This window comes from Amblyomma americanum, chromosome 1, assembly GCF_052857255.1.
Source record: "Amblyomma americanum isolate KBUSLIRL-KWMA chromosome 1, ASM5285725v1, whole genome shotgun sequence".
Taxonomy (NCBI): Eukaryota; Metazoa; Arthropoda; class Arachnida; order Ixodida; family Ixodidae; genus Amblyomma; species Amblyomma americanum.
In genome coordinates this window covers 215,286,132-215,358,012 of record NC_135497.1, presented here as the reverse complement: position 1 = coordinate 215,358,012, position 71,881 = coordinate 215,286,132, and the positions used below count along the sequence as shown (strand labels likewise).

Sequence of the window (71,881 nt, the reverse complement as noted above, 5' to 3'; positions counted from 1 at the left end):
ACAAGTGGATTGCCGTCGCCACCGATTATGCCACGCGGTACGTGATCACTCGCGCCATTCCAACCAGCTGCGCCACTGACGTCGCTGACTTCCTTCTGCAAGACGTCATATTACACCATGGCGCTCAACGTCAACTCCTTACCGACCGTGGCCGCTGCTTCCTTTCCCGAGTTGTTGACGAAATCCTTCGTTCGTGCTCCGTTCGTCACAAGTTCACCACTGCTTATCATCCTCAGACGAACGGCCTTACGGAGCGTCTCAACCGCACGCTGACAGACATGCTCGCCATGTACGTATCCGACGACCACCGGGACTGGGACATAAGCTTGCCTTTTGTCACCTTCGCCTACAACTCTTCGCGCCATGATACCGCTGGTTACTCGCCCTTCTATCTTCTCTTTGGACGAGACCCCTTACTGCCCTTCGACACTCTGCTGCCCACAGCTGGCCCTGTCACTACATATGCGCGTGACGCTATCGCCCGAGCAGACGCCGCCCGCCAGGTTGCTCGACACAAGCTCTCCGCCTCCCAAGAGGCTCAAAAACACCGCTACGATGGCCTGCACCGTGATGTGCGATACCCTGCCGGATCTCTCGTCTTGCTGTGGCTCCCATCCCGTCGTGTGGGGTTATGTGAAAAACTTCTGCCGCGCTACACAGGTCCTTATCGTGTATTACGGGCAGTGACCGACGTAACGTATGAAATCACGCCGCTGCACCCAAAGTCGACGTCCGCTCCACTGAAGTTCGAAGTCGTTCATGTAGCTCGCCTCAAGCCCTATCACCCACCATCGACATCGCACGCCTAACACGCACCGGGACGTTGCCTTCAGCCGAGGGGGATAGTGTTACAAGTGGACGAATCACGAACGAAGAAGTGGCGGTGCGCTGAACGACGACGACGTTGAATTCTGGTAGCTGGGCGCTCGGTTCTGAGCTGAGTGCTGGCCATCTCAGAGCAGCCGCCAATATAGTCTTACCGCCGTAACATCCCCGTAACAATATCTTCTCTGCTGATACGGCGTCATGAGTACTGTGACAACCCGACATACTGCGTGGATCCACACGAGACGGATAGACAAAGAGACACCGCTACGCTCAGTTGAAACAAAGCAAATATATTCAAGAATTACACGTTAACAAAAACATGATACAGAGGCTGGGGTTCCCAAGCTTACATGCCACTGCGTCGGCGTCGAAGTCAGAAGGAACAGAGGGTCTGCCGAGTAGATCTTGTTCGTTCGCTGAGGCTTCTCTTCTGCCCGAAGGCTTGTTCGCTTCCGACCGGAGGACCGACTCTCAGAGATGTCCTCTCGGGCCTTGCTCGTCACAAACTCCTTGCCTTTGCCTCGTTTTTCTTCCCGTCAATTCGGGCGATCCCATTTTCCATGAAGCGGTGTTTCCTTCGCCCTCCTCTTAGTGCCGGCGACTGCGGCATTCCCGGTTACCCCAACCCCCCTCCCTCCGCGTTTCTTCCGAGAACACGCAGTATGCAGTCAGTGACTGTGTCAGTCACACAGTTGAAGCACATGAGTGTTCCCATTAAGGGAAGATGTCCCGGGAGAGAGCGGCCTTCCTAGAACGTGCGCTGCAGTCCCGCAGTTCAAGGGCGTCCGGGGTACCACAAACTGAGGAAGATGTCGGCGAAGATAGTGGCCTTCCGAAAACGTGCAACGCACTGTTACAATACATTTCAGAAGGAACAGCACACTAGGTGTTATGTGTTATGGAACGGGCCAGTGCGACGAATAGGAATAAATTAGAAGAAATGAGCTCATGAAATCTGGACGGCAGACAAGTGTCTTACACGGATTTCTAGTCCCCTATATTACAAATGCAGATGAAACATACACAAGATATTATGAGAGTGCATTAGAGTTCCTTCTCTGGCATCGCGCATCTTGCCTGAGTAAACAGCGATGGCATAACATGTTTTATTCTAATCAGATTTTTTGACTAACTCCAGGATCGAAATAAGCGTTTTAAATATTAGGAATAACAATCAGATTTTCCGAAATCTTTCGAGAGCGCTTCCGTTTAATCTCAATTTATAATCAGTGCACGCCACAAGGGTCGCAGCTTAAAGCGCTTGTGTGAAGTCCTAGATTTGTTCCAGTTGTCGCAAGAAAAAAACAGACTCGCAGTTTTGCAGTATAGCCCCATCGCGAGCTGCATGCGTGCGTCTGTATCTCAGCATTGAGGGCGGAAGTTTACTCATTGGGAAACAAGATGAATTCGTGTCGATGGTGGCTGCTCATTAACCCGCGATGGTCGCTTAATAAGTTCAGTTATTTCTTCAAGTGCAACCATAAATCTGTTAGCGACGCCTTACAACGCAAGTGCCAGTCCTCAAACAGCTGAGCCACGAAAGGCGCTTTATGTTGTGTTTACATAGGGTTTAACATCCCAAAGCGGCTCAGGCTTGTCAGGGAAGCAAAGGCGTCTTATGGAAAGCGCTTTCCAGAAGTGCCGCTCTTATGGAAGACGTCTCTGTCGAAGAAGTTTTAAAGCGAAAGCTTTACTAAGACATGTTCGACGAGTTTTGCCGACCGCGCACATTTGACCTTCAGCGACCTTCAGCCCGTGGCGTGTGAAGCTGCGCCGAAGCCGATGAAGAGAAGGAGCTTCGAAAGCACGAAGAAAGGCGCAAACTGGCCCCTTGGAAAAGTGGACACCTCAGTCGCGCTTTAAGCTACGTGTCGGTAGTGTCAGATGTGCGCTGCATGCGTTGGCGTTGACAACGTTGTGGCAGAACCGCGACACCGAAGCTATAGGTCGTCGGCGTTCATTGTGTTCATTGACGTTTGCGTTGACAACGCTCCAGACGCCGATGATTTTGGAAAAAGTAATAACTGACTCCCTGGGTCAGTGAACGCCTTAATCGCGCTTTGAGGTACGCGGCCATGGTGAGAGAGAGATAAAGATGTGAGCTGCATTAATTAGCGCTGACAACGTTGTGGCAGACACGCGGCACTGAAGCAAATAGACAGCATCATTCACTGGGCCACCAACCTCTCGCGATCAAAAACTAATTTAACTGCCAGGGTGGTCGGGTGAACGCGCTTCCTATCCAGTGTGCGGAACGCACGCAACGTTACAGACGCCAAGCCGCGTCCAGTTGCCCGATACACCACAACTTTCGCTCTCCATACCAGGTTCAGCAGTAGTAAATTCGCACCTAACTTTTATTGTTTTTTTTGTGCACCCAAGGCGTATCAATAGAGATATAATGCGGCACTGTGGGATTTGCACAACAGCAATTAGGCTGCATATATCATATGTGGAACGATGTAAAGACGGCGATGAAATGAAACATTTTACTATTATTGCCTTCCATAAACTCTTGACTGCGGTGCGGGTTCGAATAGAGCATGTCAACACTTTACACACAAATGGAAATTTACGAGCTCAGTGAATTGATAACGTAGTTATTTTTCAAGAGCTGGACGGCCGCGCAAATTAAGGCGGTGTTTATGGAGCGTGTGACAATATCTAAAGGCGATGTATTTTTGGAAGAACGAATTATTAAACGTGGAGGAACATTCGCTTAAAAACAAGCATGATCAGGATGTTCGGTTTACGTCGCCACTGAGACAATTGCTGAGCAAACTGATGACATTATTTTGCAAGACTGCCAAAAAAAAGCAAGACTGCCGATACTGCAGGCATTTGAAGGGCGAAAGAATAAAGAATCCAGCGTTAAGGAAACCAAATAAAGATGAGAGGGGCCGCGATTGTTGACTGAAATCTTTAGTAGAGCTTAATCCCAACCCACAGGATTCTCTCGGACCCTTCGAACAAGTTGCTCGAACCTGTGTTCGCATTGAAGAGCCTCCACCTGATTGATTTCTAATGCCCGTACTATTCTATAGAGAGAAATATAATGCTGTTAATTGGTTACTGCCATTATTTATTTTGGCAATCACGTGGTACCACAAACACAGATTTGATGGCATTAGCTGTACTGCCATTCGTAACATACTGAGTTACCCTCATCTCATTAGGCCTCCCACACAGCCCCAGTCGCTTTAGGACATAAAACACCTTAAAGAAAAGCATTTGTACGGGAAACTCGTATCCTCGCCCTTATTCTTCCCGCAGAAATCCATGCAACTTTGTTAGAAACAACCCCCCACCAAGCAAAAATTTTTTTATTCGCCACTTTCACTCAGATGAGGCATCTCTATACATGTGTTTGAGAATGATGACATTAATACCGGCGTTTCTGACTTACCCTCTCTGCTTGCATGTTCGCACACGAGATTAAGATCAAAATTCGACTTATCAGCGGAGAAGAGAGGCATTTTCCGCATACAACATTTAGACAACAACATTTAGACAATTTTAGCGAGATTTTATGCTTATAAGCGCTGTTTATAACCAGCTAAAATTTAGATTAGCTTAGAGGTATTATCTTCCTCGTGACGCACGTATAATGACATTAAATCTGAGCGTGTAGCACCAGGCCCCTAAATAATGTTATCAACAAACTTAGGGCATTACACATTAACTGTCAGTTCTTGTGCGCGTGTCGCACGGGTACAAGACGAAGCCGCAGTGAAGGCAGCGGAGTCATCTTAACAGGAAGCGATCCAGCGGGGTGGCACACTGCCCTGAGGGGTTTTGCCCATGGTTTTCGTTTCCATGCTACCGGCGTCACGGCAGTTAGCAAAGACGCGGACACACTCACCGGCAGGGCGATGCGGCAAGACCCGTCCGCACTGCGCACCAGCGACTCGGCGGCGCCGACCGCGTGCTCCCAGAAAGCCCGCCCGAAGCGGTGATGTCCGCTGCGCTTGCTGGTGCACATGTAGTCGTGGATGTCTTTAGAGGGGCTCATGACGTCGTCGCCGAGAAGCTGCGCCTCGCAGCCGGCGCTGGAGCACCGGGCCGTAAACGCTTCTTTGCTCGCACTCCGTCTGCACCAGAGGACAAGGCACGGGTTTCGAAGGGAATGGCACCGAGGACAGAGATGCGGTGCTGTGTGGGCCTACTTCCGTTCTGACCGCGCGCATGGATGAAATGTTTACCGCCGCAAGGGAGGGCCTTCCCGACCACTGCACACTCCTCGTTATACGTTTGCACGTGAGTGATAGCTATGGCTGTGTAGTTCATGAGATACTAGATTGTGTGGTCGGAGCAAAGACGAGTTACACAACCTCACTGAACAGCACAGAGATGATAACAGCACGCTGCAGCTCTTTAGACGCGCAGTATCAATGTGAATATCCTGAACGTGCCGAAATGTTTGCGACTACAAACATTCCTATTTGCAAACCTTTGCAAAAAGGAGTGGATTGCACACTTCCTGTCATTTAGGATGGAAAACTGAAAAACTTTAGTCCAAGAAACATTTCACAAAGAAAAATGGGTAAGGCTATCTGTTATCGAGAAATGGTGGCTAATATAATGCATGATATTACGGCACCGAAGTAATAGCGGAATTCAAAAGAGGCGACCGGTCTGACTAGTAGAGATTCCCACTTTTTTTCAGAGCTGGAGGTGCAAAGGCGCCAAACTGTAGGTCAGAAGAAAGAACAGTTCAACAAACTTGTTTTAAAGGCCTAGTTCCCCACGTTCTATTGGCAACTGCCAACCACTGTGCAAAAGCTTCGTGGTTGGGCAAAACAGCTACTTCCCCTAATGTGCGCCTGTCTGCAGTTGACACTAGTGACTTCTTGCGCACAAACGGAAACAAGCAGAAGTTGAAAAAATACATAAACACTCTCTGCCCCACAATAGGTCATGAAAAATGAAACACACCCATGCTGAATAGGAATAACACAGCTGTCTTCCCTCAGTCAGAATTAGGAGCAGTGGCAGCATGCCCTTAACGCGCTGTGCATGCAATTTACTCCCGACAGAAATGTTTGCCCATTGACATGCAAATAACCTTGCGGCAAATAGCTTGCTTGCGCGCTTGTACTAAGCTCGGCGACTTCCCAGTGACAGAGAACACGGTACATTAGCGTTCGGCACAGGCGATAAATTCGAGAAAGAGGTTATTGCGTTAATAAGGAAAGCCAATATGACGGCAAGGGTCAAAGTGGCGACCGCTTCCTTCGCCACCACATCGCCACCGCAGCCCCGTGACTAGCGTTGGCTGAGAATGAAGAGTGCACGAAGATTTCGATTGGCCTCAAGTATTGTACCACAAAGTTCCAGCGGTAAAACGTCGCAAATTTGGAGCCTGCTTTTCACAGTCGCTAACTGCTCCTAGATTGCTGTCCTCGTGCGGCACGCAGTGTGCTTGCACGGCTCAAGAAGGCCCTTTTACCTGAGGCACCGGAAGACTGCCGTGCAGAAGAGGGTGACAACGGCGCCGGCGGCCGTCACGAAGAGGTTGCTGTGCTCCCTGCGGTATCGCTGAGGTTCAGCCTTTTTCCTGACGTCGGAAGCCTCCATTAGAAGAATTTCATCGGACGCCCGCCTTCACCCAGAACGTGGCGCCACGTCTTCGTCTTCGTCTGCTGCCAGCGGCTGCAGCACGCGTGCCTTGTCGCCCTATAGCTGCGCTCGGAAGGATCACCCTATGCACGGAGAAATTCAGGATAAAAGACATTTCAAGCAAACGTGCTGCTAATAAATAAGATTGCAAGTGGCAAGACAGTTTTAAAATTCGGAAGAGACAGACAACACTTAAAGGGACAAAACACTGAACTTTATCCACCAAGTTTTTTTCGTCGCAACCGCAAGCGTGCTCGATTCGGCAACAGTTTTCTTAGAAACACTGTAGACGATTTTTACCGATAATTTTTTGATCACCCGCCGCGGTGGCTGAGTGGTTCTGGCGCTCGGCTTCCAGCCCGAAAGACGCGGGTTCTATCCCGGCCGCGGCGGGCGAATTTCGATGGAGGCGAAATTCTAAAGGCCCGTGTACTTTGTGATGTCAGTGCACGTTAAAGAACCCCAGGTGGTCGAAATTTCCGGGGCCCTTCACTATGGCGCCTCTCATATCCTGAGTTTCTTTGGGACGTTAAACCCCTATAAACCAAACCAAACGAAAATTTTTCGATCAATGCGTGCGGCCATTTTGCGTAGCTCTGTTCTGGAGAACCTGATCACGAAAGCGACGGCGATTGCACGTTGTCTGTAGTGATATTGTTGTTGTTGTTGTTTCCACAAATACGATGTACCACAGAATAATAGAAATCTCACCCCATAGACACTTTTATGTCATTTTCAATGGCGAATTAAAATTACCTAGAAAGAGGATTTAAAACTGCAGTTTGGCATTGAAATTCGCATAAAATAGGCTGAAGTGCCATCTTGCGCTGAAAGCCTGCTATTGTTCACGTGCCTTGCCGCGTTATGCCATCTCACTAAAATATCACTGATTTGTTTCAAATGTACAGAATTTTTCTTTCGGGAATGTTGATGTTCAATATAAATTTATGCCCTCCCCTGTGGGCCTTTCTAGAGTCACTAAATAAAAAATTTATTAAGTTTTATTTACTGACTCTAGGCCTTTCGATGCAAAGCAACGCACTCTTCGCATCGCCGACAATGTTCGTTTTTTGAACTAGATGGCGCCACTGTGTTTTAGATTTCTTGGGTGAAGCGGGAACCATGGTTCTTTAAGACTTTCCTTGACGGGGTGAACAGTCTGGAATAAAAAAAGATTAGCAGAAGCTATCTTGCCTTTTGGTGAAAACAATGCAAATTGACCATTGTGCATTTACTTTGCCGACATCCATGTATGTTTTGAAAAGTTGTCTTGCAATGAAAAATGGAGAAGAAGGCGAAAAAATAAGTATTGCCGTCGCCACCCAAGCGATGGTGCGTGCATCTCTCCTGTTGAATGCTGAAGCCCAAGACCCATGGTCTGCTGCGTCCTTACTTCTAGATCCTTAAACTCTTTTGGAGACTTTACGGTCCTAAAAAAACAGCACATATTAGTTATTGCCTTAGTGTGTGAATTTGAACATTTGCACACACTGTTTGATCGTATGCGAGGTAATGGGTGCAATAAAAGCGCTGCGCCTTACCTTTATTTTTTATTTTTTTCCATATAAATGCACTAGTCGAATAATCGTCGTTAGCAAGGAGAATGAACTTATGAAAAAAAGAAAGATAACCTTGGCAATAATTTTCAAATTAAGGCACAAAAATGCGATCAGCGTATCGCTGCACTTGTAAAGGACTGAAGCTTAGACGCGGCCGCCCGCTCGAATGCCTAGCCTTTTAATGTCACTTCCTTCTCCTCTTCTCCCCGCTCCTCCGATCTGTACTTCATCTTTCTTGTCCCGGCATCACATTCGGCCACGACTAAGGACGTTCGGAGAAGTGGAATTCTTCTGCCCTGTGCCTGGCGTCGCCGTCGCAGCCCCGTCCAGCTTTTTGTCCCGGCTGTTCTCCTGCCGAGTCACGATGATGTTGGAGCCGAATATCTCAGCCTTGCAGCGGATCCGGTCTTGGCACGCGGCGTGTTGCTCTTTCGGCGAGGACTCCTTGGGTGCTGACACGACTGGCTTGTTCCAGTCTCCAGCTGCACCGCGTGCGTCTTGCTTGCTGCCTTGATTGAAGACCTTCAGCACCGTCCAGCTGTAGACTCGTGGACTGTTCCTGAGAGGCGGTGCTCTCGTGAACGTGTTGTTGCTGCTACTGTTGTAGACAGAGTTGCAGCCGGAGCGTTCCGCCGAGGACGTGCTAAAAGTCATGTTATTCATGCGCTGCGGCTTCCTGGGCTTGGCTCCCAGCACGTCAGACTCTGGCACGCTGGCGTCCAGGGACCGGCGAATAGTCATGCCTCCAGAAGTCTTGGACGTGGCTTGGTTAGTCGACGTTGTGGCCGTCTGGTGCTCCACCCTCTTCGGCAGACAGGGCGACGCGCCACTTTCGTCGGCCCTGAAGGCAGCCCTGAGAGGGAACGGGAGCGGTGCGACAGCGGGCGACAGCCCTGCTTCCGAAGGCCGCGGCTCGAGGTGGACCCTGGACGTGCGTCGTCGTACGCGGTGACGGAGACTTCGCTGTCGCGCCGGGATCGCTCGAAGGCGTCGCCAGAAACGATGGCAAATGCCCACTGCCCGCTGCTGATGTTGGCCAAGGTCCAATGTGGTCGATGCCTATGGTGTCGAATACAGTCTTAGAGAAAGGGATGAACGTGAGGAACCCAGGTTGGCATCCTGGAAGACGCTTGTACTGCTGGCACACTTCGCAGCTGGCAACGTGCGCGCGGACACTGTTGCCAATCTTGGGCCACCAGAAGGGTTCCTGTGCCTTTCACAACGTGGCTCACTGGCCAATGTGCCCTCCTGTGGGACAGTCGTGAATGGCGTGGAGCACCTGTCCGCGGAGAGCAGCAGGAAGTACGAGGAAATGTTGTTCTTCCTTGCGGTTTTTGAGCCAGTGTCGGCGGTACAACGTAGCATCCCGCAGGACAAACTTGGAGTTGCTCCCGGTGTCCCCAATGGGAGCCATGATAGCCCGCAAATCTCCGTCCTCGTTTTCGGCCTTTTTTATATCCTGCTGACTAAATAAGAGCCAACCTTCGCTGGACCGAGTTCGAGAGCAGCCATCCCCACTGGATTGTCGCGACAAGGCATCTTTAGGATGCTCATCCACGGGTGGGCTAAGGGGGGTTCGGCACGAGCGGAGCTGCACTTCACTGTTTTTGATGGAAAGAGCCAGATCCCCGGACATGAGATAGTCAGTACCCAAGACGAGGTCAGCAAGCAAGTCCGTAAACACCGGAACGCCCACCAAGAACTTGCTGCCAGCCTCAGTGCGGGTGCAGAGATCGACTGCACAAACGGGAACGGCGCTTCCCCCCAAGCCCTGCAGTGGAGACGAGGTCCATTGACTAAGAGGGATCGGTGCATGCCGTTGGAGTAAGGCCGCTCTCTGGGCGCCGGTGTACACCAGTGCGGTCAACTTCCCGATGCTGTCGACATGCACCGGCAGGAAAGGAAGGGGATGGTTGTGGAAATGCTTGAGCAGTAGGGCAGCATGAGGACAATCCTTGTACATGTTGCCATGTCATCCGCACTGAAAACAACCGTGGCGCTGCTGTGGTGCTGTGGAAGATGTCCCGGCAGCAGCAAGGATCGCGCGACAACTGGCGGTGTCATGCAAGGCAGCCGCCTGGTGAACAAAGACGGAGAAGCTGTCAGTGTCCAGTGTGGACATAATCGATCCATGGGTGGTATCGTGAAGCCCGTCGACGACGTACTGCTTATCAGCGGACGTGGGCCGCTCGATATTGCAGGCCTGAAGAAGACGGAACTTGTCGTAAATGTACAGGGCGTCGTCTTCACCGGGAACTTGGCGCCGAGATTTCATCGTTGTGAATTTGACGTCGTGCGCACTGGCCAGGGGTGAAAAGACGGCAATAAGGGCGGCGGTGCAGTCCGGCAAAGTGGTGTAGCGGCGGCCTTCTTACAGGTGCCAGGCGCGGGCGGCACCACAGAGATGGTCTTCCGCGACGGCGAGCGTGGTGGCGGAAGACCAGACAGACCACCGGGCAGCAACGTTGACAACTTGGATCCACGCCGCTGCCTTCGGGGCAGACGAAAGCGGCGCGTCGCCCTGTCTGCTGAAGAGGGCGGAGCTCAGGTGGCGGCATCGTGGACTACCCAAGCCACGTCCAAGACTTCTGGACGTATGCCTATTCGCCGGTAACCGGATACCAGCGTGCCAGAGTCTGACGTCCTGGGAGCCAAGCCCAAGAAGCCGCAGCGCATGAATAACATGACTTTCAACACGTCCTCGGCGGAACGCTCCGGCGGCAACTCTGTCTGCAATAGCAGCAGCAACAACACGTTCACGAGAGCACCACCCCTCAGGAACAGTCCACGGGTATACAGCTGGACGGTGCTGAAGGTCTTCAATCTAGGCGGCAAGCAAGACGCACGTGGTTCAGCTGGAGACGGGAACAAGCCAGTCCTGTCAGCACCCAAGGAGTCCCCGCTGAAAGAGCATCGCGCCGCGTGTGAAGACCGGGTCCGCTGCAAGGCTGAGATATTCGGCTCCAACATCATCGTGACTCGACAGGAGAACAACCCAGACAAAAAGCTGTACGGGGCTGCGACGGCGACGCCAGGCACAGGGCAGAAGAATTCATTTTCTCCGAAGGATCACAGTCGTAGCCGAGTGTGATGCCGGGACAACAGAGATGAAGTAAAGATCGGAGGAGCGGGGAGAAGAGGAGAAGGAAGTGACATTAAAAGGCTACTCATATGAGCGGACGGCCGCGTCTCAGCTTCAGTCTTTTACACACTGTATAAATATGTCGTCATTTGTACCTTTCTATAACTTTATCGCTATCTCGCTTCGCTTACACTCCTGTTTCGTATCTTCGGATTTCCGGAGTTTCGCTGGGCTAAAAGTAAGACTGACTGCAAGAGCTATATATTTCGAAATAAATCTGAATCTGCTATTATAATGCTCCATTAGAAAACAAATACGAGCCGACTACCAGAGTGTGGCGTGGTAGCAGCAAAAGAATTCCTGAATAGTCGGGAATGCATGGCGGTGTTTGCATTCCGCTTATGCTTCTTTTTTTTTTCTCGAAGGCATGACGTAAATAACTGAGAAGTTGATGATGATGACTTTTTATCTTCAAGGGCATCTGAGGCAAAATGCGCCATGGCACAAGGTCTTTTCATGTACTCATGGTGGGGTCAAATACTCATTTCCCTAGCAATTTAACTTAAAGAAGCGGAGCAACAGATACAGGGAAAGCTTGTACCCAATGTATCACCGGTGGCTACCCGGGGCATTGGAGATCGATCCCCGCACATTCAGCATGCGAGGCGGATGCTCAGACCACTAGGCGACCGCTGGGGTTCGTTGAGAAGTTCAAACGTTCTCTCCCGAGCGAAACCTTACCCGAACCTGGTGCGCGGTGAAATTTTTTTTCCTTTGAGCGGTGTTCCAAGCCAGTTCAGTTAAAAGTCTAGAAGTAAGACGGAACATACATCATCCATCGTCTGGATTAAACGCCATCTGGTTAGGTGGCTTTAGGTAACCGCATCAAGATTTTTTTTTTCTCCCACATCCTCCTCCCGTAAAAGTTTCTCCGGAGTTGTATACAAGCGAAGTATTCAGAAATTTTTTTTTCCCGCTACAACACCGGTTTGAAACTGCTGGCTTCAAGGAGCTTCCGCCACCTTTCCAATGATTTTCCTGTGTGCATGTAATTCCGTTACTGCTCTATGCTCTTCCTTCTTTTATCCTTACTCATTAACATGAAGCTGTAATTTGCTTAACTTCTCGCAAAATGTCCTGTTTTATTCTTCGTGCGCGACACACAACCTTGCTGCAATACTGTAAAACTACGCGTGTAATGCCATTTCGGTCAATAGTGAAGAGTGCCATGAGAAGGAAGGAAGGAAGGAAACTGAAACATAGCCGGTGCCTCCTTGTAGCGCCACCGAAGCGTGATTGAAGAGAGCTGTCTTTGGCTCAGCAGCATTTGAAACTGCCAGCGCAAGATCGTTGACGAGGACTATTTGCACAGGGGCGGTCACAGCACGCGCATGTCTTCGTCATAATGTCATTTTCTCGGCCCGCTACGAAGCTTTCCGTTCCTCTTTCTTTATCTTAGCAAGGAAAACTTTTTAGACGTGCTATAGTCTAACGCTGAAACGGGCAGGCTATGTGGAACAGACATCTGAATAAATGCATTCGCCAGCGAGTCGCCCTATGTGGCCTTGCTCCGCAGAGAAACTACCCATCATTCTGTCACTACCCATCAATCTGTCACTTTAAATGGACGAATAGACAACGAAAGGAAAAAATAAAGAATCGATAACAGGTTGCGCTGATGACCATCACGCAATTCGAAAGGCCTTTCAGATCAATGTCGTGAAACCTCGCTTCTAAAGCTACCCCCCCCCCCCCCCTCCCCCAGATACTCCGGAGAAGCAACTTCAGGATTGGAAGGAGAAAACATATGACAGGCAAAGTTTGGCTTCTACGTCAGCTTGCTGAGCTACCTCTTGTTGAAATTTAACGCTCTAGTTGGTTTAGCATAGCTGGTAACTTAAATTCTATATCTGGTTCTGCTTTCCTTTTAACGCGGTCGCGTTAATGGCCCCGTGTTGCAGAAAAGCCGGTGTCGTCGTCGTCGCTGGCCGTTTGCGAAAAATCCCACTTGAAGCAAAGAATTTATAAAATTGAGCTGAAAAGAAAATTTCGTTTCGGTTTTTGTTTTAGGGGGGTTTAAAGTCCCAATGCGACTCAGGCTATGAGAGACGCCGTAGTGGAGGGCTCCGGAAATTTCGACCACCTGGGGTTCTTTAACGTGCACTGACATCGCACAATACACGGGCCTCTAGCATTTCGCCTCCATCGAAGTACGACCGCCGCGGCCGAGATTGAACCCGCGTCTTTCGGGTCAGCAGCCGAGCTCCATAACCACTGAGTCATCGCTGCAGCGAAGAGAAAGTCGAGTGAACTGTGGTTTGAATGGGAATCTAACTTTCGGGTTGCGAGACGGGCGCGCTACAGATAGGCGACGAAGGCTCTTTTTTTTCCTTTATTGCTTGTTTTAGCCTTTTAGCTTTCCTTAACCAGGACCAACCTCGGGAGCCCGTCAGGGCTGCTGACGATACTTTGAAAAATATCTTCGGTAGCGCTATCCCATACGTTCAAAAATTGTATATCCGATACCCATACAAGATATATTGAACAAAATTGATTTGCGATACAGATACTCGATGCTGTATCGTCGATATTTCGATGCACCACTGAAATCGCCGCTATTAATAAAGCTGGCTTTATGACTTGCAAGATTTAGGAATTTTTCTGTGGCTTCTAGAATTTTTTGTGTATTTGATAGAGCGCGCAGTATTCGAAAGGGTGTAAACGAATCCGGCCGCACGAATTTCACCAATTTTTCTGAAATCTCTACTGTAAGCACAGCTGGATTCGCTAAACCTTTAGCATTTGAATGAAGACATGTGGTCGTTGAAATGATAACTTCCGGAAGCAGCCCTGCAAAATCCTTTCTTAAGCTAATGTTCTTCATGCGAACCTGTCTCTCAACACTTGACTGCAAATGAATAAACTTCAAACTCTTTTTGATGTTCTTCATTAGTTACTGCAAAATTTACCGGTTGTCTCTGCCTTTGTCCTATGTCAAAAAGTTCCCGCTCCATACGCTTCGAAAAGCCGAACAGGCAATTAGTTTCCCAGCGATATCTTTAACAGACGTTCGAAGTTGAAATTTTTTCGTTAAAGGCTAGAAGAAAAATAACAAAGAATAAAAAGGCTAAAATTTTTTAAGACAAAATATGCCTTGCTAATCTCTGTTGTTAATACGTTTTCTTAACTTAAGGTGGTAAATAACAGGATTTCCTCAAAGCCTCGCGATGTGGCCTCGCTTCAAGCAAAGCATTTGAAAAAAAGTCTCTGTATACTGGAGCACACGGTCTAGTTGCCATGTTATCTTTTATGAAGGTCCCTTTTAACGTAACAGCGTTAAGGATCCCGTTCAGCGGTGAAATCGCCATAGTTGGCGTTGGCTTCTTGAGAAAATCAATGTTGTTCGAGAGGGTCCTGACGTCACAACCACATGATCTCGTGCGGTGATTTAAAACGCCCACAAGAATCATACAGTAGAACAATGATGAATTCATTACAGAATTTCTCATCCGTCTGCAGGGTCGTCACGTTATTCTACCACCGTTAGTTGTGCCTCTGAGGAAAGAAAAGCAGTAGACCGATTTCACAAAGCCTACTGCGCTTGTGCGTGTTTACCAGAAGCAGCCAAGCGCCATCTTGGTTGTAGTCCTTTGCGGAATCGTCTGCAGACAGTCAACTTTATTTGGCGCCTTGACTGGCATTAGACCCATTCGCAGCACCGTTATGCGGTGTTATTTATTGTGTTCCGCTAAAGGAAACAGAGGCGCCACTGTATAGTTTCGAGAGGTGCAGTGCTAATCGATGCATGTGATGCACTGAAAGGGTGTACAGTTGCTGTTTGAAGTGGTGAGAGCGCTGCGGCGACACCTGCCCTTGTCACTCACATTTTTGTGTTAATATGTTGCAGGTGACGATGAAAACACTTGCAGAGATATTTGTAGTCTTTAGTTTATCGTCATGCTGGTTTCCTAAAAATGACCATGCGTTTTTATTTCTTTTTTTTCATTGATAAACACATAACTAAATCCATGAAGTGCTTGGGGGCTTACCAGGAAGAAAGGTGAGCAGTGCGATCCAGCCCTTTTGCTTGACCGAACTGTGAGAGATGCGTGTGATCAGTGTACAAATAGAACAGGGTGAGCAAATCTGGGAGGATTTCATTGCGCCACGATAGGGTATAATTGTTTTTATACTTGTGGCCAGTAAGTTATTTTTGCAACGGATTTCTTTTTGCGTGCGTCTCACTCTCGCTATTTTCTCAGTATGTGTCTGAGCATGGTGATGGGCAAACAGATGGCCGTCTTTTTTTTTTTTAGTGCTGGAAATGCTTGGTAAGGTGGGGGTGATGCTCCGGCATAAATAGCATGTCACTGAAACGGAACATAACATATCGTAAAAGACCGGCGAACAGGTTAAAGCAACATGAGGGGGAACACAGGAGCTCTTGGCCGTTGCAGTTCGCGAAGCGCTGCCGCCGATAGGCGGCGAGAATGGACGGCACCAGGCGAATGCAAGGGAAGAGCAGTCCGCCGTGCTTACTGGGCATGCGCCTTAAACGCCGATTCTCGCCGCCTCTCTGCCACGGGGGTCCGCGAAGTGCGTCGGCCACACGCTCCCTCGTTCCCTCTCATATTGCTTCTGCCTGCACAACAAAGTATCAGAAATTGTTGCGCATTTCCAGGGTTTTATAGCCACGATTTCTCATTCCATGAAGCTTGAAAAAATTTATCGCTGCTATGGAAGCTTGAGGTATGAGAATGTGAATATACGCGCACCAAACTCACGCGCATTGCGAACTCCTGGATATTAAATTAAAGCTCCGCGCAGTTCTTCACCCGTAAGCTTGCATTGGGCTGAAATGGCTGTAAAGACAGCTTGACAAAACAGCACAAAGGTGAATCCGACCGCCTCCTTGTTGTCAGGTTAAGTATATCCTTCAAAGATGAACAGCGCGTAAAAGGCTTTTAGAGCTTCAGATCTTAAAATTCGCCATTTCGAAATGTGCACTTGTTAACAGGGACAAGAGAGCTAAATGTGCTGAACACGACTGCTTCAGCTGCCTGTCAGCTTCCATCAGAAGCTACCAGCAACTGCGCTGTATTTTGAGAAAGTTTAATTAATGTCGAGAATACGAAAATTCCACGGCCCTCTGCTTCGCACAGCTGGCGGAGCACATGACACCCCTAATGGGAACCCATTTGTCCCACAAATCCAGTATTGATGCTGATAAACATAGTGTTGCGGCGCAAACCCGACTACTTTTCGCGTGTCCGCCACGCACCGCGCCGACGAGGACGCCGGCCGTAGAACCACAAATCCCATAGTGCATCGCGGCGGCGGTGGCGTACCGCAACTGCTGGTGAAATCGGCTCTGGTACTCGAACCGCTGCCCCTCAAGTCGTGAGCTGCACGCGCTACACAACGACGTCTGAACTTATTTCTCTTTATTGCCTTCAAAGGCGTCGGAATGCGAAGAAATACAGGTCGGATGGGTACTTACGAAACTGGAGCACTCTAACCTTGCAGTGAACATTCCAGCCTTTTCGGCTTGCTAGATTTCGTAACAGCAGAACAATTTCATCATCGCACATTATTAATTTTGAACGTCAGTTCGATGCGGTTAAAGAAAAGCCTTCGGAGAAATAAAAAAAGGAAAAATTATAGAAAATCAATAAAAAATAACGGTGTCCGCATCAATGCGTTGATGTGAAGAGAGTAGCCAAGGCTGCTGCAGGCTCTTACCCTTAAGGCGGAGCTTAATTCTCCCCTGAATTATCAACGGAGAAGAGAAGCATAGTCACATCTTCTCGAAGATCCTGGATGTATAGGTGAGAAAGTTAAGTTTCACTAGCGCATCTTGAGGACTGCGGTTTTTTGTAGCGTTGCTCATGCAAACGAAAAAATGCGTCAGCTTATGCATTTGGCGCTGCCGGCGCCGATGACCTCACTGACCTTCGTGTGGAAGTGTGTGTAGCCTTTACTGCGCTTATAAACCAAAGACCAAATGTTCTGCAAGCTTCCGAGAATGAAATTGAATGTCACCTTAATTTGAAATAGCCGTGAAGGAGTGTTGTTTGTACCCCAAGGGTGAGCCTGTCTCCGTGCCCCTTCCCCCCCTCAGTGCGCAGAAGCGCAACAAATATTTCGTTTTTCGGCAGGCATAGAACATAAGAAGAAAGGCGACTGACCGGCCAACGGCATTGGCATCATCCCTTCCTAATTTCTTTTTTTTCTTTTTCAGCGCGCTACATGCTGAGCGAGCGCCGCCTCGCAGCAGCAGCCTCAATCCTGAGACACACTACTTTTTTTTTTGAGTATCGCATATCATTAAAATACACGATACGTTAATAACCGATGCCGATACCCCGATACTCTCATTTTTGGAAAGCCCTGCCTAGTAGCGATACACAAAATGCATCGAAAGATAGCACCGAAGACAAATGCAACTTCGATATTACCCATAACTGGCTCCAGATATCGCCAGCCGCCGCAAACGTAGCTTGAAAATTATCTCGTCTCCAGCGGCCAAGCATCGCGGGGCTGGCGTCATTTCAAGCCACGCTGTCGAGCATTCGTGATAAGAATGTTGGCAGCCGTAGATGACATCAAGAGATGGGTAGTGTTTGGCGGGAAATTTTGATTTTGTAGTAACCGGTATAGCATAACGTTTTCTTTACATATACTGTTGCCTAGTCTCGTGATTTGTTGGGGGTTGTTCAGGACAGTTAGGCCTAGACCTAACCCTGGCAAAGAACATACAAAACCGAACATGCGCTAACACAGGACACACGCTAGGCAGTGACCATTACATTATATCTACCACCTTTGAGACAGCAAAGCATAAATCAGTCTTCAACAAAGTAAAAATTACGGACTGGGACAAGTTCAGGGTAATAAGAGAACAAAGACAAAAAAATGAAAGCACAGACCCAGTACTTGAACATGCTATAGCAGTACTTGAACTGCTATAGAAAGGCCTTAACTTTTGTCCGCTAGATCATTTATGAGTGGCTCGCTTGTGCCTGCGCCTCTGTGCATTGTAAACACTGATGCCCTGCAACAGTAACGTTAGGGTTAGAGTTTCAGACCACGCTCACAAATGGCTCATGTAAGAGATGTACACTTTAGAAACACGTCGCTGCGAGAGGTGATTAGGACCCACTTGCGTGCCCTTAGTAAAACTTCCGTACTTCTGCGCTTCAGGGAAACACACGATATATTCTTTATACTTTTACATGGAAACAATGCAGTCCTTAGAGCCACACAATATCACGCTAATTAAACACACGAACATAGTTAAAGATTGAAGAAACAACGAAATAAAGTATCAGAAGTTCATGCGAGAAACCAGGCAACATTCTTCTGGTGACAAAAATAACCGTCTGGCCAGCTAGACTGCGAAATTCCGTTGAGAAAAAAGGACACATCCCCGCCGAGGGTGTCAGTTCACTCACAGATCGCAGCCACCAGCAAATTTTGCTCCCCGGGAATAGCGCGACACGCTAGGAACGCCACCATGGGGTGTACCCTTCTACAATGAAAGGCCGGAGAAAATTGGGCGAGTAGCGAAACAGAACGTCGCAGAAGTGAGAAGCCATCTACGTCCCGCGAGTACGAGTCTTGGTGCGCTTCTAGTGCCTCGTCGGAGCTGCTGTGGGTTTGGCTAGTGGCATCACTGTTGGTCATTGACGACATCAGCATGATAGAGCACCAGAAGACCCAGCTCGAGCAGCGCTCTTGTGGTCCCACGTCACCCAAGGGACCTCTGAGCGGCTCAGTCTCGAATTTTTTTCTAAAAGCCACGTCTTGGCAAGGCTTGTACAGAAGAGTAGCCTGCGGAAACAAAAGTAAAATAGAAATGTTAGCACTCAGGTGGCGGTAGTTTGCATATGATTAAACTTTATTCCGTAGCAAGCTAGGTATCTTACGCCTTGTTTTCCGAGTGTTACATCGTGAATAAATTTGATTTGATGATACTGATAGCCACAATAGAATTCCCACTCTAACTACATGTAAATTTCAACTGTATTTCTGTTAACCCTAACAAATACCTCACTTACACACTTAAACTTAAGTGATTTGCAGATATGGGTTCATTTTCTCAGTACGCGAGTGCGAGACGTTCGATTTTCACGGTTTGTTACCGACATGAAAAGAGCACATGGTTAAAATGTGAGATCCTGTTTTCAGCACTATGTTACTTGGACAACAACCTATGAGCCTTTGAAAAATAGCGATTTTCGGTTTCGCAGTCTGCAGATTGCTGCATATAACATTAGAATCTTCACTTGAGATGGAGATCATAACGTGGGTCTTCATACGAAATTTCTTGAAAAACGCACGTTCTCAGATGCCTACCGAAAAACATATGGCCAAGTCTTATACGGCGAGTCATGAATAAATAGCCAAACTATTCATCCGCCACTTTGCCAGATATAGAAGGCTGAAGCGGCCACTTTTTTCGTTGTGTGTGCACGTTTGATATCTCGAACCGCGTGTCGGATCCCGCACTTCTGAAATGTTTCACGCAAACACGCGTTAAACACTACCTTTTCATTTTGGAATAAGCCCGTGAGGGCAAATACTTGCAATTAAAAATATTTTCTATAATATACAGTTGTTCAGCCGACAATCAGAATTTAGCGGAAACGTTGGCTGGAACTGTCAGAAGTACGCTCAAGTTTCTGCCAACGAGTTCCTCTTTTCCACACACATGCGCGCACGCACACATATGAACACGCGGACGCACGCGCGCACGCGTATGCGCGCACAAAAGAGGAAAAGGAATGCACCCTGTACAGAGTGGCGATACGCTCTGGTTGCTGCACGCAAGTCATTTCGTAATTTCGCGGAAGCGATTAAAATCAGTTGCTGGGCGAGTTGGTACTTAATGCTAACATTCACCGCGCAAGACGAACACGGACACGAGGGGAGACACCACAAAGCGCCGACTTCAACAACAACAACAACAACAACAACAACTTTGTTGAAGTCGGCGCTTTGTGGTGTCTCCCCTCGTGTCCGTGTTCGTCTTGCGCTGTGAATGTTAGCGCGGAACCGATATTTTATTGTAGCAATGCAGGCTGCATGAAAGAACATAATGAGGTCAAATTCACCAGTTCGCAACGCCAAATAATTTGGTGTCGTTGACGCATTTCAGCCAGCAGCTTTAAGCCTTCTCAAAACACTAGGTATTCGATTACAGAACATGCACAATTTTTACCTTGACCCCTGAAAAAATAGCCCCCGCCATGACATTGACGTTCGGTTCCTGATAACGAATAGGCGGTTTCGATCAAGGCTGGGAGGGCGCATTTTGATGGAGACGAAACCCAGAAACACCCAGGTATTGGGTTTTCTGTGCACGTTAAAGAACCCTCGATTTCCGAAATTAATCCGTAACACTCCTCGGCGTGTGCCTCATAGTCCACAGGTGTCCTAGCTTTAGTACGTAAAAACCTCTGTGCACGTTAAAGAACCCTCGATTTCCGAAATTAATCCGTAACACTCCTCTGCGTGTGCCTCTTAGTCCACAGGTATCCTAGCTTTAGTACGTAAGAACCGATGAAAAAACAAACAAGACACTGAGACGCCATCTCCTCCTGCCAGAAATAGTTCACTAAGTTATATTTTTGCTTCGGACCCACAGAGAAGAGTCGAAGCGATTCATGCATTTTTCTACGCAGGGAAACATCGACGGGGGACCAAGCGGCAGTTACTGACCCCGACCCCCACACCACTTCCGTTTTAAGGCTATAGCCTATAATGGCTCATACTCGCGGGGACCGTCCGTTCGTTCAATCGCCACCTAGGTCACGTGACCTAGAGTGGTGACCATCCATCCGTTACATTCCGATTTGCAAACATTTGCAAAAAGGAGTGGACTGCACACTGCTTTCCATTTTGGCCGGAAAACTGAAAAGAACCCTTTAGTCCAAGAAAATCTCACAACGAAAAATGGCTAAGGCTATCTGTTATCGAGAAATGGTGGCTCATATAATGCATGATATTACGGCACCGAAGTAATAGCGGAATTAAAAAGAGGCGACCGGTCTAATTAGTAGAGATTCCCACTTTTTTCAGAGCTGAAGGTGCAAAGGCGCCAAACCGTAGGTCAGAAGAAAGAACAGTTCAACAAACTTGTTTTAAAGCCCTAGTTCTCCACGTTCTATTGGAAAGTGCCAACCGCTGTGCAAAAGCTTTGTGGTTGGGCTAAACATCTACTTCCCCTAATGTGCGCCTGTCCGCAGTTGACAGTAGTGACTTCTTGCGCACAAAAGGAAACAAGCAGAAGTTGAAAAAAATACATACACACTCTCTGCCCCACAATATGTTGTGACAAATGCAACGCGCCCATGCTGAATACGAATAATACAGCTGTCTTCCCTCAGTCAGAATTAGGAGCAGTGGCACCATGCCCTTAACGCGCTGTGCATGCAATTTACTCCCGACTGCAATTTTTGCCCATTGACATGCGATAACCTTCCGGCAAATAGCTTGCTTGCGCGCTGTACTAAGCTCGGCGACTTCCCAGTGACAAAGAACACGGTACCTTAGCGTTCGCCACAGGCGATAAATTCGAGAAAGAGGTTGCGTTAATAAGGAAAGCCATTATGACGGCAAGGGTCAAAGTGGCGACCGCTTCCTTCGCCACCACATCGCCACCGAAGCCCCGTGACTAGCGTTCGCTGGGAATGAAGAGTGCACGAAGATTTCGATTGGCCTCAAGTATTGTACCAATAAGTTCCAGCGGTAAAACGTCGCGAATTTGGAGCCTGCTTTTCACAGTCGTTATCTGTTCCGAGCTTTCTGTCCTCGCGCGGCACGCAGCGTGCATGCACGGCTCAAGCAGCCCTTTTACCTGAGGCACCGGAAGACTGCCGTGCAGAAGAGGGTGACAACGGCGCCGGCGGCCGTCACGAAGAGGTTGCTGTGCTCCCTGCGGTATCGCTGAGGTTGAGCCTTTTTCCTGACGTCGGAAGCCTCCATTAGAAGAATTTTATCGGACGCCCGCCTTCACCCAGAACGTGGCGCCACGTCTTCGTCTTCGTCTGCTGCCAGCGGCTGCAGCACGCGTGCCTTGTCGCCCTATAGCTGCGCTCGGAAGGATCACCCTATGCACGGAGAAATTCAGGATAAAAGACATTTCAAGCAAACGTGGTGCTAATAAATAAGATTGCAAGTGGCAAGACACAGTTTTAAAATTCGGAAGAGACAGACAAAACTTAAAGGGACAAAACACTGAACTTTATCCACCAAGTTTTTTTCGTCGCAACCGCAAGCGTGCTCGATTCGGCAACAGTTTTCTTAGAAACACTGTAGACGATTTTTACCGATAATTTTTCGATCACCCGCCGCGGTGGCTGAGTGGTTCTGGTGCTCGGCTTCCGGCCCGAAAGACGCGGGTTCGATCCCGGCCGCCGCGGGCGAATTTCGAAGGCCCGTGTACTTTGTGATGTCAGTGCACGTTAAAGAACACCAGGTGGTCGAAATTTCCGGGGCACTTCACTATGGCGTCTCTCATATCCTGAGTTTCGTTGGGACGTTAAACCCCTATAAACCAAACCAAACGAAAATTTTTCGATCAATGCGTGCGGCCATTTTTCGTAGCTCTGTTCTGGAGAACCTGATCAGCGAAAGCGACGGCGATTGCACGTTCTATGTAGTGATATTGTGGTTGTTGTTGTTTCCACAAATACGATGTACCACAGTATAATAGAAATCTCACCCCATAGACACTTTTAATTCATTTTCAATGGCGAACTAAAATTACCTATAGAACGAGAATTTAAAACTGCCATCTCACTAAAATATCACTGATTTGTTTTAAATGTACAGAATTTTTCTTTCGGGAATCTTCATGTTTAATTCAAATTTATGCCCTCTCCTGTGGGCCTTTTTAGAGTCACTGAATAAAAATTTTATTAAGTTTTATTTGCTGACTCTAGGTCTTTCGATGCAAAGCAACGCAGTCTTTGCATCGCCGACAATGTCCTTTTTTGCACTAGATGGCGCCACTGTGTTTTAGGTTTCTTGGGTGAAGCGAGAACCATGGTTCATTAAGACTTTCCTTGACGGGGTGAACAGTCTGGACTAAAAAAAGTTTTGCAGGAGCTGCCTTGTCTTTCGGTGAAAACAAAGCAAATTGACCATTGTGCATTTACTTTGCCGATATTCATGTATGTTTTGAAAAGTTGTCTTGCAATGAAAAATGGAGAAGAGGGCGAAAAAATAAGTATTGCCGTCGCCACCCATGCGATGGTGCGTGCATCTCTCCTGTTGAATGCTGAAGCCCAAGACCCATGGTCTGCTGCGTCCTTACTTCTAGATCCTTAAACCCTTTTGGAGACGTTACGGTCCTAAAAAAACTGCACATATTATTTACTGCCTCATTGTGTGAATTTGAACATTTGCACACATTGTTTGATCGTATGCGAGGTAATGGGTGCAATAAAAGCGCTGCGCGCTCCCTTTTTTATTTTTTTTCATATAAATGCACTAGTCGAATCATCGTCGTTAGCAAGGAGAATGAAGTTATGAAAACAAGAAACATAACCTTGACAATAATTTTCAAATTAAGGGACAAAAATGCGATAAGCGTATCGCTGCACTTGTAAAGGACTGAAACTTAGACGCGGCCGCACGCTCGAATGCTAACCTTCTTCTTCTTCTTCTTCTTCTCCTCAAGTAATATGGCACATACCCACGTGGGGGGGATTGGCCAAGGTATAGGGTAGAATGCCAATGAAGCATTTGCGCGGGGAAGGAAACGTCAGAAGACTGAATCAAGATAAAAAAAATTGGGACAAATAAAATGAATTCAAGAGGTATGAGTCATCCGGAATAGAATCAATCTAGCCTTTTTTGGACATGCGAAAGAATTTTGTGTATAGCTAACAAGATAATCGATTAGTTGCACTTATGTAATCGTGAAGGTAGCCGCATACACTGCTTAACGGGAATCCCTTGGCACTCGCACCGAACGATAGAAGAACTGTAAGAGACAGAGGCAGTCCTAGTCTCGAAAGAGGAACCTCCAGATATTGCTTTCTCTGAACCGCGAACCTTTTAATGTCACTTCCTTCTCCTCTTCTCCCCGCTTTTCCGATCTGTACTTCATCTTTGTTCTCCCGGCATCACATTCGGCCACGACTAAGGACGTTCGGAGAAGTGGAATTCTTCTGCCCTGTGCCTGGCGTCGCCGTCGCAGCCCCGTCCAGCTTTTTGTCCCGGCTGTTCTCCTGCCGAGTCACGATGATGTTGGAGCCGACAATCTCAGCCTTGCAGTGGATCCGGTCTTTGAACGCGGCATGTTGCTCTTTCGGCGGGGACTCCTTGGGTGCTGACAGGACTGGCTTGTTCCCGTCTCCAGCTGCACCGCGTGCGTCTTGCTTGCTGCCTAGATTGAAGACCTTCAGCACCGTCCAGCTGTAGACTCGTGGACTGTTCCTGAGGGGCGGTGCTCTCGTGAACGTGTTGTTATTGCTACTGTTGTAGACAGAGTTGCAGCCGGAGCGTTCCGCCGAGGACGTGCTGAAAGTCATGTTATTCATGCGCTGCGGCTTCCTGGGCTTGGCTCCCAGCACGTCAGACTCTGGCACGCTGGCGTCCAGGGACCGGCGACTAGTCATGCCTCCAGAAGTCTTGGACGTGGCTTGGTTAGTCGACGTTGTGGCCGTCTGGTGCTCCGCCCTCTTCGGCAGACAGGGCGACGCGCCACTTTCGTCGGCCCCGAAGGCAGCCCTCAGAGGGAACGGGAGCGGTGCGACAGCGGGCGACAGCCCTGCTTCTGAAGGCCGCGGCTCGAGGTGGACCCTGGACGTGCATCATCGTACGCGGTGAAGGAGACTTCGCTGTCGCGCCGGGATCGCTCGAAGGCGTGGCCAGAAATGATGGCAAATGCCCACTGCCCGCTGCTGATGTTGGCCAAGGTCCAAGTGGTCGATCCCTATGGTGTCGAATACAGTCTTAGAAAAAGGGATGAACGTGAGGAACCCAGGTTGGCATCCTGGAAGACGCTTGTACTGCTGGCACACTTCGCAGCTGGCAACGTGCGCGCGGACGTTGTTGCCAATCTTGGGCCACCAGAAGGGTTCCTGTGCCTTTCACAACGTGGCTCACTGGCCAATGTGCCCCCCTGTGGGACAGTCGTGAATGGCGTGGAGCACCTGTCCGCGGAGAGCAGCAGGAAGTACGAGGAAATGTAGTTCTTCCTCGCGGTTTTTGAGCCAGTGTCGGCGGTACAACGTAGCGTCCCGCAGGACAAACTTAGAGTTGCGCCCGGTGTCCCCAATGGGAGCCATGATAGCCGCCAAATATCCGTCCTCGTTTTGGGCCTTTTTTATATCCTGCTGACTAAATAAGAGCCAACCTTCGCTGGACCGAGTTCGAGAGCAGCCGTCACCACTGGGTTGTCAACACAAGGCATCTTTAGGATGCTCATCCACGGGAGGGCTAAGGGCGGTACGGCACGAGCGGAGCTGCACTTCGCTGTTTTGGATGGAAAGAGCCAGATCCCCGGACATGATAGTCAGCACCCATGAGGAGGTCAGCATGCAAGTCCGCAAACACCGGAACGCCCACCAGGACCTTGCTACCAGCCTCAGTGCGGGTGCAGAGATCGACTGCACCAACGGGAACGGCGCTTCCCCCCAAGCCCTGCAGTGGAGACGAGGTCCATTGACTTAGAGGGATCGGTGCATGCCGTTGGAGCAAGGCCGTTCGCTGGTCGCCGGTGTACAGCAGTGCGGTCCACTTCCCGATGCCGTCGGCATGCACCGGCAGGAAAGGAAGGGGATGGTTGTGGAAATGCATGCGCGGTAGGGCAGCATGAGGACAATCCTTGTACATGTTGCCATGTCGTCCGCACTGAAAACAACCGCGGCGCTGCTGTGGTGCTGGGGAAGATGTCCCGGCGGCACCAAGGATCGCGCGACAACTGGCGGTGTCATGCAAGGCAGCCGCCTGGTGAACAAAGATGGAGAAGCTTTCTGTGTTCAGTGTGGACACGATTTGTGGGTGACATCGTGAAGCCCGTCGACGACGTACTGCTTATCCGCGGACGTGGGCCGCTCGATATTGCAGGCCTGTAGAAGACGGAACTTGTAAATGTACAGGGCGTCGTCTTCACCGGGAACTTGGCGCCGAGATTTCATTGTTGTGAATATGACGTCGTGCGCACTCGCCAGGGGTGGAAAGACGGCAATAAGGGCGGCGGGGCAGGCCGGCCAAGTGGTGTAGCGGCGGCCTTCTTACAGGTACTAGGCGCGGGCGGCACCGCAGAAATGGTCTTCCGCGACGGCGAGCATGGTGGCGGAAGACCAGACAGACCACCGGGCAGCAACGTCGACAACTTGGATCCACGCCGCTGCCTTCGGGGCCGACGAAAGTGGCGCGTCGCCCTGTCTGCCGAAGAGGGCGGAGCACCAGATGGCGGCATCTTCGACTAACCAAGCCACGTCCAAGACTTCTGGAGGCATGACTATTCGCCGGTCCCTGGACGCCAGCTTGCCACAGTCTGACGTGCTGGGAGCCAAGCCCAAGAAGCCGCAGCGCATGAATAACATGACTTTCAACCCGTCCTCGGCGGAACGCTCCAGCGGCAACTCTGTCTACAACAGCAGCAGCAACAACACGCTCACGAGAGCACCGCCCCTCAGGAACAGTCCACTAGTCTACAGCTGGACGGTGCTGAAGGTCTTCAATCTAGGCGGCAAGCAGGATGCACGCGGTGCAGCTGTACATGGGAACAAGCAAGTCCTGTCAGCACCGAAGGAGTCCCCGCCGAAAGAGCAACGCGCCGCGTTCAAAGACCGGATCTCCTACAAGGCTGAGATTGTCGGCTCCAAAATCATCGTGACTCGACAGGAGAATAGCCCGGACAAAAAGCTGTACGCGGCTGCGACGGCGACGCCAGGCACAGGGCAGAAGAATTCATTTTCTCCGAAGGATCGCAGTCGTGGCCGAGTGTGATGCCGGGACAACAAAGATGAAGTAAAGATCGTAGGAGCGGGGAGAAGGGAAGGAAGTGACATTAAAAGGCTACGCATTTGATCGGACGGCTGCGTCTCAGCTTCAGTCTTTTACACACTGTATAAATATGTCGTCATTTGTACCTTTCTGTAACTTTATCGCTATCTCGCTTCGCTTGCACTCCTGTTTCGTATCTCCGGTTTTCTGTAGAAGCGGTGGGCTAAAAGTGAAACGGACGGCAAATGCTATATATTTCGCAATAAATCTGGATGCGCTATTATAATGTTCCTTTAGAAAACAAATACTTGCCGGCTACCAGTGTGTGGCGTGGTCGCAGCAAGAAAATTCCTGAATAGTCGGGAATGCATGGCGGTGTTTGCATTCCGCTTATGCTTGTTTTTTTTTCTCGACGGGATGACGTAAATAACTGAGAAGTTGATAATGACTTTTTTTATTCTCAAGGGCATCTGAGGCAAAAAGCGCTATGGTACAAGGTATTTTCGTCTGCTCGTGGCGGGGGCAAAGACCCATTTCCCAAGCAATTTATCGTAAAGAAGCCGAGCAACGGATATAGGGAAAGCTTGTACCCATTGTATCACCGGTGGGTAAGCGGCGGCACTGGGGATCGAACCCCGCACCTCCAGCATGCGAGGTGGATGCTCAGGCCACTAGGCCACCGCTGGGGTTCGTTGAGAAGTTTAGATGGTCTCTGCCCAGCAAAACCTTACCCGAAACGGGTGCGCGGCGAAATTTTTTCCTTTGAGTGGCGTTCCAAGCCAGTTCAGTGAAAAGCCTGGAAGTAAGATTGGACATACATCCTCGATCTTCTGGATTAAACACCATCTGGTTAGGTGGTTTTAGGCAACCACAGCAGGAATTTTTTTCTCCCACATCCCCATCCCGTAAAAGTTTCTCCGTGGTTGTATACAAGTGAAGTGTTCAGAAAATGTTTTTTTTTTTCGCTATAACACCGGGTTGAAACTGTTGGCTGCATGGAGCTTCCACCACCTTTCCAATGATTTTCCTGTGTGCATGTCTTTCCCTTACTGCTGCATGCTCTTCCTTCTTTTATCCTTACTCATTAACATGAAGCTGTAATTTGCTTAACTTCTCGCAAAATGTCCTGTTTTATTCTTCGTGTGCGACACGCTGGCTTGGCGCACAACTGTAAAACTACTCGTGTAATGTCCTTTCGCTCAATAGTGAAGAGTGCCATCAGAAGGAAGGAAGGGAACTGAAGCATAGCCGGTGCCTCCTTGCAGCACCACCGAACCGTGATTGAAGAAAGCCGTCTTTGGCTCAGCAGCATTTGAAACTGCCAGGGCAAGATCGTTGACGAGGACTATTTGCACAGCGGCTGTCACAGCACGCGCATGTCTTCGTCATAATGTCATTTTCTCAGCCCGCTACGAAGCTTTCCGTTCCTCTTTCTTTATCTTAGCAAGGAAAACTTTTTAGAAGTGCTATAGTCTAACGCTGAAACGGGCAGGCTAAGTGGAACAGAAATCTGAATAAATGCATTCGCCAGCGAGTCGCCTTATGTGGCCTTGCTGCGCACAGAAACTACCCATCAATCTGTCACTTTAAATGGGCGAATAGACAACGAAAGGAAAAAAAATAAGGAAACAATGGCAGGTTGCGCTGATGACCATCACGCAATTCGAAAGACCTTTCAGTTTATGGGATGGCAGATCAATGTACTGAAACCTCGCTTCTATAGCTAACCCCCCCCCCCGCGCCTCCCCCCCCCCCCCACACACACACACCGGAAGCTCCGAAGAAGCAACTTCCGGACTGGAAGGACAAAATATATGTGAGCTTGAATTCGCTAGGCGATTGCTATAACTGCGGGAATTGTGAACCCCCCGCCTACCCCCCCCCCCCCCCCAAACTCGGTGTATAAAGACAATTCGTTCCTTCGTGGGTGTTTCTGCAGCCTGCATCTTACCTTGCCTGGAATATCATGAGCGGCAAGCATAGAAAACGTGGGGCTGTAAAAATCCTTGAAAAGAAAGCAGCAGTAGAACTTCGATCAAAGAGAAAAGCTGGCAAAGTTTGGCTTCTGCGTCAGCTTGCTGAACTGCATCTGGTTGGAAATTAACGCTCTAGTTGGTTTTGCATAACTGGTAACTTAAATTCTAAATCTGGTTCTGCTTTCCTTTTAACGCCATCGCGTTAATGGCCCCGTGTCGCAGAAAAGCCGGTGTCGTCGTTGTCGTTGGCCGTTGGCGAAAAATCCCAGTGGAAGCAAAGAATTTATAAAATTCAGCTGAAAAGAAAATTTGGTTTCGGTTTTGGTTCTAGGGGGGTTTAACGTCCCAATGCGACTCAGGCTAGGAGAGACGCTGTAGTGGAGAGCTCCGGAAATTTCGCCCACCCAGGGTTCTTTAACGTGCACTGACATCGCACAATACACAGGCCTCTAGCATTTCGCCTCCATCGTAGTTCGACCGCCGCGGCCGAGATAGAACCCGCGTCTTTCGGGTCAGCAGCCGAGCTCTATAAGTACTGAGCCACCACTGCGGCGAAGTGAAAGTCGGGTGAACTGTGGTTTGAAAGGCAATCTAACTTTCAGGTTGCGAGACGGGCGCGCTACACACAGGCGACGAAGGTTCTTTTCTTTTCCTTTATTGCTTGTTTTTAGACTTTTAGCCTTCCTTAACGAGGACCAACCTCGGGAGCCCGTCAGGGCTGCTGACGATACTTTGAAAAACATCTTCGGTAGCGCTATCCCATACGTTCAAAAATTGTATTTCCGATACCCATACAAGATAAACCGAACAAAATTGATTTGCAGTACAGATACTCGATGCTGTATCGTCGATATTTCGATGCAGCACTGAAATCGCCGTTATTAATAAAGCTGGCATTATGACTTGCAAGATTTAAGAAGTTTTCTGTGGCTTCTACAGTTCTTAGTGTATTTGATAAGCGCGCCGTATTTGAAAGGGTGTAAACGAATCCATCCGCACGAATTTCACCAATTTTTCTGAAACCTCTACTGTCAGCGCAGCTGGATTCGCTAAACCTTTAGCATTTGAATGAAGACATGTGGTCGTTGAAATGATAACTTCCGGAAGCAGCGCTGCAAAATCTTTTCTTAAGCTAATGTTCTTCATGCGAACGTGTCTCTGACCACTTGACTGCATATGAATAAACTTGAAACTCTTTTTGATGTTCTTTGTTAGTTGCTTCAAAATTTACCGGTTGTCTCTGCTTTTGTTTTATGTTAAAATGTGCCCGCAGAGGTTTGAACTTTAATATTCTTCGTTATAGTCTAGAAGGAAAATAACAAAGAATAGAAAGGCTAATTTTTTTAGGCAAAGCATGCCTTCGTAATCGCCGTTGTTAACACGTTTTTATTTTTTAACTTAAGATGGTAAGCAACAAGATTTCCTTGAACCATCGGTTTGAAAAAGCCTCGCGATGTGGCCGCGCTTCAAGCGAAGCATTTGAAAAAAGTCCCTGCATTCCGCGGAGCACACGGGCTAGTTTCCGTGTTATCCTTTATGATGGTTGGTTTTAACGTAACAGCGTTAAGGATCCCGTTCAGCGGTGAAACCGCCATAGTTGGCATTGGCTTCTTGAGAAAATCGGGGTTGGTCGAAGTGGTCCTGACGTGACAACCACGTGGGGTGATTTAAAACCGCAGCCGTGGCCTAGTGGGTTGGGCGCCCGTCTCGGCTGCGGAAGGTGGTCGGTTCAAAACCCACCGCTGAACACCCACCGGTATAAATGGGTACAAGCGTCCCCGGGCCTGGCGCTCGGCTTTCATTAATGGTGTTCGCTTGTGAGAAGCTCCGTAAACCCCGCTGCGCCCCTCGCGGGCGAACGAAGCCCCAGTGTAGGAAGAGCTCAATGCCTGCTAATGGTAGTGTCACGGCCAACGTGGCTTGAACCTTCATCACCTGCAGCAGCAGTCATAAATTTTTGTTAATATGTTGCAGGTGACGATGAAAACACTTGCAGAATTGTTTGTAGTTTTTAGTTCTTCGTCATGCTACTTTCCTAAAAACGACCATGCGTCTAAATCCATGAAGTGCTTGGTGGCTTACCAGCAAGAAAGCTGAGCAGTGCGATCCAGCCCTTTTGCTTGACCGAACTGTGACAAATGCGTGTGATAAGTGTAAAAATAGAACATGGTGAGCAAATCTGGGAGGATTAACAGTGCGCCACGATAGGGTATAATTGTTTTTTATAATTGTGGCCAATAAGTTATTTTCTGAACGAATTTTTGCAACGGATTTATTTTTGCGTGCGTCTCACTCTCGCTAATTTCTCAGTATGTGTCTGAGCATGGTGATGGGCAAACAGATGGCCGTCTTTTTTTTTTTTTGAGTGCTGGAAATGCTTGGTAAGGTGGGGGTGATGCTCCGGCATAAATAGCATGTCACTGAAACGGCACATAACATATCGTAAAAGACCGACGAACAGGTGAAAGCAATATGAGAGGGAACACGGGAGCTCTTGGCCGTTGCAGTTCGCGAAGCGCTGCCGCCGACAGGCGGCGAGAACGTGCGGCACCAGGCGCATGCAAGGGAAGAGCAGTCGGTTCTCGCCGCCTCTCTGCCACGGCGGTCCGCGAAGTGTGTCGGCCACGCGCTCCCTCGTTCCCTCTCATATTGCTTCTACCTGCACAAGAAAGTATCAGAAATTGTTGCGCATTTTCAGGGTTTTATAGCCAGGCTTTCTCATTCCTTGAAGCTTGCAGAGATTTATCGCTGCTATGGCAGCTTGAGGTATGAGGATGTGAATATACGCGCACCAAACTCATGCGCATTACGAACTCCTGGATACCAGATTAAAGCTTCGCGCAGTTCTTGACCCGTAACATTGCATCGGGCTGAAATGGCTGTAAAGAAGGCTTGACAAAACAGCACGAATGTGAATCCGACTGCCTCCTTGTTCACAGGTTAAGTATATCCCTCAAAGATTAACAGCGCGTAAAAGGCTTTTAGAGCTTCAGATCTTAAAATTCGTCATTTCCAAATGTACACTGATTAACAGGGACAAGACAGCTGAATGTCCTGAACACGACGGCTTCAGCTGCCTATATGCTTCCATCAGAAGCTACCGGCAAGTGCGCTGCATTTTGAGAAAGTTTAATTACTGTCGAGAATACGAACATTCCAGGGCCCTCTGCTTCGCACAGCTGTCGAAGCACATGACCCCCCTAATGTGAACCCATTTGTCCCACAAATCCAGTAGTGATGCAGATAAACATCGTGTTGCGGCGCAAACCCGACTGCTTTTCGCGTGTACGCCACGCACCGCGCCGACGAGGCCGCCAGCCGTGAAACCACAACTCCCATAGTGCATCGCGGCGGCGGTGGCGTAACGCAACTGCTGGTGAAATCGGCTCTGGTACTCGAACCGCTGCCCCTCGAGTCGTGAGCTGCACGCGCTATACAACGACGACTGAAGTTCTTTTTCTTTATTGCCTTCAAAGGCGTCGGAATGCGAAGCCATACAGGTCAGATGGGTACTTACGAAACTGGAGCTCTCTAAGCTTGCAGTGAACATTCCAGCCTTTTCGGCTTGCTAGATTTCGTAACAGCAGAACATTTTCATCATCGCACATTATTAGTTTTGAACGTCAGTTTGATGTGGTTAAAAAAAGCCTTCGAAGAAATAAAAATGAAAAAACAATAAGCAAATAATCAATAAAAAATAACAGTGTCCGCACCAATGAGTTGATATGAAGAAAGGATCCCAGGCTGCTTCAGGCTCTTGCCCTTAAGGCGGAGCTTAATTTTCTCCTGAATTATCAACGGAGAAGAGAAGCATAGTCACATCTTCTCGAAGATCCTTGATGTATAGGTAAGAAAGTTAAGTTTCACTAGCGAATCTTGAGGACTGCGGTTTTTTGTTGCGTTGCTCATGCAAACGAAAGAAATGCGTCAGCTTATGCATTTGGCGCTGCCGGCGCTGATGACCTCATTGACCTTCGTGTGGAAGTGTGTGTAGCTTTCACTGTGCTTACAAACCAAAGAACAAAAGTTCTGCAAGCTTCCGAGAATGAAATTGAATGTCTGATGACAATCACCTCAATTTGAAATAGCCGTGAAGGAGTGTTGTTTGTACCTCAAGGGTGAGCCTGTCTCCGTGCCCCTTCCCCTACTGAGTGCGCAGAAGCGCAACAAATATTTCGTCTTTCGGCAGGCATCGAACATAAGAAGAAAGGCGACTGACCGGCCAACGGCATTGGCATCATCTCTTCCTAATTTCTTTTTTTTCTTTTTCAGCGCGCTACATGCTGAGCGAGCGCCGCCTCGCAGCAGCAGCCTCAATCCTGAGACACACTACTTTTTTTTTTGAGTATCGCATATCATTAAAATACACGACACATTATTAACCGGTGCCGATACCCCGATACTCTCATTTTTGGAAAGCCCTGCCTAGTAGCGATACACAAAATGCATCGAAAGATAGCATCGAAGACAAATGCAACTTCGATATTACCCATAATTGGCTCCAGATATCGTCAGCCGCCGCAAACGTAGCTAGAAAATTATCTCGGCTCCAGCGGCCAATCATCGCGGGGCTGGCGTCATTTCAAGACACGCTGTCGAGCATTCGTGATAAGAATGTTGGCAGTCGTAGATGACATCAAGAGATGGGTAGTGTTTGGCGGGAAATTTTATTTTGTAGTAACCGGTACAGCATAACGTTTTCTTGTGTTGTCAGAACTGCTATAGAAAAGCCTTAATTTTTGTCCGCTAGTTCATTTATGAGTGGCTCGCTTGTGCCTGCGCCTCTGTGCTTTGTAAACACTGATGCCCTGCAATAGTAACGATAGGGTTAGAGTTTCAGGACACGCTCACAAATGGCTCATGTAAGAAATGTACACTTTAGAAACACGTCGCTGCGAGAGGTGATTAGGACTCACTTGCGTGCCCTTAGTAAAACTTCTGTACTTCTGCGCTTCAAGGAAACACACGATATATCCTTTATACTTTTACAGGGAACAATGCAGTTCTTAGAGCCACGCAATATCACGCTAATTAAACACACGAACATAATTAAAGATTGAAGAAACAACGAAATAAAGTGTAAGAAGTTCATGCAAGACACCAGGGAACATTCTCCTGGTGACAAAAATAACCGTCTGGCCAGCTAGACTGCGAAATTCCGTTGAGAAAAAAGGACACATCCCCGCCGAGGGTGTCAGTTCACTCACAGACTGCAGCCACCAGCAAATTTTGCTCCCCGGGAATAGCGCGACACGCTAGGAACGCCACCATGGGGTGTCCCCTTCTACAATGAAAGGCTGGAGAAAATTGGGCGAGTAGCAAAACAGAACGTCGCAGAAGTGAGAAGCCATCTACGTCCCGCGAGTACGAGTCTTGGTGCGCTTCTAGTGCCTCGTCGAAGCTGCTGTGGTCTTGGCTGGTGGCATCACTGTTGGTCATTGACGGCATCAGCATGATAGAGCACCAGAAGACCCAGCTCGAGCAGCGCTCTTGTGGTCCCACGTCACCCAAGGGACCTCTGAGCGGCTCAGTCTCGACTTTTTTTCTGAAAGCGACGTCTTGGCAAGGCTTGTACAGAAGAGCAGCCTGCGGAAACAAAAGTAAAATAGAAATGTTAGCACTCAGGTGGCGGTTGTTTGCATATGATTAAACTTTATTTCGTTGCAAGCTAGGTATCTTACGCCTTGTTTTCCGAGTGTTACATCGTGAATAAATTTGATTTGATGATACTGATAGCCACAATAAAATTCCCACTCTAGCTACATGTAAATTTGCACTGTATTTCTGTTAACCCTCACAAATACCTCACTTACGCAGTTACACTTGAAAAATTTGCAGATATGGGATCATTTTCTCAGTACGCGAGTGCGAGACGTTCGATTTTCACGGTTTGTTACCGACATGAAAAGTGCACATGGTTAAAAAGTGAGATCCTGTTTTCACCACTATGTTACTTGGACAACAACCTATGAGCCTTTGAAAAATAGCGATTTTCGGTTTCGCAGTCTGCAGATTGCTACATGTAACATTAGAATCTTAACTTGAGATGGAGATCATAACGTAGGTCTTTATACGAAAATTCCCACTATAAAAACATGCACTCAGATGCCCAACCCGGTAAAAGAGACTTAGGCTGAATTGTTTCACACGCCGCATGGTTCTGCATCGATAAGACATGAGACAACGGTGGTGCTGTTATACTACGCAAGCCAAGTCTTATACTTCGAGCAGTGAATAAATAGCCAAACTAATCATCCGCCACCTTGCCAGATATAGAAGGCTGAGGCGGCCACATTTTTCGTTGTATGCGCACGTTTCATATATCGAACCGCGTGTTGGATCCCGCATTTCTGCAATGTTTCACGGAAACACGCGTGAAACACTACCTTTTTCATGTTCGGAATAAGCACGTGAGGGCAAATTCTTGCAATTAAAAATATTTTTGTTTATAATATGCCGTTGTTCAGTCGACCATCAGAATTTGGCTGAAACGTTGGCTGGAACTGTTAGAAGTACGCTCAAGTTTCTGCCAACGAGTTCCTCTTTTCCACGCACATGCGCGCACGCACACACATGAACACGGGGACGCACGCACGCGCATGCGCGCAAAACAAAAGGAAAAGCATTGCACCTTGTACAAAGTGGCGATACGCTCTGGTTGCTGCACGCAAGTCATTTCGTAATTTCGGGGAAAAGACATTTTATTGTCGCAATGCAGGCTGCATGAAAGAACATAATGAGGTCATATTCACCAGTTCCCAACGCCAAATAATTTGCTGTCGTTGACGCATATCAGCTAGCAGTTTTAAGCCTTCTCAAAGGACAAGGTATTCGATTACAAAACATGCACAATTTTTACCTTGACCCCTGAAAAAAAAGCCCCCGCAATGACATTGACGTTCGGTTCCTGATAACGAATAGGCGGTTTCGATCAAGGCTGGGAGGGCGCATTTTGATGGAGACGAAACCCAGAAACACCCAGGTATTGGGTTTTCTGTACACGTTAAAGAACCCTCGAATGCCGAAATTAATCTGTAACACTCCTCTGCGTGTGCCTCATAGTCCACAGGTATCCTAGCTTTAGTACTTAAGAACCGATGAAAAAACAAACAAGACACTGAGACGCCATCTCCTCCTGCCAGAAATAGTTCACTAAGTTATATATTTGCTTCGGGCCCACAGAGAAGAGTCGAAGCGATTCATGCATTTTTCTACACAGGGAAACATCGACGGGGGACCAAGCGGCATTTACTGACCCCGACCCCCACACCACTTCCGTTTTAAGGCGATAGCCTATAATGGCTCATATTCGCGGGGACCGTCCGTTCGTTACATCGCCACGTAGGTCGCGTGACCTAGGCATGTAACGCCGGTCACGTGGCGCCACGCTCGCGCCAGCTGCTCTTCTTCTCTGTGGTGAAATTAATTCAAGCGCACCAAATTCAAATCAGTGCAATCAGTCGCAAACGGCTTTCGCCTTTCGGCAGTGCCTGGAACGAATTTTTTTCTTATTGTTTTAATTAAAGAAACCTAAAGCTGATACAGGAAAAATCGTCTTCTGCCTATGCAGGCCAATATATCTTCTCTGCTGATACGGCGTCATGAGTACTGTGACAACTCGACATACTGCGTGGGTCCACACGAGACGGATAAATAGACACCGCTACGCTCAGTTGAAACAAAGCGAATATATTCAAGAATTACACGTTAACAAAAACATGATACAGAGGCTGGGGTTCCCAAGCTTACATGCCACTGCGTCGGCGTCGAAGTCAGAAGGAACAGAGGGTCTGCGGAGTATATCTTGTCCGTTCGCTGAGGCTTCCCTTCTGACCGAAGACTTGTTCGCTTCCGACCGGAGGACCGACTCTCAGAGATGTCCTCTCGGGCCTTGCTCGTCACAAACTCCTTGCCTTTGCCTCGTTTTTCTTCCCGTCAATTCGGGCGATCCCATTTTTCATGAAGCGGTGTTTCCTTCGCCCTCCTCTTAGCGCCGGAGACTGCAGCATTCCCGTTTACCCCCTCCCCCTCTCTCCGCGTTTCTCCCGAGAACACGCAGTATGCAGTCGGTGACTGTGTCAGTCACACAGTTCAAGCACATGCGTGTTCCCCCTAAAGGAGATGTCCCGGGAGAGAGCGGCCTTCCGAGAACGTGCACTGCAGTCCCGCAGTTCAAGGGCGTCCGGGGTCCCACAAACTGAGGAAGATGTCGGCGAAGATAGTGGCCTTCCGAAAACGTGCAACGCACTGTTACAATACATTTCAGAAGGAACAGCACACTAGGTGTTATGTGTTATGGAGCGGGCCAGTGCGACGAATAGGAATAAATTAGAAGAAATGAGCTCGTGAAATCTGGACGGCAGACAAGTGTCTTACACGGATTTCTAGTCCCCTGTATTACAAATGCAGATGAAACATACACAAGGTATTATGAGAGTGCATTAGAGTTCCTTCTCTGGCATCGCGCATCTTGCCTGAGTAAACAGCGATGGCATAAACATGTTTTATTCTAATCAGATTTTTTGACTAACTCCAGGATCGAAATAAGCGTTTTAAATATTAGGAATAACAATCAGATTTTCCGAAATCTTTCGAGAGCGCTTCCGTTTAATCTCAGTTTATATTCAATGCACGTCATATGAGCTGCAGCTTAAGCGATTGAGTGAAGTCCCAGATTTGTTTTAGTCGTCGCAAGAAAGAAACAGACTCACAGTTTTACAGTATGGCGCCATCCATCGCGAGCTGCATGCGTGCGTCTGTATCTCCACGTTGAAGGCGGAAGTTTACTCACTGGGAAACAAGATGAATTCGTGTCGATGGTGGCTGCTCATCAACCCACGATGGTCGCTTAATAAGTTCAGTTAATTTCTTCAAGTGCCACCATAAATCTGTTAGTGACGCCTTACCAAGCAAGTGCCAGCCGTCAAACAGCTGAGCCATGGAATGCCCTTTATGTTGTGTTTGCATGGGGTTTAACATCCCAAAGCGGCTCAGGCTTGTCAGGGAAGCAAAGGCGTCTTATGGAAAGCGCTTTCCAAATGTGCCGCTCTTATGGAAGACGTCTCTGTCGAAGAAGTTTTAAAGCGAAAGCTTTACTAAGACATGTTCGACGAGTTTTGCCGACCGCGCACATTTGACCTTCAGCGACCATCAGCCCGTGGCGTGTGAAGCTGCGCCGAAGCCGATGAAGAGAAGGGGCTTCGAAAGCACGAAGAAAGGCGCAAACTGGCCCCTTGGAAAAGTGGACACCTCAGTCGCGCTTTAAGCTACGTGTCGGTAGTGTCAGATGTGCGCTGCATGCGTTGGCGTTGACAACGTTGTGGCAGAACCGCGACACCGAAGCTATAGGTCGTCGGCGTTCATTGTGTTCATTGACGTTTGCGTTTACAACGCTCCAGACGCCGATGATTTTGGAAAAAGTAATAACTGACTCCCTGGGCCACTGAACGCCTCAATCGCGCTTTGAGGTACGCGGCCATGGTGAGAGAGAGGTAAAGATGTGGGCTGCATTAATTAGCGCTGACAACGTTGTGGCAGACACGCGGCACTGAAGCAAATAGACAGCAACATTCACTGGGCCACCAACCTCTCGCGATCAAAAACTAATTTAACTGCCAGGGTGGTCGGGTGAACGCGCTTCCTATCCAGTGTGCGGAACGCACGCAACGTTACAGACGCCAAGCCGCGTCCAGTTGCCCGATACACCACAACTTTCGCTCTCCATACCAGGTTCAGCAGTAGTAAATTCGCAGCTAACTTTTATTGTTTTTTTTGTGCACCCAAGGCGTATCAATAGAGATATAATGCGGCACTGTGGGATTTGCACAACAGCAATTAGGCTGCATATATCATATGTGGAACGATGTAAAGACGGCGATGAAATGAAATATTTTACTATTATTGCCTTCCATAAACTTTTGACTGCGGTGCGGGTTCGAATAGAGCATGTCAACACTTTACACACAAATGGAAATTTACGAGCTCAGTGAATTGATAACGTAGTTATTTTTCACGAGCTGGACGGCCGCGCAAATTAAGGCGGTGTTTATGGAGCGTGTGACAATATCTAAAGGCGATGTATTTTTGGAAGAACGAATTATTAAACGTGGAGGAACATTCGCTTAAAAACAAGCATGATCAGGATGTTCGGTTTACGTCGCCACTGAGACAATTGGTGAGGAAACTGATGACATTATTTTGCAAGACTGCCAAAAAAAAGCGAGACTGCCGATACTGCAGGCATTTGATGGGCGAAAGAATAAAGAATCCAGCGTTAAGGACTCCAAATAAAGATGAGAGGGGCCGCGATTGTTGACTGAAATCTTTAGTAGAGCTTAATCCCAACCCACAGGATTCTCTCGGACCCTTCGAACAAGTTGCTCGAACCTGTGTTCGCATTGAAGAGCCTCCACTTGATTGATTTCTAATGCCCGTACTATTCTATAGAGAGAAATTTAATGCTGTTAATTGGTTACTGCCATTATTTATTTTGGCAATCACGTGGTACCACAAACACAAATTTGATGGCATTAGCTGTACTGCCATTCGTAACATACCGAGTTACCCTCATCTCATTAGGCCTCCCACACAGCCCCAGTCGCTTTAGGACATAAAACCCCTTAAACAAAAGCATTTGTACGGGAAACTCGTATCCTCGCCCTTATTCTTCCCGCAGAAATCCATGCAACTTTGTTAGAAACAACCCCCCCACCAAGCAATAATTTTTTTATTCGCCACTTTCACTCAGATGAGGCATCTCTATACATGTGTTTGAGAATGATGACATTAATACCGGCGTTTCTGACTTACCCTCTCTGCTTGCATGTTCGCACACGAGATTAAGATCAAAATTCGACTTATCAGCGGAGAAGAGAGGCATTTTCCGCATACAACATTTAGACAACAACATTTAGACAATTTTAGCGAGATTTTATGCTTATAAGCGCTGTTTATAACCAGCTAAAATTTAGATTAGCTTAGAGGTATTATCTTCCTCGTGACCCACGTATAATGACATTAAATCTGAGCGTGTAGCACCAGGCCCCTAAATAATGTTATCAACAAACTTAGGGCATTACACATTAACTGTCAGTTCTTGTGCGCGTGTCGCACGGGTACAAGACGAAGCCGCGGTGAAGCCAGCGGAGTCATCTTAACAGGAAGCGATCCAGCGGGGTGGCACACTGCCCTGAGGGGTTTTGCCCATGGTTTTCGTTTCCATGCTACCGGCGTCACGGCAGTTAGCAAAGACGCGGACACACTCACCGGCAGGGCGATGCGGCAAGACCCGTCCGCACTGCGCACCAGCGACTCGGCGGCGCCGACCGCGTGCTCCCAGAAAGCCCGCCCGAAGCGGTGATGTCCGCTGCGCTTGCTGGTGCACTTGTAGTCGTGGATGTCTTTAGAGGGGCTCATGACGTCGTCGCCGAGAAGCTGCGCCTCGCAGCCGGCGCTGGAGCACCGGGCCGTAAACGCTTTTTTGCTCGCACTCCGTCTGCACCAGAGGACAATGCACGGGTTTCGAAGGGAATGGCACCGAGGACAGAGATGCGGTGCTGTGTGGGCCTACTTCCGTTCTGACCGCGCGCATGGATGAAATGTTTACCGCCGCAAGGGAGGGCCTTCCCGACCACTGCACACTCCTCGTTATACGTTTGCACGTGAGTGATAGATATGGCTGTGTAGTTCATGAGATACTAGATTGTGTGGTCGAGGCAAAGACGAGTTAAACAACCTCACTGAACAGCACAGAGATGATAACAGCACCCTGCAGCTCTTTAGACGCGCAGTATCAATGTGAATATCCTGAACGTACCGAAATGTTTGCGACTACAAACATTCCTATTTGCAAACCTTTGCAAAAATTAGTGGATTGCACACTTCCTGTCATTTAGGATGGAAAACTGAAAAACTTTAGTCCAAGAAACATTTCACAAAGAAAAATGGGTAAGGCTATCTGTTATCGAGAAATGGTGGCTAATATAATGCATGATATTACGGCACCGAAGTAATAGCGGAATTCAAAAGAGGCGACCGGTCTGACTAGTAGAGATTCCCACTTTTTTTCTGAGCTGGAGGTGCAAAGGCGCCAAACTGTAGGTCAGAACAAAGAACAGTTCAACAAACTTGTTTTAAAGGCCTAGTTCCCCACGTTCTATTGGCAACTGCCAACCACTGTGCAAAAGCTTCGTGGTTGGGCAAAACAGCTACTTCCCCTAATGTGCGCCTGTCTGCAGTTGACACTAGTGACTTCTTGCGCACAAACGGAAACAAGCAGAAGTTGAAAAAATACATAAACACTCTCTGCCCTACAATAGGTCATGAAAAAAAAAACACCCATGCTGAATACGAATAACACAGCTGTCTTCCCTCAGTCAGAATTAGGAGCAGTGGCAGCATGCCCTTAACGCGCTGTGCATGCAATTTACTCCCGACAGAAATGTTTGCCCATTGACATGCAAATAACCTTGCGGCAAATAGCTTGCTTGCGCGCTTGTACTAAGCTCGGCGACTTCCCAGTGACAGAGAACACGGTACATTAGCGTTCGGCACAGGCGCTAAATTCGAGAAAGAGGTTATTGCGTTAATAAGGAAAGCCAATATGACGGCAAGGGTCAAAGTGGCGACCGCTTCCTTCGCCACCACATCGCCACCGCAGCCCCGTGACTAGCGTTGGCTGAGAATGAAGAGTGCACGAAGATTTCGATTGGCCGCAAGTATTGTACCACAAAGTTCCAGCGGTAAAACGTCGCAAATTTGGAGCCTGCTTTTCACAGTCGCTAACTGCTCCTAGATTGCTGTCCTCGTGCGGCACGCAGTGTGCTTGCACGGCTCAAGCAGGCCCTTTTACCTGAGGCACCGGAAGACTGCCGTGCAGAAGAGGATGACAACGGCGCCGGCGGCCGTCACGAAGAGGTTGCTGTGCTCCCTGCGGTATCGCTGAGGTTCAGCCTTTTTCCTGACGTCGGCAGCCTCCATTAGAAGAATTTCATCGGACGCCCGCCTTCACCCAGAACGTGGCGCCACGTCTTCGTCTTCGTCTGCTGCCAGCGGCTGCAGCACGCGTGCCTTGTCGCCCTATAGCTGCGCTCGGAAGGATCACCCTATGCACGGAGAAATTCAGGATAAAAGACATTTCAAGCAAACGTGCTGCTAATAAATAAGATTGCAAGTGGCAAGACACAGTTTTAAAATTCGGAAGAGACAGACAACACTTAAAGGGACAAAACACTGAACTTTATCCACCAAGTTTTTTTCGTCGCAACCGCAAGCTTGCTCGATTCGGCAACAGTTTTCTTAGGAACACTGTAGACGATTTTTACCGATAATTTTTTGATCACCCGCCGCGGTGGCTGAGTGGTTCTGGCGCTCGGCTTCCGGCCCGAAAGACGCGGGTTCTATCCCGGCCGCGGCGGGCGAATTTCGATGGAGGCGAAATTCTAAAGGCCCGTGTACTTTGTGATGTCAGTGCACGTTAAAGAACCCCAGGTGGTCGAAATTTCCGGGGCCCTTCACTATGGCGTCTCTCATATCCTGAGTTTCTTTGGGACGTTAAACCCCTATAAACCAAACCAAACGAAAATTTTTCGATCAATGCGTGCGGCCATTTTGCGTAGCTCTGTTCTGGAGAACCTGATCACGAAAGCGACGGCGATTGCACGTTGTCTGTAGTGATATTGTTGTTGTTGTTGTTTCCACAAATACGATGTACCACAGAATAATAGAAATCTCACCCCATAGACACTTTTATGTCATTTTCAATGGCGAATTAAAATTACCTAGAAAGAGGATTTAAAACTGCAGTTTGGCATTGAAAATCGCTTAAAATAGGCTGAAGTGCCATCTTGCGCTGAAGGCCTGCTATTGTTCACGTGCCTTGCCGCGTTATGCCATCTCACTAAAATATCACTGATTTGTTTCAAATGTACAGAATTTTTCTTTCGAGAATGTTGATGTTCAATTCAAATTTATGCCCTCCCCTGTGGGCCTTTCTAGAGTCACTAAATAAAAATTTTATTAAGTTTTATTTACTGACTCTAGGCCTTTCGATGCAAAGCAACGCACTCTTCGCATCGCCGACAATGTCCGTTTTTTGAACTAGATGGCGCCACTGTGTTTTAGATTTCTTGGGTGAAGCGGGAACCATGGTTCTTTAAGACTTTCCTTGACGGGGTGAACAGTCTGGAATAAAAAAAGATTAACAGGAGCTATCTTGCCTTTTGGTGAAAACAATGCAAATTGACCATTGTGCATTTACTTTGCCGACATCCATGTATGTTTTGAAAAGTTGTCTTGCAATGAAAAATGGAGAAGAAGGCGAAAAAATAAGTATTGCCGTCGCCACCCAAGCGATGGTGCGTGCATCTCTCCTGTTGAATGCTGAAGCCCAAGACCCATGGTCTGCTGCGTCCTTACTTCTAGATCCTTAAACTCTTTTGGAGACTTTACGGTCCTAAAAAAACAGCACATATTAGTTATTGCCTTATTGTGTGAATTTGAACATTTGCACACACTGTTTGATCGTATGCGAGGTAATGGGTGCAATAAAAGCGCTGCGCCTTACCTTTAATTTTTATTTTTTTTGCATATAAATGCACTAGTCGAATAATCGTCGTTAGCAAGGAGAATGAACTTATGAAAAAAAGAAAGATAACCTTGGCAATAATTTTCAAATTAAGGCACAAAAATGCGATCAGCGTATCGCTGCACTTGTAAAGGACTGAAGCTTAGACGCGGCCGCCCGCTCGAATGCCTAGCCTTTTAATTTCACTTCCTTCTCCTCTTCTCCCCGCTCCTCCGATCTGTACTTCATCTTTCTTGTCCCGGCATCACATTCGGCCACGACTAAGGACGTTCGGAGAAGTGGAATTCTTCTGCCCTGTGCCTGGCGTCGCCGTCGCAGCCCCGTCCAGCTTTTTGTCCCGGCTGTTCTCCTGCCGAGTCACGATGATGTTGGAGCCGAATATCTCAGCCTTGCAGCGGATCCGGTCTTGGCACGCGGCGTGTTGCTCTTTCGGCGAGGACTCCTTGGGTGCTGACACGACTGGCTTGTTCCAGTCTCCAGCTGCACCGCGTGCGTCTTGCTTGCTGCCTTGATTGAAGACCTTCAGCACCGTCCAGCTGTAGACTCGTGGACTGTTCCTGAGAGGCGGTGCTCTCGTGAACGTGTTGTTGCTGCTACTGTTGTAGACAGAGTTGCAGCCGGAGCGTTCCGCCGAGGACGTGCTAAAAGTCATGTTATTCATGCGCTGCGGCTTCCTGGGCTTGGCTCCCAGCACGTCAGACTCTGGCACGCTGGCGTCCAGGGACCGGCGAATAGTCATGCCTCCAGAAGTCTTGGACGTGGCTTGGTTAGTCGACGTTGTGGCCATCTGGTGCTCCGCCCTCTTCGGCAGACAGGGCGACGCGCCACTTTCGTCGGCCCTGAAGGCAGCCCTCAGAGGGAACGGGAGCGGTGCGACAGCGGGCGACAGCCCTGCTTCCGAAGGCCGCGGCTCGAGGTGGACCCTGGACGTGCGTCGTCGTACGCGGTGACGGAGACTTCGCTGTCGCGCCGGGATCGCTCGAAGGCGTCGCCAGAAACGATGGCAAATGCCCACTGCCCGCTGCTGATGTTGGCCAAGGTCCAATGTGGTCGATGCCTATGGTGTCGAATACAGTCTTAGAGAAAGGGATGAAAGTGAGGAACCCAGGTTGGCATCCTGGAAGACGCTTGTACTGCTGGCACACTTCGCAGCTGGCAACGTGCGCGCGGACGCTGTTGCCAATCTTGGGCCACCAGAAGGGTTCCTGTGCCTTTCACAACGTGGCTCACTTGCCAATGTGCCCTCCTGTAGGACAGTCGTGAATGGCGTGGAGCACCTGTCCACGGAGAGCAGCAGGAAGTACGAGGAAATGTTGTTCTTCCTTGCGGTTTTTGAGCCAGTGTCGGCGGTACAACGTAGCATCCCGCAGGACAAACTTGGAGTTGCTCCCGGTGTCCCCAATGGGAGCCATGATAGCCCGCAAATCTCCGTCCTCGTTTTGGGCCTTTTTTATATCCTGCTGACTAAATAAGAGCCAACCTTCGCTGGACCGAGTTCGAGAGCAGCCATCCCCACTGGATTGTCGCGACAAGCATCTTTAGGATGCTCATCCACGGGTGGGCTAAGGGCGGTTCGGCACGAGCGGAGCTGCACTTCACTGTTTTTGATGGAAAGAGCCAGATCCCCGGACATGAGATAGTCAGCACCCAAGACGAGGTCAGCAAGCAAGTCCGTAAACACCGGAACGCCCACCAGGAACTTGCTGCCAGCCTCAGTGCGGGTGCAGAGATCGACTGCACCAACGGGAACGGCGCTTCCCCCCAAGCCCTGCAGTGGAGACGAGGTCCATTGATTAAGAGGGATCGGTGCATGCCGTTGGAGCAAGGCCGCTCGCTGGGCGCCGGTGTACACCAGTGCGGTCAACTTCCCGATGCTGTCGACATGCACCGGCAGGAAAGGAAGGGGATGGTTGTGGAAATGCTTGAGCAGTAGGGCAGCATGAGGACAATCCTTGTACATGTTGCCATGTCACCCGCACTGAAAACAACCGTGGCGCTGCTGTGGTGCTGTGGAAGATGTCCCGGCAGCAGCAAGGATCGCGCGACAACTGGCGGTGTCATGCAAGGCAGCCGCCTGGTGGACAAAGACGGAGAAGCTGTCAGTGTCCAGTGTGGACATAATCGATCCATGGGTGGTATCGTGAAGCCCGTCGACGACGTACTGCTTATCAGCGGACGTGGGCCGCTCGATATTGCAGGCCTGAAGAAGACGGAACTTGTCGTAAATGTACAGGGCGTCGTCTTCACCGGGAACTTGGCGCCGAGAGTTCATCGTTGTGAATTTGACGTCGTGCGCACTGGCCAGGGGTGAAAAGACGGCAATAAGGGCGGCGGTGCAGTCCGGCCAAGTGGTGTAGCGGCGGCCTTCTTACAGGTGCCAGGCGCGGGCGGCACCACAGAGATGGTCTTCCGCGACGGCGAGCGTGGTGGCGGAAGACCAGACAGACCACCGGGCAGCAACGTTGACAACTTGGATCCACACCGCTGCCTTCGGGGCTGACGAAAGCGGCGCGTCGCCCTGTCTGCTGAAGAGGGCGGAGCTCAGGTGGCGGCATCGTGGACTACCCAAGCCACGTCCAAGACTTCTGGAGGCATGCCTATTCTCCGGTAACCGGATACCAGCGTGCCAGAGTCTGACGTGCTGGGAGCCAAGTCCAAGAAGCCGCAGCGCATGAATAACATGACTTTCAACACGTCCTCGGCGGAACGCTCCGGCGGCAACTCTGTCTGCAATAGCAGCAGCAACAACACGTTCACGAGAGCACCACCCCTCAGGAACAGTCCACGGGTATACAGCTGGATGGTGCTGAAGGTCTTCAATCTAGGCGGCAAGCAAGACGCACGTGGTTCAGCTGGAGACGGGAACAAGCCAGTCCTGTCAGCACCCAAGGAGTCCCCGCTGAAAGAGCAACGCGCCGCGCGTGAAGACCGGGTCCGCTGCAAGGCTGAGATATTCGGCTCCAACATCATCGTGACTCGACAGGAGAACAGCCCAGACAAAAAGCTGTACGGGGCTGCGACGGCGACGCCAGGCACAGGGCAGAAGAATTCATTTTCTCCGAAGGATCACAGTCGTGGCCGAGTGTAATGCCGGGACAACAGAGATGAAGTAAAGATCGGAGGAGCGGGGAGAAGAGGAGAAGGAAGTGACATTAAAAGGCTACTCATATGAGCGGACGGCCGCGTCTCAGCTTCATTCTTTTACACACTGTATAAATATGTCGTCATTTGTACCTTTCTATAACTTTATCGCTATCTCGCTTCGCTTACACTCCTGTTTCGTATCTTCGGATTTCCGGAGTTTCGCTGGGCTAAAAGTAAGACTGACTGCAAGAGCTATATATTTCGAAATAAATCTGAATCTGCTATTATAATGCTCCATTAGAAAACAAATACGAGCCGACTACCAGAGTGTGGCGTGGTAGCAGCAAAAAAATTCCTGAATAGTCGGGAATGCATGGCGGTGTTTGCATTCCGCTTATGCTTCTTTTTTTTTCTCGAAAGCATGACGTAAATAACTGAGAAGTTGATGATGATGACTTTTTATCCTCAAGGGCATCTGAGGCAAAATGCGCCATGGCACAAGGTATTTTCATCTACTCATGGTGGGGTCAAATACTCATTTCCCTAGCAATTTAACCTAAAGAAGCGGAGCAAGCTTGTACCCAATGTATCACCGGTGGCTACCCGGGGCATTGGAGATCGATCCCCGCACATTCAGCATGCGAGGCGGATGCTCAGACCACTAGGCGACCGCTGGGGTTCGTTGAGAAGTTCAAACGTTCTCTCCCGAGCGAAACCTTACCCGAACCTGGTGCGCGGTGAAATTTTTTTTCCTTTGAGCGGTGTTCCAAGCCAGTTCAGTGAAAAGTCTAGAAGTAAGACGGAGCATACATCCTCCATCGTCTGGATTAAACGCCATCTGGTTAGGTGGCTTTAGGTAACCGCATCAAGATTTTTTTTTTCTCCCACATCCCCCTCCCGTAAAAGTTTCTCCGGAGTTGTATACAAGCGAAGTATTCAGAAATTTTTTTTTCCCGCTACAACACCGGTTTGAAACTGCTGGCTTCAAGGAGCTTCCGCCACCTTTCCAATGATTTTCCTGTGTGCATGTCTTTCCCTTACTGCTGCATGCTCTTCCTTCTTTTATCCTTACTCATTAACATGAAGCTGTAATTTGCTTAACTTCTCGCAAAATGTCCTGTTTTATTCTTCGTGCGCGACACACAACCTTGCTGCAATAGTGTAAAACTACTCCTGTAATGCCATTTCGGTCAATAGTGAAGAGTGCCATGAGAAGGAAGGAAGGAAGGAAACTGAAACATAGCCGGTGCCTCCTTGTAGCGCCACCGAACCGTGATTGAAGAGAGCTGTCTTTGGCTCAGCAGCATTTGAAACTGCCAGCGCAAGATCGTTGACGAGGACTATTTGCACAGGGGCTGTCACAGCACGCGCATGTCTTCGTCATAATGTCATTTTCTCGGCCCGCTACGAAGCTTTCCGTTCCTCTTTCTTTATCTTAGCAAGGAAAACTTTTTAGACGTGCTATAGTCTAACGCTGAAACGGGCAGGCTATGTGGAACAGACATCTGAATAAATGCATTCGCCAGCGAGTCGCCCTATGTGGCCTTGCTCCGCAGAGAAACTACCCATCATTCTGTCACTACCCATCAATCTGTCACTTTAAATGGACGAATAGACAACGAAAGAAAAAAATAAAGAATCGATGGCAGGTTGCGCTGATGACCATCACGCAATTCGAAAGGCCTTTCAGATCAATGTCGTGAAACCTCGCTTCTAAAGCTAACCCCCCCCCCCCCCCCCACCCCCCCAGAAACTCCGGAGAAGCAACTTCAGGATTGGAAGGAGAAAACATATGACAGGCAAAGTTTGGCTTCTACGTCAGCTTGCTGAGCTACCTCTTGTTGAAATTTAACGCTCTAGTTGGTTTAGCATAACTGGTAACTTAAATTCTATATCTGGTTCTGGTTTCCTTTTAACGCGGTCGCGTTAATGGCCCCGTGTTGCAGAAAAGCCGGTGTCGTCGTCGTCGCTGGCCGTTTGCGAAAAATCTCACTTGAAGCAAAGAATTTATAAAATTGAGCTGAAAAGAAAATTTCGTTTCGGTTTTTGTTTTAGGGGGGTTTAAAGTCCCAATGCGACTCAGGCTATGAGAGACGCCGTAGTGGAGGGCTCCGGAAATTTCGACCACCTGGGGTTCTTTAACGTGCACTGACATCGCACAATACACGGGCCTCTAGCATTTCGCCTCCATCGAAGTACGACCGGCGCGGCCGAGATTGAACCCGCGTCTTTCGGGTCAGCAGCCGAGCTCCATAACCACTGAGTCATCGCTGCAGCGAAGAGAAAGCGAGTGAACTGTGGTTTGAATGGGAATCTAACTTTCGGGTTGCGAGACGGGCGCGCTACATACAGGCGACGAAGGTTCTTTTTTTCCTTTATTGCTTGTTTTAGCCTTTTAGCTTTCCTTAACCAGGGCCAACCTCGGGAGCCCGTCAGGGCTGCTGACGATACTTTGAAAAATATCTTCGGTAGCGCTATCCCATACGTTCAAAAATTGTATATCCGATACCCATACAAGATATATTGAACAAAATTGATTTGCGATACAGATACTCGATGCTGTATCGTCGATACTTCGATGCACCACTGAAATCGCCGCTATTAATAAAGCTGGCTTTATGACTTGCAAGATTTAAGAATTTTTCTGTGGCTTCTAGAATTTTTTGTGTATTTGATAGAGCGCGCAATATTCGAAAGGGTGTAAACGAATACGGCCGCACGAATTTCACCAATTTTTCTGAAATCTCTACTGTAAGCACAGCTGGATTCGCTAAACCTTTAGCATTTGAATGAAGACATGTGGTCGTTGAAATGATAACTTCCGGAAGCAGCCCTGCAAAATCCTTTCTTAAGCTAATGTTCTTCATGCGAACCTGTCTCTCAACACTTGACTGCAAATGAATAAACTTCAAACTCTTTTGGATGTTCTTCATTAGTTACTGCAAAATTTACCGGTTGTCTCTGCCTTTGTCCTATGTCAAAAAGTTCCTGCTCCATACGCTTCGAAAAGCCGAACAGGCAATTAGTTTCCCAGCGATATCTTTAACAGACGTTCGAAGTTGAAATTTTTTCGTTAAAGGCTAGAAGGAAAATAACAAAGAATAAAAAGGCTAAAATTTTTAAAGACAAAATATGCCTTGCTAATCTCTGTTGTTAATACGTTTTCTTAACTTAAGGTGGTAAATAACAGGATTTCCTCAAAGCCTCGCGATGTGGCCTCGCTTCAAGCAAAGCATTTGAAAAAAAGTCTCTGTATACTGGAGCACACGGTCTAGTTGCCATGTCATCTTTTATGAAGGTCCCTTTTAACGTAACAGCGTTAAGGATCCCGTTCAGCGGTGAAATCGCCATAGTTGGCGTTGGCTTCTTGAGAAAATCAATGTTGTTCGAGAGGGTCCTGACGTCACAACCACATGATCTCGTGCGGTGATTTAAAACGCCCACAAGAATCATACAGTAGAACAATGATGAATTCATTACAGAATTTCTCATCCGTCTGCAGGGTCGTCACGTTATTCTACCACCGTTAGTTGTGCCTCTGAGGGAAGAAAAGCAGTAGACCGATTTCACAAAGCCTACTGCGCATGTGCGTGTTTACCAGAAGCAGCCAAGCGCCATCTTGGTTGTAGTCCTTTGCGGAATCGTCTGCAGACAGTCAACTTTATTTGGCGCCTTGACTGGCATTAGACCCATTCGCAGTACCGTTATGCGGTGTTATTTATTGTGTTCCGCTAAAGGAAACAGAGGCGCCACTGTATAGTTTCGAGGGGTGCAGTGCTAATCGATGCATGTGATGCACTGAAAGGGTGTACAGTTGCTGTTTGGAGTGGTGAGAGCGCTGCGGCGACACCTGCCCTTGTCACTCACATTTTTGTGTTAATATGTTGCAGGTGACGATGAAAACACTTGCAGAAATATTTGTAGTCTTTAGTTTATCGTCATGCTGGTTTCTTAAAAATGACCATGCGTTTTTATTTCTTTTTTTGCATTGATAAACACATAACTAAATCCATGAAGTGCTTGGGGGCTTACCAGGAAGAAAGGTGAGCAGTGCGATCCAGCCCTTTTGCTTGACCGAACTGTGAGAGATGCGTGTGATCAGTGTACAAATAGAACAGGGTGAGCAAATCTGGGAGGATTTCATTGCGCCACGATAGGGTATAATTGTTTTTATACTTGTGGCCAATAAGTTATTTTTGCAACGGATTTCTTTTTGCGTGCGTCTCACTCCCGCTATTTTCTCAGTATGTGTCTGAGCATGGTGATGGGCAAACAGATGGCCGTCTTTTTTTTTTTTTTTAGTGCTGGAAATGCTTGGTAAGGTGGGGGTGATGCTCCGGCATAAATAGCATGTCACTGAAACGGAACATAACATATCGTAAAAGACCGGCGAACAGGTGAAAGCAACATGAGGGGGAACACAGGAGCTCTTGGCCGTTGCAGTTCGCGAAGCGCTGCCGCCGATAGGCGGCGAGAATGGACGGCACCAGGCGAATGCAAGGGAAGAGCAGTCCGCCATGCTTACTGGGCATGCGCCTTAAACGCCGATTCTCGCCGCCTCTCTGCCACGGGGGTCCGCGAAGTGCGTCGGCCACACGCTCCCTCGTTCCCTCTCATATTGCTTCTGCCTGCACAACAAAGTATCAGAAATTGTTGCGCATTTCCAGGGTTTTATAGCCACGATTTCTCATTCCATGAAGCTTGAAAAAATTTATCGCTGCTATGGAAGCTTGAGGTATGAGAATGTGAATATAACTCCTGGATATTAAATTAAAGCTCCGCGCAGTTCTTCACCCGTAAGCTTGCATCGGGCTGAAATGGCTGTAAAGACAGCTTGACAAAACAGCACAAAGGTGAATCCGACCGCCTCCTTGTTGTCAGGTTAAGTATATCCTTCAAAGATGAACAGCGCGTAAAAGGCTTTTAGAGCTTCAGATCTTAAAATTCGCCATTTCGAAAGGTGCACTTGTTAACAGGGACAAGAGAGCTAAATGTGCTGAACACGACTGCTTCAGCTGCCTGTCAGCTTCCATCAGAAGCTACCAGCAACTGCGCTGTATTTTGAGAAAGTTTAATTACTGTCGAGAATACGAAAATTCCACGGCCCTCTGCTTCGCACAGCTGGCGGAGCACATGACACCCCTAATGGGAACCCATTTTCCCACAAATCCAGTAGTGATGCAGATAAACATAGTGTTGCGGCGCAAACCCGACTACTTTTCGCGTGTCCGCCACGCACCGCGCCGACGAGGACGCCGGCCGTAGAACCACAAATCCCATAGTGCATCGCGGCGGCGGTGGCGTACCGCAACTGCTGGTGAAATCGGCTCTGGTACTCGAACCGCTGCCCCTCAAGTCGTGAGCTGCACGCGCTACACAACGACGTCTGAACTTATTTCTCTTTATTGCCTTCAAAGGCGTCGGAATGCGAAGAAATACAGGTCGGATGGGTACTTACGAAACTGGAGCACTCTAACCTTGGAGTGAACATTCCAGCCTTTTCGGCTTGCTAGATTTCGTAACAGCAGAACGATTTCATCATCGCACATTATTAATTTTGAACGTCAGTTCGATGCGGTTAAAGAAAAGCCTTCGGAGAAATAAAAAAAAGGAAAAATTATAGAAAATCAATAAAAAATAACGGTGTCCGCATCAATGCGTTGATGTGAAGAGAGTACCCCAGGCTGCTGCAGGCTCTTACCCTTAAGGCGGAGCTTAATTCTCCCCTGAATTAACAACGGAGAAGAGAAGCATAGTCACATCTTCTCGAAGATCCTGGATGTATAGGTGAGAAAGTTAAGTTTCACTAGCGCATCTTGAGGACTGCGGTTTTTTGTAGCGTTGCTCATGCAAACGAAAAAATGCGTCAGCTTATGCATTTGGCGCTGCCGGCGCCGATGACCTCACTGACCTTCGTGTGGAAGTGTGTGTAGCCTTTACTGCGCTTATAAACCAAAGACCAAATGTTCTGCAAGCTTCCGAGAATGAAATTGAATGTCACCTTAATTTGAAATAGCCGTGAAGGAGTGTTGTTTGTACCCCAAGGGTGAGCCTGTCTCCGTGCCCCTTCCCCCCCTCAGTGCGCAGAAGCGCAACAAATATTTCGTTTTTCGGCAGGCATAGAACATAAGAAGAAAGGCGACTGACCGGCCAACGGCATTGGCATCATCTCTTCCTAATTTCTTTTTTTTTCTTTTTCAGCGCGCTACATGCTGAGCGAGCGCCGCCTCGCAGCAGCAGCCTCAATCCTGAGACACACTACTTTTTTTTTTGAGTATCGCATATCATTAAAATACACGATATGTTAATAACCGATGCCGATACCCCGATACTCTCATTTTTGGAAAGCCCTGCCTAGTAGCGATACACAAAATGCATCGAAAGATAGCATCGAAGACAAATGCATCTTCGATATTACCCATAACTGGCTCCAGATATCGTCAGCCGCCGCAAACGTAGCTTGAAAATTATCTCGTCTCCAGCGGCCAAGCATCGCGGGGCTGGCGTCATTTCAAGCCACGCTGTCGAGCATTCGTGATAAGAATGTTGGCAGCCATAGATGACATCAAGAGATGGGTAGTGTTTGGCGGGAAATTTTGATTTTGTAGTAACCGGTATAGCATAACGTTTTCTTTACATATACTGTTGCCTAGTCTCGTGATTTGTTGGGGGTTGTTCAGGACAGTTAGGCCTAGACCTAACCCTGGCAAAGAACATACAAAACCGAACATGCGATAACACAGGACACACGTTAGGCAGTGACCATTACGTTATATCTACCACCTTTGAGACAGCAAAGCATAAATCAGTCTTCAACAAAGTAAAAATTACGGACTGGGACAAGTTCAGGGTAATAAGAGAACAAAGACAAAAATATGAAAGCACAGACCCAGTACTTGAACATGCTATAGCAGTACTTGAACTGCTATAGAAAGGCCTTAACTTTTGTCCGCTAGATCATTTATGAGTGGCTCGCTTGTGCCTGCGCCTCTGTGCATTGTAAACACTGGTGCCCTGCAACAGTAACGTTAGGCTTAGAGTTTCAGACCACGCTCACAAATGGCTCATGTAAGAGATGTACACTTTAGAAACACGTCGCTGCGAGAGGTGATTATGACCCACTTGCGTGCCCTTAGTAAAACTTCCGTACTTCTGCGCTTCAGGGAAACACACGATATATTCTTTATACTTTTACATGGAAACAATGCAGTCCTTAGAGCCACACAATATCACGCTAATTAAACACATGAACATAGTTAAAGATTGAAGAAACAACGTAATAAAGTATAAGAAGTTCATGCGAGAAACCAGGCAACAGTCTCCTGGTGACAAAAATAACCGTCTGGCCAGCTAGACTGCGAAATTCCGTTGAGAAAAAAGGACACATCCCCGCCGAGGGTGTCAGTTCACTCACAGATCGCAGCCACCAGCAAATTTTGCTCCCCGGGAATAGCGCGACACGCTAGGAACGCCACCATGGGGTGTCCCCTTCTACAATGAAAGGCCGGAGAAAATTGGGCGAGTAGCGAAACAGAACGTCGCAGAAGTGAGAAGCCATCTACGTCCCGCGAGTACGAGTCTTGCTGCGCTGCTAGTGCCTCGTCGAAGCTGCTGTGGGCTTGGCTAGTGGCATCACTGTTGGTCATTGACGACATCAGCATGATAGAGCACCAGAAGACCCAGCTCGAGCAGCGCTCTTGTGGTCCCACGTCACCCAAGGGACCTCTGAGCGGCTCAGTCTCGACTTTTTTTCTAAAAGCCACGTCTTGGCAAGGCTTGTACAGAAGAGTAGCCTGCGGAAACAAAAGTAAAATAGAAATGTTAGCACTCAGGTGGCGGTAGTTTGCATATGATTAAACTTTATTCCGTAGCAAGCTAGGTATCTTACGCCTTGGTTTCCGAGTGTTACATCGTGAATAAATTTGATTTGATGATACTGATAGCCACAATAGAATTCCCACTCTAACTACATGTAAATTTGCACTGTATTTCTGTTAACCCTAACAAATACCTCACTTACACACTTAAACTTAAGTGATTTGCAGATATGGGTTCATTTTCTCAGTACGCGAGTGCGAGACGTTCGATTTTCACGGTTTGTTACCGACATGAAAAGAGCACATGGTTAAAATGTGAGATCCTGTTTTCAGCACTATGTTACTTGGACAACAACCTATGAGCCTTTGAAAAATAGCGATTTTCGGTTTCGCAGTCTGCAGATTGCTGCATATAACATTAGAATCTTCACTTGAGATGGAGATCATAACGTGGGTCTTCATACGAAATTTCTTGAAAAACGCACGTTCTCAGATGCCTACCGAAAAACATATGGCCAAGTCTTATACGGCGAGTCATGAATAAATAGCCAAACTATTCATCCGCCACTTTGCCAGATATAGAAGGCTGAAGCGGCTACTTTTTTCGTTGTGTGTGCACGTTTGATATCTCGAACCGCGTGTCGGATCCCGCACTTCTGAAATGTTTCACACAAACACGCGTTAAACACTACCTTTTCATTTTGGAATAAGCCCGTGAGGGCAAATACTTGGAATTAAAAATATTTTCTATAATATACAGTTGTTCAGCCGACAATCAGAATTTAGCGGAAACGTTGGCTGGAACTGTCAGAAGTACGCTCAAGTTTCTGCCAACGAGTTCCTCTTTTCCACGCACATGCGCGCACGCACACATATGAACACGCGGACGCACGCGCGCACGCGTATGCGCGCACAAAAAAGGAAAAGGAATGCACCCTGTACAGAGTGGCGAGACGCTCTGGTTGCTGCACGCAAGTCATTTCGTAATTTCGCGGAAGCGATTAAAATCAGTTGCTGGGCGAGTTGGTACTTCATGCTAACATTCACCGCGCAAGACGAACACGGACACGAGGGGAGACACCACAAAGCGCCGACTTCAACAACAACAACAACAACAACAACAACAACTTTGTTGAAGTCGGCGCTTGGTGGTGTCTCCCCTCGTGTCCGTGTTCGTCTTGCGCTGTGAATGTTAGCGCGGAACCGATATTTTATTGTAGCAATGCAGGCTGCATGAAAGAACATAATGAGGTCAAATTCACCAGTTCGCAACGCCAAATAATTTGGTGTCGTTGACGCATTTCAGCCAGCAGCTTTAAGCCTTCTCAAAAGACTAGGTATTCGATTACAGAACATGCACAATTTTTACCTTGACCCTGAAAAAATAGCCCCCGCCATGACATTGACGTTCGGTTCCTGATAACGAATAGGCGGTTTCGATCAAGGCTGGGAGGGCGCATTTTGATGGAGACGAAACCCAGAAACACCCAGGTATCGGGTTTTCTGTGCATGTTAAAGAACCCTCGATTTCCGAAATTAATCCGTAACACTCCTCGGCGTGTGCCTCATAGTCCACAGGTGTCCTAGCTTTAGTACGTGAAAACCTCTGTGCACGTTAAAGAACCCTCGATTTCCGAAATTAATCCGTAACACTCCTCTGCGTGTGCCTCTTAGTCCACAGGTATCCGAGCTTTAGTACGTAAGAACCGATGAAAAAACAAACAAGACACTGAGACGCCATCTCCTCCTGCCAGAAATAGTTCACTAAGTTATATTTTTGCTTCGGACCCACAGAGAAGAGTCGAAGCGATTCATGCATTTTTCTACGCAGGGAAACATCGACGGGGGACCAAGCGGCAGTTACTGACCCCGACCCCCACACCACTTCCGTTTTATTGCCGCGAATATTTGCAGTGTTCGTTCGTTTTTCAAATCTGCCGCGACACCACCTTATCGCTTTGTTTGCGACGCAAGACGCGACTAGATTTATCTCGATTGATCGCAGCCAGGCAAAGCTGATTCTACGTTGTTCCGGAATGTTCTAGTAACTTTGCGGCCTTTATCTCGAATGTTCGCTATCAGCTTTAAATTGAGCACGGCCGACAGCGGCGGGCATTCTGTTCGACGACCGCCGAGCACGCTTGTCGCTTCGCCGCCGCCGAGTGATTCAGTCCATTTTGGGTGCAAGTCAGCCCAATAAACAGTTCTTTTAGAAGATCCTTTCGTCCGTCTTCATCGCTGCCTCAACTGCCGTCACCACTACGTGACATCTGGTGGAGGTGCTGGGTAGCCTTCCATGTTCCGGACGCCCCCTTCAAGTCGTGAAGCCAGCCCTGAGCGCTTCGCACCCGAGGACGAGCCAGCAGCTCAGCGAGCCAGCCGACGTCTCCAGGGAGAGGAGCCTGAGTTCGGGAAACTGCCGGACCGCACAAGACAGCGAAAAGACGCGGCTACGAGCACCGCAATCTCGCCGAAGATGTCGACACCGATCATACTGCAGCAGCCGCGGGTGCCGCCAACTTTCAATGGATCCCTAGGCGAAGACCCTGAAGAATGGTTGGATCACTTTGAGCGCGTGGCGTCATTCAACAAGTGGGATGATGCGGCAAAGATTGGACACGTTTTTTTCTCATTGGATGGCTCCGCACGCACGTGGTACGAAAACTACGAGTCGTCCCTTACGACATGGGAGCTATTCAAGAGAGAACTATTGAAGGTATTTACCAGTGTCGTGAGGAAAGAAAGAGCCGAACGACTCCTCGAGTCCAGGATCCAGCTTCCGAATGAGCCCGTCCGCAGCTACGTCGAGGAGATGAAGCGCCTATTTCGCCGCGCCGATCCCGGGATGACCGAGGAAAAGAAAATTCAGTTCTTAATGCGCGGCGTAAAAGAACAACTCTTTGGCAGCCTCGTCCGTCAGCCGCCAAAAACGGTCGAGGAATTCATGCAGGAAGCCTGCACGATTGAGAAGACCCTCGACGTCCGAGCTCGGCAGTACAACCGCCCTTCCTCTGCCTATGCAATCCGTTCGGACACGCCGGCCACCACCAGCGACAGCTTGCGGGACGTTATCCGCGAAATCGTCCGAGAGGAGCTACGCCTATTACTGCCATCCTCCCCACAGCCACAAGCATCGACTCTGATGAACGTGGTACGGGAAGAAGTGCAACAGGCACTTGGCACCCCGACGGCCACAGAACCCCAGGCCATGACCTACGCCGCTGCAGTAAGGACTGCTCAGCCCCAACGACAACCCCCACGTCCTCCCCGAGATGAGCCAATCGTTCCACAACGCCGCCTCCCAGCCCCTACCCGCCCAGTCTATGACCGACGCTCAAGCCCCAGGAAATGCGACGCCTGGAGGACTTCCGACAACCGGCCGTTGTGCTTCCATTGCGGTGAGGCCGGCCATATTCTTCGTCACTGCCCGTACCGACGTATCGGTCTTCGAGGATTTGCCGTTAACGCCCCACGACCACGCTTCGGACAACGTCCGCACGAAATCGACGAGTACCTGCGTCGAGAAGAGCACACGGCGAACCGCTTTTCGCGCTCACCATCGCCGTCAACCTCGCGCTTTGCGTCGCCACGCCGCAGCTACGCAGCCGCGGTACGAGGAAGGTCGCCCAGCCCCCGTAGGGGAAACTAAAGGCAGCAACCTCTGGAGGTGAGGTTGCTCACGAGCTAAACGCCGAAGATCCTCCACCGACCACGCCCCATGAAGACGCTGCACCCGCGACGCCGCATGAAGAACCGACATTCGCTGCACCGACGCCGCACACAATGAGAACCACGACGCAAGCTACCTTGAAATCGACGCCGCCACCCAGAGGAGCTTCGACCACACGCCCAACCCGTGACTCGCATACGCGACGAAGCCGTGACCCGACGCCGAGAGCGACATGCAATGCAAGACCCAGGACCTCCGACCTAGAAGTGACTATCGACGGCCGGAAAGTTACCGCTCTAGTCGACACAGGAGCCGATTACTCGGTGATGAATGGAACATTCGCTGCGCAGCTCAGAAAAGTCACAACGGCTTGGGACGGCCCACAAATTCGCACCGCTGGGGGCCACCTCATTACGCCATCAGGACGATGCACAGCGCGGGTGACTGTCAAAGGACATACCTATCCTACGACCTTTATTGTGCTACCGCAATGCTCCCGCGAAGTGATCTTGGGTATGGATTTCCTTAATGAGCATCAGGCGATCATCGACCTGCGATCCAAGCTGATCACGCTTTCGACGGACGAAGCCATCGCTTCGATGAAAACTCGGGAAAATCACGTTGCCCTAAGTGTCCTGGAGGAAGAAGTGAGCGTCCCACCCCGTTCAAGCGTTATCGTGACCGTAGGCGCCACGAAAGGCATAAACACTGAAGCCATCATCGAGGGGGACATGCAGTTGCTACTAGACCGAGGAATCAGCATCGCAAGAGGCATCGCACATTTCCGCAATGGCCAGGCCGAAGTACTGCTGACTAACTTCAGCAAAGAATTCCGGCATATTAACAGAGGAACGACGATTGCTTTCTACGATGAAATATCTGACGTACGAGATTCCTTCGCCCTCTCCGACCCCTCGGCAGAAGATCCGCCTGACCAAGAGAACTCGCCCACTTTCGACATCAACCCAGCCCTGCACCGGAACAGACAAGACCAGATCCGCAATCTGCTTCAAAACTACAGTGAGTGCTTTTCGACATCGCCGAAGGTGCGACAGACGCCAATTGCCAAGCATCGCATTATAACAGACCAACACGTACGACCTCTCCGTCAAAGCCCCTACCGTGTGTCTCCACGAGAACGACAAGCCATCCGGGACCAAGTCGAGGAAATGCTTCGCGACGACGTCATCCAGCACTCAAACAGCCCATGGGCGGCACCGGTTGTTCTAGTGAGAAAGAAAGACGGCGCACTTCGATTCTGCGTGGATTACCGCCGCTTGAACAACATAACAAAGAAGGACGTCTACCCCCTCCCCCGCATCGACGACACACTGGACCGCCTCTGCAACGCCAAATATTTCTCATCGATGGACCTCAAGAGCGGCTACTGGCAAATTGAGGTCGACGAAAGAGATCGCGAGAAGACAGCATTCATAACTCCGGATGGGCTGTTTGAGTTCAAGGTGATGCCATTTGGTCTCTGTTCCGCACCAGCGACGTTTCAGCGAGTAATGGATACAGTGCTGGCAGGCTTGAAGTGGCAGATTTGTCTGGTATATTTAGATGACGTCGTTGTCTTCGCCTCGAACTTTGAAGAGCACCTCAAAAGACTTCGAACAGTACTAGACGCAATCAAGTCGTCTGGCCTAACCTTGAAAGCAGAGAAATACCACTTTGCCTACGAAGAGCTGCTGTTTCTAGGCCACATCGTTAGCAAGGAAGGAGTACGCCCAGACCCGCAGAAAACAGCTGCTATTGAACAGTTTCAACCGCCGGCCGATAAGAAAGCAGTGCGCAGATTTCTCGGACTATGCGCATATTACCGACGATTTGTGAAAAACTTTTCGCGCATCGCCGAGCCCCTGACACAACTGACGAAGGCAGACGTGCCGTTTAAATGGGAAGCGCCGCAAGCAGAAGCCTTCAAGGAACTTCAGCGTCGTTTACAGTCCCCACCGATCCTTGCGCATTTTGATGAAAACGCCGATACTGAAGTTCATACCGACGCAAGCAGCGTGGGACTAGGCGCCGTTCTCGTTCAAAAAACTGACGGGCTGGAGAAGGTCATCGCATACGCTAGCCGTTCCCTTTCCAAGGCCGAGGCTAACTATTCGACCACTGAGAAGGAGTGCCTTGCCATCATCTGGGCTACGTCGAAATTCCGCCCCTACCTCTACGGACGGCCGTTCAAGGTGGTCAGCGACCACCACGCGCTCTGCTGGCTTGCCAATTTGAAGGATCCCTCTGGCCGACTCGCTCGATGGAGTCTGCGTCTCCAGGAGTTTGACGTCACCGTCGTTTACAAGTCCGGACGCAAGCACACTGACGCCGATTGCCTCTCACGAGCCCCTGTAGATGCACCGCCGCTGGACGACGATGAGGACGCCTTCCTGGGACCCATCAGCGCAAGCTCTTTTGCTCAGCAGCAACGCTCGGACCCCAACCTAAAAGGCCTCATCGAGTACCTGGAAGGCAAGGTTTCTTCACCCCCCGCTTCATTCAAGCGAGGACTGTCTTTCTGTGTGCAGAATGAGGTCCTTGTGAAGAAGAACTTTACAGCGAACAAAACAGCCTACCTCCTTGTTGTACCTACTTGTCTCCGCGAAGAAGTTCTACAGGCTTCACACGACGAGCCGACAGCTGGACATCTCGGGTTTACTCGCACCCTCCGCCGCATTCAAGACAAGTATTACTGGCCCCGACTGTCTGCCGATGTCGCACACTATGTGAAAACATGCCGAGATTGTCAGCGACGAAAGACTCCTCCCACACGACCAGCAGGATTTCTGAACCCCATTGAACCTCCCTCAAGACCCTTTCAGCAGATTGGCATGGACTTGCTTGGCCCTTTTCCAACGTCAACATCTGGAAATAAGTGGATCATCATAGCGACCGACTACCTGACCCGCTGCGCCGAGGCGAAAGCCCTACCGAACGGAACAGCAGCAGAAGTGGCCAAATTTTTCGTGGAGTGCATTCTTCTTCGACACGGCGCCCCCGATGTGCTCATCACGGACAGAGGAACAGCATTTACGGCGGAACTCACGCAAGCCATCCTGCGCTACAGCCAAACCAGCCACCGGAGGACAACTGCATACCATCCGCAGACCAACGGACTGACCGAGCGCCTGAACAAAACCATCGCCGATATGCTCGCTATGTATGTCGATGCCGAACATAAAACCTGGGATGTCATCCTGCCTTACGTTGTCTTCGCCTACAACACCGCAGTGCAGGAGACCACCCAGATGACGCCTTTTAGGCTCGTCCATGGCAGGGAGGCCACGACCACGCTAGACTCCATGCTGCCCAACGTTACAGAAGAAGAGAACGTCGACGTTGCCGCCTACCTTCAACGCGCAGAGGAAGCTCGAAGGCTTGCCCGATTACGGATCAAAGATCAGCAGCGGTCCGACGCCAGACGCTACAACCTAAGAAGACGCAACGCGGAATACAAGCCAGGAGACCAAGTCTGGGTGTGGACGCCCATTCGCCGCCGTGGATTGAGTGAAAAGCTTTTGCGCCGCTATTTCGGCCCGTACAAGGTTCTTCGTCGGCTGGGTGAACTGGATTATGAGGTCATCCCTGACGCAATGACTGCATCCCAGCGACGCCGCGTACGACCAGAAGTCGTCCATGTAGTCCGTCTGAAGCCGTATTATGCCCGCTAAAGGCCGCTGCATTTCCATGCTCTATTTTCGCAAGATCTGTTTTTTTCCCTTACTAGTCGCATTATTTGTTTTAATGCATCGGGTCGATGCTTTTTTGAGAGGGGAGTAATGCCGCGAATATTTGCAGTGTTCGTTCGTTTTTCAAATCTGCCGCGACACCACCTTATCGCTTTGTTTGCGACGCAAGACGCGACTAGATTTATCTCGATTGATCGCAGCCAGGCAAAGCTGATTCTACGTTGTTCCGGAATGTTCTAGTAACTTTGCGGCCTTTATCTCGAATGTTCGCTATCAGCTTTAAATTGAGCACGGCCGACAGCGGCGGGCATTCTGTTCGACGACCGCCGAGCACGCTTGTCGCTTCGCCGCCGCCGAGTGATTCAGTCCATTTTGGGTGCAAGTCAGCCCAATAAACAGTTCTTTTAGAAGATCCTTTCGTCCGTCTTCATCGCTGCCTCGACAGCCGTCACCACTACGTGACACTATAATGGCTCATACTCGCGGGGACCGTCCGTTCGTTCAATCGCCACCTAGGTCACGTGACCTAGAGTGGTGACCATCCATCCGTTACATTCCGATTTGCAAACATTTGCAAAAAGGAGTGGACTGCACACTGCTTTCCATTTTGGCCGGAAAACTGAAAAGAACCCTTTAGTCCAAGAAAATCTCACAACGAAAAATGGCTAAGGCTATCTGTTATCGAGAAATGGTGGCTCATATAATGCATGATATTAGGGCACCGAAGTAATAGCGGAATTAAAAAGAGGCGACCGGTCTAACTAGTAGAGATTCCCACTTTTTTCAGAGCTGAAGGTGCAAAGGCGCCAAACCGTAGGTCAGAAGAAAGAACAGTTCAACAAACTTGTTTTAAAGCCCTAGTTCCCCACGTTCTATTGGAAAGTGCCAACCGCTGTGCAAAAGCTTTGTGGTTGGGCTAAACATCTACTTCCCCTAATGTGCGCCTGTCCGCAGTCGACACTAGTGACTTCTTGCGCACAAAAGGAAACAAGCAGAAGTTGAAAAAAATACATAAACACTCTCTGCCCCACAATATGTTGTGACAAATGCAACGCGCCCATGCTGAATACGAATAACACAGCTGTCTTCCCTCAGTCAGAATTAGGAGCAGTGGCACCATGCCCTTAACGCGCTGTGCATGCAATTTATTCCCGACTGCAATTTTTGCCCATTGACATGCGATAACCTTCCGGCAAATAGCTTGCTTGCGCGCTGTACTAAGCTCGGCGACTTCCCAGTGACAAAGAACACGGTACCTTAGCGTTCGCCACAGGCGATAAATTCGAGAAAGAGGTTGCGTTAATAAGGAAAGCCATTATGACGGCAAGGGTCAAAGTGGCGACCGCTTCCTTCGCCACCACATCGCCACCGCAGCCCCGTGACTAGCGTTCGCTGAGAATGAAGAGTGCACGAAGATTTCGATTGGCCTCAAGTATTGTACCACAAAGTTCCAGCAATAAAACGTCGCGAATTTGGAGCCTGCTTTTCACAGTCGTTATCTGTTCCGAGCTTTCTGTCCTCGCGCGGCACGCAGCGTGCTTGCACGGCTCAAGCAGCCCTTTTACCTGAGGCACCGGAAGACTGCCGTGCAGAAGAGGGTGACAACGGCGCCGGCGGCCGTCACGAAGAGGTTGCTGTGCTCCCTGCGGTATCGCTGAGGTTCAGCCTTTTTCCTGACGTCGGAAGCCTCCATTAAAAGAATTTCATCGGACGTCCGCCTTCACCCAGAACGTGGCGCCACGTCTTCGTCTTCGTCTGCTGCCAGCGGCTGCAGCACGCGTGCCTTGTCGCCCTATAGCTGCGCTCGGAAGGATCACCCTATGCACGGAGAAATTCAGGATAAAAGACATTTCAAGCAAACGTGCTGCTAATAAATAAGATTGCAAGTGGCAAGACACAGTTTTAAAATTCGGAAGAGACAGACAACACTTAAAGGGACAAAACACTGAACTTTATCCACCAAGTTTTTTTCGTCGCAACCGCAAGCGTGCTCGATTCGGCAACAGTTTTCTTAGAAACACTGTAGACGATTTTTACCGATAATTTTTAGATCACCCGCCGCGGTGGCTGAGTGGTTCTGGTGCTCGGCTTCTGGCCCGAAAGACGCGGGTTCGATCCCGGCCGCGGCGGGCGAATTTCGATGGAGTCGAAATTATAAAGGCCCGTGTACTTTGTGATGTCAGTGCACGTTAAAGAACCCCAGGTGGTCGAAATTTCCGGGGCACTTAACTATGGCGTCTCTCATATCCTGAGTTTCGTTGGGACGTTAAACCCCTATATACCAAACCAAACGAAAATTTTTCGATCAATGCGTGCGGCCATTTTTCGTAGCTCTGTTCTGGAGAACCTGATCAGCGAAAGCGACGGCGATTGCATGTTTTATGTAGTGATATTGTGGTTGTTGTTGTTTCCACAAATACGATGTACCACAGTATAATAGAAATCTCACCCCATAGACACTTTTATGTCATTTTCAATGGCGAACTAAAATTACCTATAGAACGAGAATTTAAAACTGCAGTTTGGCATTGAAAATCGCATAAAATAGGCTGAAGTGCCATCTTGCGCCGAAAGCCTGCTATTGTTCACGTGCCTTGCCGCATTATGCCATCTCACTAATATTTCACTGATTTGTTTTAAATGTACAGAATTTTTCTTTCGGGAATCTTCATGTTTAATTCAAATTTATGCCCTCTCCTGTGGGCCTTTCTAGAGTCACTAAATAAAAGTTTTATTAAGTTTTATTTACTGACTCTAGGTCTTTCGATGCAAAGCAACGCAGTCTTTGCATCGCCGACAATGTCCTTTTTTGCACTAGATGGCGCCACTGTGTTTTAGATTTCTTGGGTGAAGCGAGAACCATGGTTCATTAAGACTTTCCTTGACGGGGTGAACAGTCTGGACTAAAAAAAGTTTTGCAGGAGCTGCCTTGTCTTTCGGTGAAAACAAAGCAAATTGACCATTGTGCATTTACTTTGCCGATATTCATGTATGTTTTGAAAAGTTGTCTTGCAATGAAAAATGGAGAAGAGGGCGAAAAAATAAGTATTGCCGTCGCCACCCATGCGATGGTGCGTGCATCTCTCCTGTTGAATGCTGAAGCCCAAGACCCATGGTCTGCTGCGTCCTTACTTCTAGATCCTTAAACCCTTTTGGAGACGTTACGGTCCTAAAAAAACTGCACATATTATTTACTGCCTCATTGTGTGAATTTGAACATTTGCACACATTGTTTGATCGTATGCGAGGTAATGGGTGCAATAAAAGCGCTGCGCGCTCCCTTTTTTATTTTTTTTCATATAAATGCACTAGTCGAATCATCGTCGTTAGCAAGGAGAATGAAGTTATGAAAACAAGAAACATAACCTTGACAATAATTTTCAAATTAAGGGACAAAAATGCGATCAGCGTATCGCTGCACTTGTAAAGGACTGAAACTTAGACGCGGCCGCACGCTCGAATGCTAACCTTTTAATGTCACTTCCTTCTCCTCTTCTCCCCGCTTTTCCGATCTGTACTTCATCTTTGTTCTCCCGGCATCACATTCGGCCACGACTAAGGACGTTCGGAGAAGTGGAATTCTTCTGCCCTGTGCCTGGCGTCGCCGTCGCAGCCCCGTCCAGCTTTTTGTCCCGGCTGTTCTCCTGCCGAGTCACGATGATGTTGGAGCCGACAATCTCAGCCTTGCAGCGGATCCGGTCTTTGAACGCGGCGTGTTGCTCTTTCGGCGGGGACTCCTTGTGTGCTGACAGGACTGGCTTGTTCCCGTGTCCAGCTGCACCGCGTGCGTCTTGCTTGCTGCCTAGATTGAAGACCTTCAGCACCGTCCAGCTGTAGACTCGTGGACTGTTCCTGAGGGGCGGTGCTCTCGTGAACGTGTTGTTATTGCTACTGTTGTAGACAGAGTTGCAGCCGGAGCGTTCCGCCGAGGACGTGCTGAAAGTCATGTTATTCATGCGCTGCGGCTTTCTGGGCTTGGCTCCCAGCACGTCAGACTCTGGCACGCTGGCGTCCAGGGACCGGCGACTAGTCATGCCTCCCGAAGTCTTGGACGTGGCTTGGTTAGTCGACGTTGTGGCCGTCTGGTGCTCCGCCCTCTTCGGCAGACAGGGCGACGCGCCACTTTCGTCGGCCCCGAAGGCAGCCCTCAGAGGGAACGGGAGCGGTGCGACAGCGGGCGACAGCTCTGCTTCTGAAGGCCGCGGCTCGAGGTGGACCCTGGACGTGCATCATCGTACGCGGTGAAGGAGACTTCGCTGTCGCGCCGGGATCGCTCGAAGGCGTGGCCAGAAACGATGGCAAATGCCCACTGCCCGCTGCTGATGTTGGCCAAGGTCCAATGTGGTCGATCCCTATGGTGTCGAATACAGTCTTAGAGAAAGGGATGAACGTGAGGAACCCAGGTTGGCATCCTGGAAGACGCTTGTACTGCTGGCACACTTCGCAGCTGGCAACGTGCGCGCGGACGCTGTTGCCAATCTTGGGCCACCAGAAGGGTTCCTGTGCCTTTCACAACGTGGCTCACTGGCCAATGTGCCCTCCTGTGGGACAGTCGTGAATGGCGTGGAGCACCTGTCCGCGGAGAGCAGCAGGAAGTACGAGGAAATGTTGTTCTTCCTTGCGGTTTTTGAGCCAGTGTCGGCGGTACAACGTAGCATCCCGCAGGACAAACTTAGAGTTGCTCCCGGTGTCCCCAATGGGAGCCATGATAGCCGCCAAATATCCCTCCTCGTTTTGGGCCTTTTTTATATCCTGCTGACTAAATAAGAGCCAACCTTCGCTGGACCGAGTTCGAGAGCAGCCGTCACCACTGGGTTGTCAACACAAGGCATCTTTAGGATGCTCATCCACGGGAGGGCTAAGGGCGGTACGGCACGAGCGGAGCTGCACTTCGCTGTTTTGGATGGAAAGAGCCAGATCCCCGGACATGATAGTCAGCACCCATGACGAGGTCAGCATGCAAGTCCGCAAACACCGGAACGCCCACCAGGACCTTGCTACCAGCCTCAGTGCGGGTGCAGAGATCGACTGCACCAACGGGAACGGCGCTTCCCCCCAAGCCCTGCAGTGGAGACGAGGTCCATTGACTAAGAGGGATCGGTGCATGCCGTTGGAGCAAGGCCGTTCGCTGGGCGCCCGTGTACACCAGTGCGGTCAACTTCCCGATGCCGTCGACATGCACCGGCAGGAAAGGAAGGGGATGGTTGTGGAAATGCATGCGCGGTAGGGCAGCATGAGGACAATCCTTGTGCATGTTGCCATGTCGTCCGCACTTAAAACAACCGCGGCGCTGCTGTGGTGCTGGGGAAGATGTCCCGGCTGCACCAAGGATCGCGCGACAACTGGCGGTGTCATGCAAGGCAGCCGCCTGGTGAACAAAGATGGAGAAGCTTTCTGTGTTCAGTGTGGACACGATTTGTGGGTGACATCGTGAAGCCCGTCGACGACGTACTGCTTATCCGCGGACGTGGGCCGCTCGATATTGCAGGCCTGTAGAAGACGGAACTTGTAAATGTACAGGGCGTCGTCTTCACCGGGAACTTGGCGCCGAGATTTCATTGTTGTGAATATGACGTCGTGCGCCCTGGCCAGGGGTGGAAAGACGGCAATAAGGGCGGCGGGGCAGGCCGGCCAAGTGGTGTAGCGGCGGCCTTCTTACAGGTACTAGGCGCGGGCAGCACCGCAGAAATGGTCTTCCGCGACGGCGAGCATGGTGGCGGAAGACCAGACAGACCACCGGGCAGCAACTTCGACAACTTGCATCCACGCCGCTGCCTTCGGGGCCGACGAAAGTGGCGCGTCGCCCTGTCTGCCGAAGAGGGCGGAGCACAAGATGGCGGCATCTTCGACTAACCAAGCCACGTCCAAGACTTCTGGAGGCATGACTATTCGCTGGTCCCTGGACGCCAGCTTGCCACAGTCTGACGTGCTGGGAGCCAAGCCCAAGAGGCCGCAGCGCATGAATAACATGACTTTCAACACGTCCTCGGCGGAACGCTCCAGCGGCAACTCTGTCTACAACAGCAGCAGCAACAACACGCTCACGAGAGCACCGCCCCTCAGGAACAGTCCACTAGTCTACTGCTCGACGGTGCTGAAGGTCTTCAATCTAGGCGGCAAGCAGGATGCACGCGGTGCAGCTGTACATGGGAACAAGCAAGTCCTGTCAGCACCGAAGGAGTCCCCGCCGAAAGAGCAACGCGCCGCGTTCAAAGACCGGATCTCCTACAAGGCTGAGATTGTCGGCTCCAAAATCATCGTGACTCGACAGGAGAATAGCCCGGACAAAAAGCTGTACGCGGCTGCGACGGCGACGCCACGCACAGGGCAGTAGATTTCATTTTCTCCGAAGGATCGCAGTCGTGGCCGAGTGTGATGCCGGGACAACAAAGATGAAGTAAAGATCGTAGGAGCGGGGAGAAGGGAAGGAAGTGACATTAAAAGGCTACGCATTTGATCGGACGGCTGCGTCTCAGCTTCAGTCTTTTACACACTGTATAAATATGTCGTCATTTGTACCTTTCTGTAACTTTATCGCTATCTCGCTTCGCTTGCACTCCTGTTTCGTATCTCCGGTTTTCTGCAGAAGCGGTGGGCTAAAAGTGAAACGGACGGCAAATGCTATATATTTCGCAATAAATCTGGATCCGCTATTATAATGTTCCTTTAGAAAACAAATACTTGCCGGCTACCAGTGTGTGGCGTGGTCGCAGCAAGAAAATTCCTGAATAGTCGGGAATGCATGGCGGTGTTTGCATTCCGCTTATGCTTGTTTTTTTTTCTCGACGGGATGACGTAAATAACTGAGAAGTTGATGATGACTTTTTTTATTCTCAAGGGCATCTGAGGCAAAAAGCGCTATGGTACAAGGTATTTTCGTCTACTCGTGGCGGGGGCAAAGACCCATTTCCCAAGCAATTTATCGTAAAGAAGCCGAGCAACGGATATAGGGAAAGCTTGTACCCATTGTATCACCGGTGGGTAAGCGGCGGCACTGGGGATCGAACCCCGCACCTCCAGCATGCGAGGTGGATGCTCAGGCCACTAGGCCACCGCTGGGGTTCGTTGAGAAGTTCAGATGGTCTCTGCCCAGCAAAACCTTACCCGAAACGGGTGCGCGGCGAAATATTTTCCTTTGAGTGGCGTTCCAAGCCAGTTCAGTGAAAAGCCTGGAAGTAAGATTGGACATACATCCTCGATCTTCTGGATTAAACACCATCTGGTTAGGTGGTTTTAGGCAACCACAGCAGGAATTTTTTTCTCCCACATCCCCATCCCGTAAAAGTTTCTGCGTGGTTGTATACAAGTGAAGTGTTCAGAAAATTTTTTTTTTCGCTATAACACCGGGTTGAAACTGTTGGCTACATGGAGCTTCCACCACCTTTCCAATGATTTTCCTGTGTGCATGTCTTTCCCTTACTGCTGCATGCTCTTCCTTCTTTTATCCTTACTCCTTAACATGAAGCTGTAATTTGCTTAACTTCTCGCAAAATGTCCTGTTTTATTCTTCGTGTGCGACACGCTGCCTTGGCGCACAACTGTAAAACTACTCGTGTAATGTCCTTTCGCTCAATAGTGAAGAGTGCCATCAGAAGGAAGGAAGGGAACTGAAGCATAGCCGGTGCCTCCTTGCAGCACCACCGAACCGTGATTGAAGAAAGCCGTCTTTGGCTCAGCAGCATTTGAAACTGCCAGGGCAAGATCGTTGACGAGGACTATTTGCACAGCGGCTGTCACAGCACGCGCATGTCTTCGTCATAATGTCATTCTCTCAGCCCGCTACGAAGCTTTCCGTTCCTCTTTCTTTATCTTAGCAAGGAAAACTTTTTAGAAGTGCTATAGTCTAACGCTGAAACGGGCAGGCTAAGTGGAACAGAAATCTGAATAAATGCATTCGCCAGCAAGTCGCCTTATGTGGCCTTGCTGCGCACAGAAACTACCCATCAATCTGTCACTTTAAATGGGCGAATAGACAACGAAAGGAAAAAAAATAAGGACACAATGGCAGGTTGCGCTGATAACCATCACGCAATTCGAAAGACCTTTCAGTTTATGGGATGGCAGATCAATGTACTGAAACCTCGCTTCTATAGCTCCCCCCCCCCCGCCTCCCCCCCCGCCTCCCCCCCCCCCCCCACACACACACCGGAAGCTCCGAAGAAGCAACTTCCGCGGACTGGAAGGACAAAATATATGAGAGCTTGAATTCGATAGGCGATTGCTATAACTGCGGGAATTGTGAACCCCCCGCCTACCCCCCCCCCCCCCCCCCCAACCTCGGTGTATGAAGACAATTCGTTCCTTCGTGGGTGTTTCTGCAGCCTGCATCTTACCTTGCCTGGAATATCATGAGCGGCAAGCATAGAAAACGTGGGGCTGTAAAAATCCTTGAAAGGAAAGCAGCAGTAGAACTTCGATCAAAGAGAAAAGCTGGCAAAGTTTGGCTTCTGCGTCAGCTTGCTGAACTGCCTCTGGTTGGAAATTAACGCTCTAGTTGGTTTTGCATAACTGGTAACTTAAATTCTAAATCTGGTTCTGCTTTCCTTTTAACGCCATCGCGTTAATGGCCCCGTGTCGCAGAAAAGCCGGTGTCGTCGTTGTCGTTGGCCGTTGGCGAAAAATCCCAGTGGAAGCAAAGAATTTATAAAATTCAGCTGAAAAGAAAATTTGGTTTCGGTTTTGGTTTTAGGGGGGTTTAACGTCCCAATGCGACTCAGGCTAGGAGAGACGCCGTAGTGGAGAGCTCCGGAAATTTCGCCCACCCAGGGTTCTTTAACGTGCACTGACATCGCACAATACACAGGCCTCTAGCATTTCGCCTCCATCGTAGTTCGACCGCCGCGGCCGAGATAGAACCCGCGTCTTTCGGGTCAGCAGCCGAGCTCTATAAGTACTGAGCCACCACTGCGGCGAAGTGAAAGTCGGGTGAACTGTGGTTTGAAAGGCAATCTAACTTTCAGGTTGCGAGACGGGCGCGCTACACACAGGCGACGAAGGTACTTTTCTTTTCCTTTATTGCTTGTTTTTAGACTTTTAGCCTTCCTTAACGAGGACCAACCTCGGGAGCCCGTCAGGGCTGCTGACGATACTTTGAAAAACATCTTCGGTAGCGCTATCCCATACGTTCAAAAATTGTATTTCCGATACCCATACAAGATAAACCGAACAAAATTGATTTGCAGTACAGATACTCGATGCTGTATCGTCGATATTTCGATGCACCACTGAAATCGCCGTTATTAATAAAGCTGGCATTATGACTTGCAAGATTTAAGAAGTTTTCTGTGGCTTCTACAGTTCTTAGTGTATTTGATAAGCGCGCCGTATTTGAAAGGGTGTAAACGAATCCATCCGCACGAATTTCACCAATTTTTCTGAAACCTCTACTGTCAGCGCAGCTGGATTCGCTAAACCTTTAGCATTTGAATGAAGACATGTGGTCGTTGAAATGATAACTTCCGGAAGCAGCCCTGCAAAATCTTTTCTTAAGCTAATGTTCTTCATGCGAACGTGTCTCTGACCACTTGACTGCATATGAATAAACTTGAAACTCTTTTTGATGTTCTTCGTTAGTTGGTTCAAAATTTACCGGTTGTCTCTGCCTTTGTTTTATGTTAAAATGTGCCCGCAGAGGTTTGAACTCTAATATTCTTCGTTATAGTCTAGAAGGAAAATAACAAAGAATAGAAAGGCTAATTTTTTTAGGCAAAGCATGCCTTCCTAATCGCCGTTGTTTACACGTTTTTATTTTTTAACTTAAGATGGTAAGCAACAAGATTTCCTTGAACCATCGGTTTGAAAAAGCCTCGCGATGTGGCCGCGCTTCAAGCGAAGCATTTGAAAAAAGTCCCTGCATTCCGCGGAGCACACGGGCTAGTTTCCGTGTTATCCTTTATGATGGTTGGTTTTAACGTAACAGCGTTAAGGATCCCGTTCAGCGGTGAAACCGCCATAGTTGGCATTGGCTTCTTGAGAAAATCGGGGTTGGTCGAAGTGGTCCTGAC

General features: G+C 49.2%; 1 protein-coding gene and 1 pseudogene across 1 annotated transcript; both read right to left on the bottom strand.

Annotated features, from left to right (window-relative positions):
- Positions 1-33,780: 33,780 nt before the first annotated feature.
- Positions 33,781-63,570, bottom strand: LOC144115689 (uncharacterized). The gene is made up of 3 exons (XM_077650163.1): positions 63,443-63,570; positions 40,299-40,527; positions 33,781-34,619 (listed from the first exon to the last, which is right to left on the bottom strand). Exons 1-3 carry the CDS (start codon positions 63,568-63,570, stop codon positions 34,233-34,235), a joined length of 744 nt encoding a protein of 247 aa, XP_077506289.1. The 3' UTR covers positions 33,781-34,232.
- LOC144116411 (uncharacterized) lies at positions 45,068-46,068 on the bottom strand (annotated as a pseudogene).
- Positions 63,571-71,881: the final 8,311 nt, after the last annotated feature.

Excerpts from the sequence above, each read along its gene's own strand:
- LOC144115689 (XM_077650163.1), bottom strand. The coding sequence starts at position 63,570 with ATGGAGGCTTCCGACGTCAGGAAAAAGGCTGAACCTCAGCGATACCGC. Across the intron at positions 40,528-63,442 it reads GCAGTCTTCCGGTGCCTCAG|ACGGAGTGCGAGCAAAAAAG; the intron begins GTAAAAGGGCTG and ends CCTCTGGTGCAG. Across the intron at positions 34,620-40,298 it reads CTTGCCGCATCGCCCTGCCG|GCTGCTCTTCTGTACAAGCC; the intron begins GTGAGTGTGTCC and ends TTGTTTCCGCAG.